At 37.1% G+C, this 66288-nt stretch overlaps 1 protein-coding gene and 2 long non-coding RNA genes across 3 annotated transcripts in view; 1 reads left to right on the top strand and 2 right to left on the bottom strand.

Moving 5' to 3' along the window:
* Positions 1-5738: 5738 nt before the first annotated feature.
* On the bottom strand, positions 5739-6770 carry LOC132601760 (uncharacterized). Its single transcript, XM_060314825.1, has one exon. The coding sequence runs from the start codon at positions 6768-6770 to the stop codon at positions 5739-5741; it is 1032 nt and encodes a 343-aa protein (XP_060170808.1).
* Positions 6771-26756: 19986 nt separating this feature from the next.
* LOC132602445 (uncharacterized) lies at positions 26757-31106 on the bottom strand. Its single transcript, XR_009567782.1, has 3 exons — positions 30888-31106; positions 30602-30747; positions 26757-27005 (listed from the first exon to the last, which is right to left on the bottom strand). It is a non-coding gene; the product is annotated as an uncharacterized LOC132602445 (long non-coding RNA).
* Positions 31107-50394: 19288 nt separating this feature from the next.
* Positions 50395-66288, top strand: part of LOC132602444 (uncharacterized) — a 16657-nt gene continuing 763 nt past the window's right edge. Inside the window, exons 1-2 of the long non-coding RNA XR_009567781.1 lie at positions 50395-50687; positions 51164-51216. This is a non-coding gene — a long non-coding RNA (uncharacterized LOC132602444). The remainder of the gene's footprint in view (positions 50688-51163; positions 51217-66288) is intronic.

Below are 66288 nucleotides of genomic sequence, written 5' to 3'. Positions count from 1 at the left end.
AACTATTGGAAAATATTAGCGATTCAATAAACGGAAAAGGGTCAAAATTACCCCTGAACTTTGGGAAATAGTTTATCCATACCCTTCGTTATACTTTAGGGTAAATTATACCCTTACCGTTATACTATGGGGTCAATTATACCCTTATGTCTAACAGCTGCCACGTGGCATCATCCCAGCCCTTCAAAATTATTTTCCCCTCAAATAAGTTTTTACCCACTAAAATAACCCAACCCGACCAGACCCGAATTTTATTTTTCCAACCAAAGTGATACGGACCCAACCCATTACCCCTTGGCTGGAAAAAAAAATCGAGTCGGGTTGGATTATTTTAATGGGTAAAAAATTATTTGAGGGGAAAATAATTTTGAAGGGCTAAGATGATGCCACGTGGCAGCTGTTAGACATAAGGGTATAATTGACCCCATAATATAATGTTAAGGGTATAATTGGCCCTAAAGTATAACGAAGGGTATAAATGAACTATTTTCCAAAGTTCAGGGGTAATTTTGGCCTTTTTCCGTTCAATAAAAGATTAAGTGCATTCTTACAACGATCCATTAGAAGTATATAAAGAATCAATACCCATAGCATACACTCTATCTAAAAGGGGACACAACCTTGGTTTCTTTAATCACATGCATTACAATCAAACGAATTGGTTAATAAACAACCAATCTTCTACAAACTCAACGGAATACGAAACTAGACTGCAATAAAGTGCTATACGACTTTAGTAACCTTTTCACACCATGTTTCCCGTGGGATTCGACCAAACCTAGTTGGGTTAATATATTTGATATTGCCCGCTTTACATCATTTAATAGGTGTAATTTGGGCGTATCAAATTTTGGCGCCGTTGTCGGGGACTTAGAAATTAACTGTTTTTCTAGATTACACCTTTCTTTTTGTCTATTCAAGTTTATTTTTATTTTTAATTTAATATTTTGGTTATCTTTCTTTACATGCCATCTTGGAATAAAAATTGGTCAACTATTGGTTGTTCCTATTTTGGTGATTCTTGTTTGATTTATGGAGGACCCCACCTGTGGAAACACTGTCATAATATTTCCTGAAATGGGTTGTGCGCACCTACCAATCCTTTGAGTGGAATGTTTGTAGTATATGTGGTGTCAAGATGGCCATTGGAATGGTTGTCCTAATTCTTATTGCCCATCCCCGAGCCCCTATTATGATTGTCTTGTCGTTTGTGATGTTAACAGGAGTAATGAAGTGGAGGATGCAAAAAGTCCTGCTCGGGTTAGAGATATGATGAAACAAATAGTGGAGCACGACACATTAATAAGAGAGCAAAATGTAGAACTAGGGAAGGCCATAGAGAGGATTCGTGTAAAACTCACAGAGATGCAGGCCGAAGCTGAAACGTATAATGATCTACAAATTACAGGCTTAGCCAATACCCAAGACGAACCTCAAACGGAAGAAGTGAGTCAGTTCCTGCAAGGAGATAACTTTGAAGAACAAGAGATAGTGAGCCAATCTTGGCCCACGGAACAAGCTCAACAAATGAAATTTCATGGGTTTCTCCGTGATGGTCTTACAAACATGGCGACACAATTGATAGAAGGCAGAACTGAGCTCAGACAAGAGATAGACCAATTTGGCTCAGATATCCATGACCTGCAGGCTCTAATGAATAAAAAGGTTGAGGTATCTGATGCCCAACCACCAATTGTTGTCGATACTGGTCAACTTGTTGGCAAAAAGAGGAATTCCAACCATCTGACTAGAATATTGTTGATGATGTCGAGGTTGAGGGGGTATACATTAGTGAGGATGTCAAAAATAATGCAGTTTTGGAGTTGGGGCGTGTTGATCCTCATTCTAAACATTTTTCTACATTATGTTTGGTTGGCGACATGAAAATCAAGCCCTCCAAGCTTTTGGAGAAGTGTATAGATAAGGAACAAGACCCTTATATCCTAAAATTTGTCACATCGAAAAGAAAAAATGACATTCCTCACTTAAAGGCCAAGAAGTGCAAGATGCGACACCTATTACTTGGTTCCTTTGTTTTCACACTACTGCCCTAGAAGCGTGATAGAAAATTTGATGTAAAATTGGGGGTACAATGAATAAGTTCGAGGTGGAGGAAAAAGTTGATTCACTTCGTGCCCTGACGTTAACTAAGGCGCTTATTGGGAGGCAACCCAATGTGTAATAGTTTTAGATTTTTATTTTTATAGTGTCACATTTTCTTTTGTTTTTGATTTGCAAATTAGGGGAAGTCTGAGTACCCGAAGTTGAAAGCTGAGGAACATGTTTAGGCTTAAGTGTGGGGTCGTCCGGACCCTTAATTGGGAAATATTAGGGGTTAAGTGCATTCTTACAACGATCCATTAGAAGTATATCAAGAATCAATACGCATAGAATACACTCTACCTAAAGGGGAACACAACCTTAGTTTCTTTAATCATATTCATTACAATCAAAGCAATTAGTTAATAAACAACCAATCTTCTACAAACTCAACTGAATACGAAACTCGACTGCAAGAAAGTACTATATGACTTTAGCAACCTTTCACACCATATTCCCTGTGGGATTCGACCCCAACCTAGTTGGATTGCTATATTTGACATCGTCTACTTACATCATTTAATAGGTATAATTTGAGTGTATCAGGCAATAGTGTCTTTTCCACAACTGTCGTAATGTCATTATACTGATGCTTAAATTTCTTCTAATGTTAGTAGCCTCAGGCAGTAGTTTTGCAACGAATAAAACAATTGAGCCACAAACTAATGCAAACATAAAGAATGCACCTGCTAAAATTTGCAGCTTTAGTCCAATTAATCAAATAAAAAGTGATATGAGAAAGCTGAGCAAGAGAATAGAGTTTTATCCGCTTATAGATATCCTGCGAAACAAGAAACCAAATGCCAGGTAACAATCCAGGAACTACACTATGAAGCTCATAAAGTTACAATTGTTCGTTGCTTTACAATAAGTGAATGAGCTAATCTTTCGGGTTGAATTCATAAGTCCAGAAATCTAAACTTGGACATCTGCTGAATGGTTTCGATGCAGTCCTTGACGAAAACAAAGCAAAATCAGAAAATCAACTGATGGCAAAATTAACAGAGCGACTCTCTTTATATATCCAAAGGGTTGAGTAGTTACTTTGATCTCATCAGCTTCTTGTGAAGTATCAGAGTTGAGTATTTTAATAAATATTTTTTTATCACCAACCAAACAGTAGAAAACATTTTCCAGTTGACTCTTTCTCTACTAATGCTAATAGTCCTCTTTCATACCCCTTTCCTACGAATAGACAAATATGTATAATCCATGTGTATGAGTGTCTTGGTTGCGGAAAGGGGTCGTTTTGAACTTCCTCTGAGCCATGACTAGCTTGGAAAATGCATAAATTTCCAACTGCAAAAAGTATCATGTCCTTTCATTAGTACTCATCAATGGTTCAGCATATTGTATGTTATTTGCTTTTCTTGGATACACGCTAATTCCGATAATATTTATGCTTGTTATATTCCTCTGAATTGCAAATCTATTAGTACATTCCTCGGTGCAGACAATGTGGTCACCAGAGTTATATTGTATAATAGGGCGGTTTTCCACAATATTTGCAAAGGTGTGTGCCTATCATTCTGATTTTCTAATATTTAACAGTTAAGGCTAAAGATATCTGTTGATACTCACATGATACCGGACCTCTCTAAAGTCCCAGTACGTACATGTTTAAAGTAATTTTACATACAAGACTTGGTACGTGGCTTGTGCGTCTTTGGTGCATCCACTATAAAATTAAGACAATTACTATTTCAGTTTTACTTGCTTAAAGCTTGAAGTCATGTAGTAATTGGTTATGATAACTAATTAAATTGAGCAGCAAGTAACTAATTAAGTTAAACGAAAAAGAGAAACTCCGAAACTAACCTTTCTGTCTATCGGAAGCTTATTTTAAGATTTAGCCTAAAATATGTTTTGACTACTTATTTAAAGAATGTTTGGTGGCTGAATACAGGAAGCTAATATGAATAGGAATTGGAGCTGGATTTCGTTGATGAGGTAACTTTGCAAATTTTCTAACGCATTTTTCATCATTCCTCTTTGATTAGAAATACAAACAATAGAACACTCACCTATGTATGTATCAGCAATAACGCCTAAGAATATCCCAGATGGATCTATCACTGCTGTTATGGTAAGTGAAATAATGCAAATTGCCAAGTTGGATTAGTGAATCCAAACCTATTTATATGGTGAAACTAGATAGTTGAACTTGCAGTTTACAGTGTCTTGTTTGGAAACTTCTTCACGTGAAACAAGAAGTCTGAAATTGATAGCATGTTGGAACTAAAAATGATATATAGGAGCTGAAAATATGCCAATTTTTATGCGCTCTGCATATTTTCTTCATTCCAAGGTCCCCTAGGTGGTTAACTGGTAAGTTTTCAGAAGAATATTTTTCATTCCGTTTAGATAAGCCAAGAGGGACTTTCAGGATGCTTGCTTATAAGCACCGTAGACGAAGATTGAAAGTGAAAGGAGGTAAAAGCAATTTTGCGAGTGGATAAGATAACTGTGATGCTTCTCAAGAAGCCGAAGAAACCAAAGTAACTAGTCTATTATTTTAAAGTGAGTCCTTTCATTAGCATAGCCATCAGTTGATTTTCTGTTTTGACTACTTGTTTGAAGAATGTTTGGTAGGTCAATTAATACAACAAGATTATTAATTGGAATTCGAGCTGGACTTCGTTGTTATGTGGTAGATTTTGCAAATTTTCTCAAACGCATTTCTTGTATTCCTCTTTGATTAGAAATATAATCGAATTGCCATCAATAAAGCAGGCACCTATATATAGCAGAAATAACGCCTAAGAATATCCTACCACCGCGGTTATGGTAAGTGAAATAATGCACATTGCCAAGTTGGATTAATGAATCCAAACCTACTTATATGGTGAAATTAGACTGCTGAACTTGAAATTAGATTGCTATGTCTAAGAGGCGATAAGTCTGGTGTTTCTCAAGAAGCTGATGAAATCCAAGTAATACTAAACCATTTGAATAAAGAGAGTCGCTCTGTCAGCATAGCCATCAGTTGGTTTTGTGATTTTGCTTTGTTTTCGTAGGTGGATTGGTTTCGCTCCTGAATTTTGACAGGTGATCAGCATTCAGCAGAGCAGTTTGCTATTCTCCTTTATGTACTCAGCTCTTTTATCTCACTTTTTTTTCTTTTCTTTTTATTGCTCTCTTTTCTTTGATTGATTGCACAATAGCTGCAGATTTTAGCTGGTGTATTCTTCATTTGCATTTGCTTGTGCCTCAATTGTTTTGTTCGTCCCAAAACTGGTGCATGAGGCTAAGTGCTGAACATTAGAAGAAATTCAAGCATCAATGGCATTACTACAGTTGTGGAAAAGACAGATCATTACCATACAGATTTTGTCGAGGTTGTGTACATTAGAGTGTCTACATAAGCTGAATGTCGATGATATATATTGTACTTTGTTGTCTCAACAATATTAAGGACAGGAAACTGAATGTACTTATATGTATTAAAGACATATAGTGCATGACATCCTCAACTTAAAATCAACTTCTCTTACTAAATCCAATGAGATGAGTCTTAAAATATATACAAACAAGTATCTGTCTTGCAAAATTGAAAAAGAAAACATCAGTTTTTTTTTTGGGGGTAACCATGTGAATATTACCATTGACAAACAGATAACAATACACCTAAAGAGAACTTACTCCCACACCAAGCCTAAAATGCTATCCGTTTCTATAGTCTTTGTTGATGTGAAGGGCAAAGCTGAAGCTCTACACATGGGGCAATCTTTTTTCCTCAGCAACCACTGATTGATGCAGTCGACATGATATTCATGTCCACACTGAAGTGTCCCAATGGTCTCTTCGTGTTCAAATTCCGCTTGACATATGGCACAAATATCTGCAGATTCTTTATCAGCAACTTCTTCAGTTAAAGTAGCATTATTTAATCCGTCTTTAGGCGCAACAACATGATGAGTTCTTGTTTTAAAATAGTTCAATATAACATCCTCATCTTTCTCCTTTTGATCATCCATGTAAACCTCAAGATCAATTGGATCATAAAAGCCAGTCAGATATTGTTCAAGATCATCAAGACCTTGCAGATTGTCTGCTACACTTGACCTTAAGCCGCTATCCACTGAATCAGGATCACTTAAGATAGATATATTAATTCCATTCGACGCCTCCGATTGATAGTTATGTGGAGTAATTGTGCCTCGATGCCTTAAAGCATACTGTTCATCATTAAGTAGACTAGCCGGAGAGGACTGATTCTCAGTCATTAATCTACTTAACTCAATCATTCTAATATCATCATTTAGTTCACTTGTTGACTGAGAATAATGTGGCGAATTGTGCCAATTTTGCGAGGATTGGCCTTGCAGATTTTCTGCCAGAGCTGTCCTTAAAAGGCTATCCATTGAATCACGACCACTCACGTTATTTATTCTAGTTCCGATTGAATACTCAGTGTGTATACCAGGAGACGGCACAGATTGATAATTCTGTGGATCAGTAATTGTGCCTTGATCATCCCTTGAAAGGTATGGTTCATCATCATTAAGTAGACGAGTGATCAACTGATGATAAACTGATGAGTGGTGTCGTCTTCCAAAATAATGATCATAAGGGCCCCTTGGAATTCGAGGGCTACGCCGATAGACTAGTTGCGAGTGTGGATGATTGCCATGATAATCTGCAGAAGAATGAGTATGCGAGTTACTCATTGTTCCTTTGATCGATCAATGACACTAAAAGAGAACAAATTAAACAAAAACAATGTTGGGGTTTCTTTGAGTTATAAACGACCAGAAAACAAGGCAGTAAGTTGATAGAGAACTATATATAGAGATGACGGAAAACAATACGATACAATCTATGATGAGTTCAAGCGACAGAAAACTGTATTTATAGATGGCCTGCAATATTTCCTAGTTCATTTGTGAAATCAATAAGTTGTATTTCTAGTCCATTTGGGAGATTAATAAGTAGTATTCCTAGTCGATTTGAACAATTAATACTCCGTAAGTTGTATTCCTAGGTCATTTGGGAAATTAATAAGTTGTATTCCTAGTTTGTTTGGGAATCGGATTTATTGACATGGCTTTAGTTCCATTTATGGTATTACTAGTAAAAGGGTCCGTGCTTCGCGCGGTAATAAAAGACCTCACTTAATTTATAATATAATTTTTATAATAATAAGATATTATAGTTATTTTAAATTTCAAAAGTTTGAAACACTACTATTTTTCAAATTCAAATGAATTGGATTAGTTGGATGTGTTTCTCTAACTTTACTTTTGTATTAATGAAATACAGGTAAGGATAAAACTTGTTGTTATACCCCATTTTAAACGGGTTAACGTAGGAGTACAACATATTGGTGATTCCTATTTTTGTTTATTTTAAGGAGTCGCCACCTAATTAGTTTATTGGTGAATTAAGACACCTAAATATTAACTAAGGCAAAGTTAAACTAAACCTCTGTTAATGGTGTCACGACCCAACCCCGTAGACCGTGACTAGTGCCCGATCTGGGCACCCGAACCCATCTATTAAATATTATCTCAAATTCTATCAACTCATTCTAGTATATGGCGGAAGCCGACAAGGCTTTATTTCAAATTTAGGTAATTTCCAGAAAAATTTCGGCAGAGTTTCCTTTGTTTTACGGACTATCCAATATACCCTGCACGCAGAAAATACCAACGAAAGCCACACAGGGCTAACCAAGCAATATATAAACATATGCGGACCGGCCGCCTCGGCGTATAGGGTCGCCCAAACAACATATGCGGACCGGCCGCCTCGGCGTATGTGATCGCCCAAACGACATGTACATACATTCATACAGAAAAGACCCTAACCCACAAACATGTCCACAGACCTCTAAACAGACCGACAGAATCATATGACGGGACAGGGCCCCGCCGTACCCATGAACGAATATATACAAATGCACTAATAAATATATATACCAAAAGTATAAGCTCCGGAAAGAGAGGAGCACTCCGAATAGCAGAAAGGGTGTCCTAAACAGGTGGATCACCAGGCTGTGCGTCTGTACCTGCGGGCATGAAACGCAGCCCCCGGAGAAGGGGGTCAGTACGAAATATGTACTGAGTATGCAAAGCAGAAGGTACAGAAATAAATCTGAATAATAATCGAATCAGATATATAGAAAATAATACATATCAAAATGTTTATTTCCAAAGTATAAATTATGCATAGGGCACTGGAAAATGTGGTCGCCCGCCTGTCGATGGCGCCACAACACAGCATAACACCAGAAAGTTTCAAATCTCCGAATCCCCGTCACACATCACAACACAGCATAACGCCAAACACAGCATAACGCCAAACATAAGTGGAACCCGGCCCTCGAGCAAGGAGCACGGTGAACCATAAACACAGCATAACACCGGAATATATCAAAAAGCGCACGACAACAGAACCGGCCCGGGAACCGGCGAACGATATCATAGTAGGCACGAGCGGAGTAGTGAGGAATCATATGCATAAAATCATTATTATAAATCCGAAGGATAAGTAAAATAGTCATATTTGAAATCGGAATAATAATTATCACTTTCTGATTCAAAGTTGTCGAATTTACATAAAGGGCGTCGCGGGACCCACGGACGAGTATAGACCCGAACTGAGTCCACCTATGAAAAACATACCCATTATACATCAAGCAAACTCCTATAAAAATTATTGGAGCGATCCGAGCCTCTATGCGAAAAATATGGCATTCAGAGATTACAAAATTCCTTAAAGCGAACATTTTCTATGCGAATTTCGGAAAGCGATTACTTCAAATACATCATGGTTCATATTTCATAAAAACATACATAAGAGTGCCAAAGAATATATATATATGGATCATAACATGCTCGGATCTCGAATTTGGAATTCCCTTAAAGCTCTAATCTAGCCTATGTGAAACTAAGGCATGCCAGAAGGAAGGTTGCTTTACATACCTCAAACGCTCTCCAATATGATCCAACTCAAGCTAAGTCCAAACTATGATTCGGGCTGCCCAAGGTCTACAAACAAGCCATAAAATGCCAAACATTAGCTAAAGACTTTTTGGGCATTAAATTCCAATTTCGCCCTTAATTCTACAGAAATCCGGGCAGCATTTCCCCTGTAAATAGGCTACCCCGAGAATTTAACTCGCTCAAAATCAACAACAACAACCACAATAACCAACCTAGTAACATTGACAACCAATCCGAAAAGCAAAATAATAATGGTAGCTCTCTTTTACGCCATTTGACAACTTCCCAATTATTCAATTCCATGGCTTACTTTAAAGCCACAATATCGTTCGTACATTTGATTATTAACCCAAACCCATACTAACAACATTCAAGGGCATTCTAAGCAATTCATACCACATTTCCAACAACCCGAATTGTTTTTCCAAGCTGGCCGAAAACAGCCCCACTGAGACAGCCCTTTAAATTTTTTTCTTCATTTCCAAATCATGGTTTGTATCCTCAAATTACATTCTAACAATGCTATCTCATCAATATACCAATTACAATAAATATACAATAACCTCCAAAAACAGTCCGCACATTAACAACGTCATTTTGAGTCAACAAACATTCATTTCCAACATAAGATTCATAGCGACGGCGATTAAAACATTAAGCGACGTTCATTCGTTCATCGTCATATAATGTGACCCATTTCATTCAACACTATATATACACATATATGGATGATTCTCAATTGTTCTTCACCTTACAATGATCCCAATCAACTAACTAAACATTAATTCATAATTTCAATCACAACACAACAACACCCATCACACGACCCACTCCCAATCATACTATATTTCATGATTTCCAACCACTATAAGATACTACAACATGAATATAACCTTCATAACACAAAAACATAATGAATGCTTACCTTCCTTCTTCACTTCCTTCAATAGTTAGGGTTTGCAATTGGGCACAACTAGTGGTTGGATGACCCAAACAACTCTTCCACGTTACTTAGGGACTTCTAAATAGTTGATTTATACCAAGGAAATAATTTTGGGGTGGCTTGATTTGGATTTGGTTTTTCTTGGTTTGTAGCCGAGAGGGGTGTTGAAGGTGGTCTTCAACTCCTTGATTTTTTTTTCTAAGTCTTGCAATGGGGAAAAGATGACTACTTGGTCATACTTTAGGCTCATATAGTTGTTGTCCAAGTGTCCTTGGCCCACACGTGGAGTGGACCAATTAAAATTGGCCACACAATGTGTGGGACCAATTCCCATTTACATGGCCACCAAGGAATTTATTTTTTATTTTTTATTTTTTTGCACAACATTTTAATTCCAATTTTATGAATTGTAGTCCCAATTTTCCCTAAGTGTTCAATGCCATCAATTTCATACATGACTTATATCTCAAATTAAAATCAAATGGTCAAAAGTCCCGACTTCAAATCCCGGAAAAATCTTGGCCTTAAATTATCATAATTAATCCGGGTTGTCCCAATGTATAAAAATACGGGACGTAACATCCTCCCCCCCTTAAGAACATTCGTCCTCGAATGTTGGATTAGTTCTACGGATCTTACTCAAATTCGGGGGAGTTGCTTTTATAGCCATCACATACAAATCATTCATAAATCAACATGGTCAGACAAAGAATTTGAATTACCTGAAGGTACTGGGAATAAGTGAGGATACTTTTCCTTCATCTGCTCCTCAGCCTCCCAAGTAATTTCTTCGCGGTTATTATTCCGCCACAGCACTTTAACCGAAGCCACATCTTTATTCCGCAACTTTCTCACCTGACGATCCAATATGACTATAGGCTGCTCCTCCTAAGATAGCTCCTCTGTGACCTGTATCTCATCTGAAGGAAAAATTCTGGAAGGGTCACCAATACATTTACGAAGCATAGAAACATGGAATACCGGGTGAACCGCTCCCAAGTCAGCTGGCAAATCCAATTCGTAGGCCACCTTGCCTATTTTGCGAATAATCAGATAAGGCCCAATATATCTGGGACTGAGCTTTCCTTTCTTGCCAAATCGCATAACACCTTTCATCGGTGACACTTTCAGGAACACCCAATCGCCAATCTGAAACTCTAACGGTCGACGTCGCATATCGGCATAAGATTTCTGTCGGCTCTGGGCTGCCAACAATCTTTCTCGAATAAGTTTCACCTTATCCACGGCCTGCTGGACCACATCTGGGCCAATCAACTCAGTCTCCCCAACATCAAACCAACCGATCGGTGATCTACACTTCCTGCCATACAAAGCCTCATATGGTGCCATCTGAATACTGGAGTGGTAGCTGTTATTATACGCAAACTCAACAAGCGGTAAATGATCGTCCCAGCTACCCCTGAAATCAATAGCACAGGCACGCAACATATCTTCCAATGTCTGAATAGTGCGCTCGGCCTGTCCGTCGGACTGGGGATGGAAGGCTGTACTCAGGCTCACCTGGGTCCCCAATCCCTCCTGAAACGATCTCCAGAACTTAGCTGTAAACTGGGCACCTCTATCGGAAATAACAGACACAGGAACTCCATGAAGTCGTACAATCTCCCTGACATAAAGCCTGGCATAATCCTCAGCTGAATAGGTGGTCCGAACCGGAAGAAAATGGGCTGATTTCGTCAGCCGATCAACAATAACCCAAATAGAATCATACCTCCGTGGAGTGCGAGGTAGACCTGTAATAAAGTCCATATTAATGATCTCCCACTTCCACGTCGGTATCTCCATCTCCTGCAATAGCCCACCGGGCTTCTGGTGCTCAATCTTAACCTGCTGGCAATTTGGACACTGAGCAACGAACTCTGCTATATCTCTTTTCATACCGTCCCACCAATATAGGCATCTGATATCATGGTACATCTTCGTCGACCCTGGGTGAACAGAATATCGGGCGTAATGTGCCTCGCCCATAACCTGTCGCCGCAACCCTGCAACGTCAGGTACACACAATCTGCCTCTGTGAAATAACACTTCATTAGGTGAAATCTCAAACGGAGTCTTCTCCTGTGCCAGCGCTGCGTCTCTGTACTTTGCCAGAATAGGATCCTCATACTGATGCCGCTTAATATCTTCTGTAATAGAGGACTCAGCAATACCTCGAACAGAAACCCCAACATCTCCAGAATCAGCCAAGCGAACTCCAAGACTAGCCAACTGATGAATATCGCGAACCATTTCTTTACTCTCTGATGGCACGTCTGCTAGGCTGCCCATAGACTTGCGGCTGAGTGCATCCGCCACAACATTAGCTTTCCCAGGATGGTAGAGAATGTCAACATCATAATCTTTCAGCAACTCTAACCACCTCCGCTGCCGCAAGTTCAGCTCCTTTTGCCTAAAGATGTACTGAAGGCTCTTATGATCTGTATAAATGTCAACGTGAACCCCATATAAATAATGTCTCCACATCTTCAAAGCATGAATGACCGCGGCCAGCTCCAAATCGTGAGTAGGATAATTCTTTTCATGTTTTCTGAGCTGCCGGGAAGCATAAGCTATCACCCTGCCGTGCTGCATCAACACACATCCCAAACCAATACCAGAGGCATCACAATAAATCACATACCCATCTGGACCCTCCGGAAGAGTCAGGACTGGAGCCGTAGTCAACTTCTCTTTCAGCAACTGGAAGCTACGCTCGCAAGCATCTGACCACTGAAACTTAGCTCCCTTCTGAGTCAGCCTTGTCAAAGGCGCTGAATGGAAGCAAACTTCTCCACGAATCTCCGATAATAACCAGCCAATCCCAGAAAGCTACGCACCTCTGTCGGCGTCGTAGGTCTAGGCCAATTCTTTACGGCCTCGATCTTCTGGGTATCCACCCGGACGCCATCAGCCCCAATAATATGTCCCAGAAATGCCACTGAAGATAACCAGAATTCACACTTAGAAAATTTAGCATATAATTCCTGGTGCCGAAGTGTGCCAAGTACCGTCCTCAAATGGTCTGCATGCTCTGCTTCTGACCGAGAATAAACCAGAATATCATCGATAAATACGATCACAAACATATCCAAGAACGGTCTGAATACCCGATTCATCAGGTCCATAAATACTGCTGGGGCATTTGTCAGCCCAAAAGACATAACTCTGAACTCATAGTGCCCATATCGGGTCCTGAATGCTATCTTGGGAATATCAGCCTCTCGTACCCGTACCTGATGGTAACCCGATCGCAGGTCTATCTTCGAGAAGTACCTGGCACCCTGCAGCTGATCAAACAAATCATCAATCCTGGGGAGGGGATATTTATTCTTGATGGTTACCTTATTCAACTGCCGATAATCAATGCACATCCGCAGCGAGCCGTCTTTCTTCCTCACAAATAATACTGGAGCTCCCCAGGGTGACGCACTAGGCCGAATGAAACCCTTCTCCAATAAATCTCTCAGCTGCTCTTTCAATTCTTTTAATTCTGCAGGTGTCATTCTGTACGGAGGAATAGAGATAGGCTGAGTGTCTGGCAACAGATCAATAGCAAACTCTATCTCCCGTTCGGGAGGTAGACCCGGAAGCTCATCTGGGAATACATCTACAAATTCATTAACCACTGGGACTGACTGAAGAGTCGGTGCCTCTGCCTCTAAATCATGAACACGGACTAGATGATAAATATACCCCTTTCTGATCATTTTCTCAGCCTTGAGGTATGAAATAAACTTACCACTCGGCGATACTGTATTACCTGCCCACTCTATAACTGGCTCCCCTGGGAATTGGAATCGGACTATCTTCTTTTGACAATCAACATTAGCATAGCAAGAAGCTAGCCAATCCATACCCATAATCACGTCAAACTCGATCATATCTAACTCTACCAAATCCGCCTTAGTGCAGCGGCCACAGATAATCACGGAACAATCTCTATAAATCTGACTGGCTATAACAGAATCCCCTACTGGTGTAGCTACCTCAAAAGGCTCTATCGGTTCGGATTCTATCCCAATTTTATCAGCAACGAGTGGAGATATAAATGATAATGTAGAACCAGGATCAATCAATGCATACACATCACGAGAGAAAACCAGTAATATACCTGTGACGACATTAGGCGAAGCCTCCTGGTCCTGTCTGCTGGCTAAGGCATAAATGCGGTTCGAAGGACCGCTAGAACCCGAAGCTCCGCCACGACCGCTGCCGCGGCCTGCTGGTGCTGGAGTACCTCGCCCCGCAGGGCGCATCGCCACCGAGGCTGAAGATGAACCACCGGCTGACCCGGTAGACTGAGCTGAACTGCCTGTACCACCTCTAGCCGGACAGTCTCTCATCTGATGGCCCTGACGGCCGCACACAAAGCATGCACCCGTAGCTCGGAAACACTCTCCCGGGTGCTGTCTCCCACAGTAGGAACACAAAGGTCTGGGTGGCCTCATCTGACTGCTGGAACCTCTGTTCAACTGTGAACCTGAAGCCCTGGAGCTCGGGCCTGCCCCTGAATATCCGACACCCTCAGATCTCCTGCCGGTAAACTGTGGGGGTGTACCCCGGCCTGACGGAGGAGGATGTCTGCCTGACTGCTGCTGCTGAGGCTGTCCGCCTCGAGAATCTCCAGAATAACCTGCGAATCTGGCCCTCTTGGGCGGCCTCCTGTCCCGATCTCTGCTAGAATAATCAGCTCTATGTCGGTCCTCCATACCCAGGGCATAAGCTTGTAGTCGGGCAATATCCATGTCTGCCTGCAATGCCACCGCCATACAACCATCAATCAAATAGCGGTCTAACCCCATCACGTATCTGTGCATCCGATCGACCATATCTGCTACTATGGCAGGTGCATACCGGGCCAAAGAATCAAACTCCATATTATACTCACGGACGCTCCGACCCCTCTGCTGCAGATGCAAAAATCGGTCAACCCGCGCTCGCCGTAACTCTGGGGGCAAAAAATAGTGAGTGAAAGCAGTCACGAACTCGTCCCAAGTAGCTGGGGTAGCACCCTCACCCCTGGATAGCTCCCAGGACTCATACCAGTGAGCAGCAACATCCCGTAGTCTATGCGAAGCCAACTCAACAGACTCAGTCTCTGAAGCCCTGACCAAATCTAGTGAGCGCCGCATCCCCCGAATAAAGTCATGGGGGTCCTCGTCGGGCTTAGACCCGTAAAACTCTGGAGGGACACATAATAGAAACTCTCGAACCCTCAGGCTGTCACGCCTATCGTCATCATCATCATCTCTCCGCCCGCGTCTGCGAGCCTGTCCCGCTACCAGAGTGGTCAATAACTGCACAGCCTCTCTCAGTGTCCTGTCCTCCGCCCCTTGCTGAGGAGCTGGAGGCGCGGGAGCTGAAGCCCCTGGAGCTAATGGTGAAGCTGCTCCAGACTCCTCTGACGATGAAGACGTAGCAGAGTCGGCTGGCCGGGACGTAATATCACGCATCATCTGAGCAAGGGTCCGAGTACCCTTCTGAGCCCGGCTGGTCTCTCCTACTACGCCCCTTTTCTTCTGGGCGGCCGTCGCCTTTTTCGGAGGCATCACTGAAAGAAAAACAACAACAGATCAAAACAGAATCATCCTAATAGCACAGTTCTATCGCACGATCTAAGATCAGAAGAAAAGACAACATCCTAAATGTCCTGTAGCCTCCTGTTTATAGATGTGGTGCACAACACACCGATAAACAAGACTCTACTAGACACGATCTGTGGACACTCCGAGGACAAACCGCTCTGATACCACTTATGTCACGACCCAACCCCGTAGACCGTGACTAGTGCCCGATCTGGGCACCCGAACCCATCTATTAAATATTATCTCAAATTCTATCAACTCATTCTAGTATATGGCGGAAGCCGACAAGGCTTTATTTCAAATTTAGGTAATTTCCAGAAAAATTTCGGCAGAGTTTCCTTTGTTTTACGGACTATCCAATATACCCTGCACGCAGAAAATACCAACGAAAGCCACACAGGGCTAACCAAGCAATATATAAACATATGCGGACCGGCCGCCTCGGCGTATAGGGTCGCCCAAACAACATATGCGGACCGGCCGCCTCGGCGTATGTGATCGCCCAAACGACATGTACATACATTCATACAGAAAAGACCCTAACCCACAAACATGTCCACAGACCTCTAAACAGACCGACAGAATCATATGACGGGACAGGGCCCCGCCGTACCCATGAACGAATATATACAAATGCACTAATAAATATATATACCAAAAGTATAAGCTCCGGAAAGAGAGGAGCACTCCGAATAGCAGAAAGGGTGTCCTAAACAGGTGGATCACCAGGCTGTGCGTCTGTACCTGCGGGCATGAAACGCAGCCCCCGGAGAAGGGGGTCAGTACGAAATATGTACTGAGTATGCAAAGCAGAAGGTACAGAAATAAATCTGAATAATAATCGAATCAGATATATAGAAAATAATACATATCAAAATGTTTATTTTCAAAGTATAAATTATGCATAGGGCACTGGAAAATGTGGTCGCCCGCCTGTCGATGGCGCCACAACACAGCATAACACCAGAAAGTTTCAAATCTCCGAATCCCCGTCACACATCACAACACAGCATAACGCCAAACACAGCATAACGCCAAACATAAGTGGAACCCGGCCCTCGAGCAAGGAGCACGGTGAACCATAAACACAGCATAACACCGGAATATATCAAAAAGCGCACGACAACAGAACCGGCCCGGGAACCGGCGAACGATATCATAGTAGGCACGAGCGGAGTAGTGAGGAATCATATGCATAAAATCATTATTATAAATCCGAAGGATAAGTAAAATAGTCATATTTGAAATCGGAATAATAATTATCACTTTCTGATTCAAAGTTGTCGAATTTACATAAAGGGCGTCGCGGGACCCACGGACGAGTATAGACCCGAACTGAGTCCGCCTATGAAAAACATACCCATTATACATCAAGCAAACTCCTATAAAAATTATTGGAGCGATCCGAGCCTCTATGCGAAAAATATGGCATTCAGAGATTACAAAATTCCTTAAAGCGAACATTTTCTATGCGAATTTCGGAAAGCGATTACTTCAAATACATCATGGTTCATATTTCATAAAAACATACATAAGAGTGCCAAAGAATATATATATATGGATCATAACATGCTCGGATCTCGAATTTGGAATTCCCTTAAAGCTCTAATCTAGCCTATGTGAAACTAAGGCATGCCAGAAGGAAGGTTGCTTTACATACCTCAAACGCTCTCCAATATGATCCAACTCAAGCTAAGTCCAAACTATGATTCGGGCTGCCCAAGGTCTACAAACAAGCCATAAAATGCCAAACATTAGCTAAAGACTTTTTGGGCATTAAATTCCAATTTCGCCCTTAATTCTACAGAAATCCGGGCAGCATTTCCCCTGTAAATAGGCTACCCCGAGAATTTAACTCGCTCAAAATCAACAACAACAACCACAATAACCAACCTAGTAACATTGACAACCAATCCGAAAAGCAAAATAATAATGGTAGCTCTCTTTTACGCCATTTGACAACTTCCCAATTATTCAATTCCATGGCTTACTTTAAAGCCACAATATCGTTCGTACATTTGATTATTAACCCAAACCCATACTAACAACATTCAAGGGCATTCTAAGCAATTCATACCACATTTCCAACAACCCGAATTGTTTTTCCAAGCTGGCCGAAAACAGCCCCACTGAGACAGCCCTTTAAATTTTTTTCTTCATTTCCAAATCATGGTTTGTATCCTCAAATTACATTCTAACAATGCTATCTCATCAATATACCAATTACAATAAATATACAATAACCTCCAAAAACAGTCCGCACATTAACAACGTCATTTTGAGTCAACAAACATTCATTTCCAACATAAGATTCATAGCGACGGCGATTAAAACATTAAGCGACGTTCATTCGTTCATCGTCATATAATGTGACCCATTTCATTCAACACTATATATACACATATATGGATGATTCTCAATTGTTCTTCACCTTACAATGATCCCAATCAACTAACTAAACATTAATTCATAATTTCAATCACAACACAACAACACCCATCACACGACCCACTCCCAATCATACTATATTTCATGATTTCCAACCACTATAAGATACTACAACATGAATATAACCTTCATAACACAAAAACATAATGAATGCTTACCTTCCTTCTTCACTTCCTTCAATAGTTAGGGTTTGCAATTGGGCACAACTAGTGGTTGGATGACCCAAACAACTCTTCCACGTTACTTAGGGACTTCTAAATAGTTGATTTATACCAAGGAAATAATTTTGGGGTGGCTTGATTTGGATTTGGTTTTTCTTGGTTTGTAGCCGAGAGGGGTGTTGAAGGTGGTCTTCAACTCCTTGATTTTTTTTTCTAAGTCTTGCAATGGGGAAAAGATGACTACTTGGTCATACTTTAGGCTCATATAGTTGTTGTCCAAGTGTCCTTGGCCCACACGTGGAGTGGACCAATTAAAATTGGCCACACAATGTGTGGGACCAATTCCCATTTACATGGCCACCAAGGAATTTATTTTTTATTTTTTATTTTTTTGCACAACATTTTAATTCCAATTTTATGAATTGTAGTCCCAATTTTCCCTAAGTGTTCAATGCCATCAATTTCATACATGACTTATATCTCAAATTAAAATCAAATGGTCAAAAGTCCCGACTTCAAATCCCGGAAAAATCTTGGCCTTAAATTATCATAATTAATCCGGGTTGTCCCAATGTATAAAAATACGGGACGTAACATCCTCCCCCCCTTAAGAACATTCGTCCTCGAATGTTGGATTAGTTCTACGGATCTTACTCAAATTCGGGGGAGTTGCTTTTATAGCCATCACATACAAATCATTCATAAATCAACATGGTCAGACAAAGAATTTGAATTACCTGAAGGTACTGGGAATAAGTGAGGATACTTTTCCTTCATCTGCTCCTCAGCCTCCCAAGTAATTTCTTCGCGGTTATTATTCCGCCACAGCACTTTAACCGAAGCCACATCTTTATTCCGCAACTTTCTCACCTGACGATCCAATATGACTATAGGCTGCTCCTCGTAAGATAGCTCCTCTGTGACCTGTATCTCATCTGAAGGAAAAATTCTGGAAGGGTCACCAATACATTTACGAAGCATAGAAACATGGAATACCGGGTGAACCGCTCCCAAGTCAGCTGGCAAATCCAATTCGTAGGCCACCTTGCCTATTTTGCGAATAATCAGATAAGGCCCAATATATCTGGGACTGAGCTTTCCTTTCTTGCCAAATCGCATAACACCTTTCATCGGTGACACTTTCAGGAACACCCAATCGCCAATCTGAAACTCTAACGGTCGACGTCGCATATCGGCATAAGATTTCTGTCGGCTCTGGGCTGCCAACAATCTTTCTCGAATAAGTTTCACCTTATCCACGGCCTGCTGGACCACATCTGGGCCAATCAACTCAGTCTCCCCAACATCAAACCAACCGATCGGTGATCTACACTTCCTGCCATACAAAGCCTCATATGGTGCCATCTGAATACTGGAGTGGTAGCTGTTATTATACGCAAACTCAACAAGCGGTAAATGATCGTCCCAGCTACCCCTGAAATCAATAGCACAGGCACGCAACATATCTTCCAATGTCTGAATAGTGCGCTCGGCCTGTCCGTCGGACTGGGGATGGAAGGCTGTACTCAGGCTCACCTGGGTCCCCAATCCCTCCTGAAACGATCTCCAGAACTTAGCTGTAAACTGGGCACCTCTATCGGAAATAACAGACACAGGAACTCCATGAAGTCGTACAATCTCCCTGACATAAAGCCTGGCATAATCCTCAGCTGAATAGGTGGTCCGAACCGGAAGAAAATGGGCTGATTTCGTCAGCCGATCAACAATAACCCAAATAGAATCATACCTCCGTGGAGTGCGAGGTAGACCTGTAATAAAGTCCATATTAATGATCTCCCACTTCCACGTCGGTATCTCCATCTCCTGCAATAGCCCACCGGGCTTCTGGTGCTCAATCTTAACCTGCTGGCAATTTGGACACTGAGCAACGAACTCTGCTATATCTCTTTTCATACCGTCCCACCAATATAGGCATCTGATATCATGGTACATCTTCGTCGACCCTGGGTGAACAGAATATCGGGCGTAATGTGCCTCGCCCATAACCTGTCGCCGCAACCCTGCAACGTCAGGTACACACAATCTGCCTCTGTGAAATAACACTTCATTAGGTGAAATCTCAAACGGCCACCAATTAAAATTGGCCACACAATGTGTGGGACCAATTCCCATTTACATGGCCACCAAGGAATTTATTTTTTATTTTTTATTTTTTTGCACAACATTTTAATTCCAATTTTATGAATTGTAGTCCCAATTTTCCCTAAGTGTTCAATGCCATCAATTTCATACATGACTTATATCTCAAATTAAAATCAAATGGTCAAAAGTCCCGACTTCAAATCCCGGAAAAATCTTGGCCTTAAATTATCATAATTAATCCGGGTTGTCCCAATGTATAAAAATACGGGACGTAACAAATGGTCTGCTTAATTAGCGTGATTCTAGGTAAGGGTTGTAGATTATCCTAAAGGAAAGGGGTTAGACATCCTTTAGAATCCATTAACTACGGTTACCGTCCAAACTTAGGTTAATTAATTAAGACTAAAGATGCAAATGTAGCATTTAAATTTTAAGAAATTGGCTTGTAAATGTTGCTAAGGTTTTAAAGGAAAATATAATAATGCTATTTAAAATAAGACTTATAAATATTGCTAAGGCTTTAAATAACAAGGCTATTTAAAATAAGACTTGAGAACGTTGCTAAGGCTTTAAATGAAAATACAATAATGCTATTTAAAAATAGACTTATAAATATTGCTAAGACTTTAAATAAAAATGCTATTTAAAATAAGACTTGCAGAAACTATATACTAATTTGCATATAAGTAAAAGACAATGCGGGTTTGTGCAGCGTTTTTATAAATATTTGAAGTCACTCAAATGGCGAGATATTAATTGATTTTTGCATTTTAGGAGTATAAACAAAATACAAAAATCGCTAATGTGAGTTTTCTTTATCCTTTTTATTATTTCTTATTAACTATGCTTAGCTAAAAATATGCACGATTTGGATGAATCTTGAAAAATTGTTTACAAACATATACTTGAGTTCATATTGGCTTGTCCATTACGTTTGAATTCTTTAAGATAGTAAGAATAAATCATGATTCCTTTAGCTCAAAATATGTAGTCATGCTATTTTGAAAATCAATTATTCTAAATAAAAAAAAATATTATAGATGCTATAAATAATTTTAACATAAAAAAATGAAACCTATGGGACTATTTGTGAGTTTCTCTCTTAAATTAACTACCCATTATACTAAAGCTAACCCACTAATTTTACTAGAATTCATCTAAGTTAGGAAAACAAAATAAGATAAGGTGTTAGTCATACGAGGCAAATAAAAAATACACAACAATAAAAATAAGGTAGAGGGGAAAAATTGAATGAATCTGGCCCATTTTCGGGCTCAACTGCTGCGAACTTTTCATGCTATTGGACTTCGGCCCAGTAAATCTTTTTATATAGACTACTGCGGCTGTTCCTGTCTATTGGGCTTTGGCCCAAAATTTTTGTTTTCTATTTTCTTTGCTGCAGACAGAACTGATGGGGGATGACCTGAGAAGATTGCGTTGGGCTTTTAGCCCAACATCGAATGCGGAAGAAGAACGAGTCCCTCGGACTCGTATGCGATGGTCATGCATAAAATGAAAGGAAAAGGATTAGTGCATAATCAATGAATAAGGTAAACATGCATAATATAAGTTCAAAAACAGACCAGTGGACTATGTATATACTGTGTATATTTAAGTATATCACATAGCAGCAGCATAATAGCAAAGAGGAAGAAGGAGAGTAGAAGGGTTTCTATTCAGTTCAATATCAGTACTCCTAGGTATACGCACATATATAATGGCACACTTTGACATAATACTCTACACAAGCATTTATTGACAGGAGAAATTCATGATCAATATAAGAATAACATGCAATGAACCATTTGCCTTACACAAACCATTCCTTAGTCACCTTTAAGCCGCAACTTAATCTTAGACTAAACATGTGTGTAGTTCAGTAAGAGGGGAAAGGGGAAGCGGTCCTGTTGATTTATTCTCATATCTTATCATTTTTTATACTTGAGAAAAAAACACAGGAGAACTGAGATTGTTTTTTTTTTTTTTTTTTTTAAATTGTTTCAGCCATGAAGATGTTCAAGCATGGATAAATTGTGGTTTAAACTATCCAAGAGGGAAGTAACTCTCCAATCCCTTAAACTGCAAGATGGGATAGCCACAGAATAAGAGGAAACACAAACACTAGAAAATAGGCAAACTTGCACAACCACATTTACTAGCCTTGCATTTAGACTTTCTAAGTTCCATTTTAACAGGTAAACATACATAGCTTTCCCTTTTTATGCTTACTAGGACCAAGCAAACACTTAAACTTTTAAACTCCTAATCTATTGAGAACAATGACATCCCCTCAGACAAACAAGTCAATACCAACCATGAACTATTTCAGCCAACCTTTTTATCATAAGCAATCAACATTTCTATATTGACAAGCAAACCAGCTCTACAATAACCAAGCAGACAATGCTATCATTTTTATTATCAGAGATAGTCATCTGATGTAAGATTTATGCCCTTTTAATCTAGTTAACTAGTTATAGTTTCAATCATGTTTTCATCTATCAGACAGTCTCAAAAACAAGTTCTCAATGCCATTTTGTAAGATAAGGAGACTATCAAACACTTTGAACACATACTGACAGTAAAACCATATTTTTCCCATGTTGAAGTAAATTTCAGGAAATCAAAGTTGTTTACTACCTACAGTTGACTGAAACAGACTGAATTTAGACATTTTGTTTAACCTATGGTTGGCTTACCCATACTCGTAATGATTAACTTGCTACCAGGTGCTTGAGCTTATTTGCACACACAGTATACACGGATATATATAAATTAAGCATGTTTGAATCAGGCAAGATAAGTATTTGCAAACACTAGGCTATTCTAATGGACTAAAGCCAATTAATCAACTCATGAGTACATCAACATAATGAGCATTTGCACCGAACTGAGTTTTGAGCCAATTAAGTATACATTTGATCACCAAATCTACATGCTTGAGATAAGTTGTTCACCCTTTAGTCAACAAAAACATATAAGAGATGCACTCTCTTCATTTTAGTTTAAGCTTTGTACACACAGATCAGAACTTTCAGAAAAGTGAAATGATAGGAAGAAACTGATCTGAAACTACAGTGATCATCTATTCACACATGAACACACAAATGGATTAAAAATATTACCCAAACATACATGCTTCAAGCCTTAAGCGTACTTACAATACGATAAATAAGTAGTTTCATCCTTCATTACTGTTCAAACATCATGTGACTAAGATCCAACCCTTCAAAACATTCTTGGGTAACTCAGTTATATTAAAAGCCAACAAATCCACCAACTGGGATACTTAACATGTTATTCATATTATTTTGTGTAAAGCAGGTGATTTAAACTTAATTTAATACTACAGATTTCATGGGTATTTCTTATTCAGAACAGACCTATTCTAACACATATGCAGATACTAAGCTACACTCACAAATCCCATAGGAGCAGTAAAATAAACTAACACAGGACAAATAAACCTAAAATGCAAAAAGAAACAAAAGGGAAAGGAGAATTACCTTCTTCGGGTGCAGCGAAGTGGGTGCGGGGCCTTCGATTCACGTTCGAACACTATCAAATTCGAGCTTGCGATGCTCGGATTCGAAGTAGTACCAGGACAAACGAAAAACAAAAAAATGATTGAGTATTTTGCTCGACACTCAGAAATATAAGACTGATCAAACTAAAATTGCTTAAGGGATTTTGGGCGGCTGAAGAACTCTTTTTTTTAGGGGGAATTTTGGCGATTCCAGAGCTTTTTTTAGGGGATTTCCGAGGTTTCAAACTTGTCCCCCAAACCAGTTCATAAACAACCAATTATAGGAAGCAACTAGGGTTTTCTGGGGTTTTCAATTTTAGGCGGGATCTTTAGGTCAAAATCGCGTTCAAATATAGTGTTGGAAAGCTTTTTTGTCATCGATCCGAAAAGGGGAATGAGACAAAATCCATTTAAAATTTGTACTCGAAAATCAAAAGGAACGTATAAAGGAGACGGATTTTGAATTCACAAAAAGCCAAAATCCATTAAAATCGCTCAGATTAATCGACAAACAACGAAGGAAGACGACAAACTTACCGTGGTTGAACACTGACGGGGAAAGGGACAGGCATTAATTGCCTTTCTCGAAATGGCCATGCAGGCCTGGGGGGATCGAAAGACGACTGCGATTTTACCCCATTCGTCGACGAAGCGTGGAGGAGAGAGGAAGAGGAAAGAGAGAGAGAAGAGAGAACAGAGCGGCGCTGGATGAAAAATAGAAACCCTAATGTTTCATTTGTTTTGAAAGAGTCGAGTCGGGTCCGGGTAGTGGACCGGGTTTAATGGGTTGGTGGGCTGGTGGATTAAAAAGTGGGTTGGGTCGTTTTGGGCCAATTCGAAATATTGGTGGTTAATTGGGTTCGAATTTGGACTAATAATTTGGCTGATGAAAGGCCCAAATTGGGCTTCTAAATTTAAATAAAAGACCCATTTTAATTAACTATATACTAACGTGTGCTAAAATATTACCTAATATAAAATATCTAATTATTAGTGCTCAGATAATAAAATTATATGACGTCGTAATAGCCGTGCAATACTATTTTGAAAATCAACAGTAAATAAATGCTATTATTTAGTTGTGCTGAAATAAATGCAATGCGTGTGCATAATGCAGTAAAAATGCAGAAACAATTATAATGCAAATTATGATAATACTGGTAATAATAATAATAACAAATAATAATAATAATAATAATAGTAATAATAATAATAATAAGGATAAGGATAATAGTGTTAGTAGTAATAAAAATAATGACAGCTAGTGACTGCAACGGAATAATGAAACCCCGGTAAAAGCTGATAATTATAGTAAAATATAAATAATTATTTTTTGAAGTTGCCAAAAATACTAGAAGCGTAAATAGATATTTCGGAGGAAAGGTGAGACAAAATTGAGTGTCAACACTTATTATCCTTAAAAAATATGTAAATGACGCATGGACATATATAACTTTTTTCCTTCTTTGTAGTGTAAATTTTCAAATTATATTAAATTGCAAGAAAATTGGAAAGATACAATTCATTCCTTTTAAAGTTTCTCTTACAAAAAATCAAAATACAATTTCATAAAAAAAGGGATATTGGCTTAGGAGAGATAATCTATAAGCGCTTACAAGCTTTCTCCTTTTCGCTATCTTCCTCGCCATTTATTTCCTTGTTATTATCTTCCATTCATCAACCTAAACAAATTATCATATCAGAATCACTAAGAAAAATACAATAATTAACATAATCAAGAAAAAGAAAGGCCGGCAAGAAAGAAGAGGAAGGGAGTGTGGTCGATCAAAGGTGCAATAAAAAGATTGTAAAAATAGTATTAACGCCCAAGGAGCAAGGGTAATCAAAGGTGCAAATAGAAGAATTTCAAAAATGATATCAGTGCCTAAATCCTATTGTCTTGTTTGGCTTATTATACAAAGATTAAAGAATGTTGTTTATGTGATAAAAAATCATATCTTGTAGAGGGTTTAAGGTAAAAACCTCATCATTGACCAAAGAAATATTTAACGGCATAGAAATATTAAGAGATTCAACGCTAGCCTCGGTATCTAAAATCTGAACCTGCACACTCAAAATAATTTCAAAATATTTAAAGAGAACTTTGTGGAAAAATCAATATCTTATGACTAATTTCATAATAAAATAATATATAATAAAAGAACAAAATTACACAACACTATGAAGCTGGAGCAAATTTCACCCTCCATAGCTACCTTGGTGGGGAAGAGTTCATCGTGAAAAGATGCTCCTAATTTAGAGGAGTAAATAAATGTGACGTCTGGGGAAAAAACTGGAAGTGACGTTTAAAATTTCCTAGAGGAAACAACTTTTTTCATCACTCTAAAATAGGGAAAAAGAAAAAAAGTACTTTTGCCCCTTTAATTATCACAAGCATTTAAAAGGTTGTAGCAGTTCATAATTTAACTGTCCCAATATTTTCAGTTAGGCAACGTTTCTTTCTTTCTTTTGGAATGACGAAATTAATATTTAACAAAAAATGAGAGTAAAAAGCAAAAAACGACAGCAAAAGATAAATGTCTTTTCATGCCTAAGGGCTAAGAATCATCACATATTTTTTCTTATGAATTTGGTCTAGATAAAGCGAGATAAAATTTTGAGAATTCCTAAAAAAAATCAAATATATGATTGTCACGACCCAATCGGAGGGCCATGACGGGTATCCGGAGCTAGCCTACCGAGCACCGCCTAGCATGCTTCTTCCAATCTACCTCGGTGGGCCATATATCGAACTCCCAATTGACACATCCGGAATGAATATAATTCTCAAGGTAAATAAGACAACGTTCAACACCACCTCATATATATATATATATATATATATATATATATATATATATATATATATATATATATATATATATATATATAGAGAGAGAGAGAGAGAGAGAGAGAGAGAGAGAGAGAGAGAGAGAGAGACGAGCCCACAAGGCTATAAAAATGATATACAAACTAGGCACTAGTGAGGTCATGAAACATCTACTACCCACACATGTCTACGAGCCTCTATCTGGAGTACTGGAAATCACAAGGGACGGGACAGGACCTCGCCATGCCCAATATATACACAAAAGAAGTGTACCAATAGACTGCGACTCCGAAGTAGTGGAGTGCTCCTAAATCTCCGCTGACAAAGCTTCTAGGGATCAGATCTATCTCCTTGTCTACCTGCGGGCATGAACGCAGTGTCCACCAAAAAGGAAGGACGTCAGTACGAACAATGTACTGAGTATGTAAGACATGAACAATAATGTAATAAAGCAATAAGGAAACATGAGAGAAAGATATAACCTGTATATCAAATTGCCTCTTAAGGCGAATACCATGCATGCTTAGCCTTTTAAGAAAACATTTTTCCATACATACATAACATAATATCATCAGTAGCCCGCTTCCGGGCCTCCGGTGTCCGGTGTAATCATCTCACGCTGCCCACTAGTGGTGACTGCCCGGGCAACCAGACACAGTGTAACTATCATCATCCATAAGCCGCCCATCGAAGTTGTGTCTGCCCAGCCAACTAGGCCCGGTGTAATCAAACATAAAAATAAGCATGCATGAGAGCCCAATTAAAAGCTACAACTCTATCGGAGTGACGTAAGGTCGGTAACCTCCGATTATGTTATGGAACATTAATCGTCGCTACATCTCACCTTGAAAGAACAATGATCATAAGGTGAGATCATCAATAATGAATAAAATCAACAAACATGTGACAAACTCATTAGTATCATGAAAACATTGAGAACTTTAAGCTTTAGCCTTTCTAGGATGAAAATCATCATCATAAGCATCATTACTATCTTGTCTTGCTTTGAGGGGATAACAACATAAGATGAGACCAACTATCATGAATGTAGTCAAGAATTTCATGGTAAGCTCAATCATATCATAAGACTCTGGAGAGTTAAGGTTCACTAGAACTTCTAGGGGTAAAGGTAACATAGGTAGCATATAGGGGATCATAACATGGGATTCATGCCTTTTGAAAGAAAGGGGTAGCCTTACATACCTTTACGACTTCTATTTACTTAACGTTCTTACACTAAGGTTAAGTGTTGAAAACCTTCTTAAGTTCAAACTAGCATAATTACGAACTAACGAAATTTGGGCAGCACTTCCCGTATTTATCAACTTCCATTATATTGCAAAACAGCCCCCAAACAACAATAACAACATCCATAATATCATAATTAAGAAGTTATATTCAAATTAGTCTCAAATTTAACCAAATCCTCTTTTCGAGTTCACCTCATAGTCACCTTCTTCACTACAAAATTTGTAGCTTCTCCACCTTAATTCTTCTCCTTTCTAAGGGGTATATTAAGCCTTTACATCAACTCAACATACAAATAGGGTGAAGAACATACCTTGTATTTGAAGAGCTTCAACTCATACAACTTATTCCAAGTAGGGCTGTGTATCGGGTGGTTCGGTTCGGGTTTGAAATTTATCAGTTAAACTTATCAGTTATCAGTTTGTAGACATGATAAACCGTTAAAGAACCGTTAAGATATCGGTTACTAGGTTATTGGTTAATCGATTTTTTATCGTTATCGATTTAACTGTTAAGATATCACACAAAAAAATTTCAAGAATAAAGAAGCCATCTTCAAAGCAGAATCAAAAACAAATTAACGAGATGTAAAATGACTAAAGTAGCTACAAAAGAAAGTGCCTGCAGCAGTTAGCTATAAAAATGTATCATTTAAAGAAATCAACTGCAGCTTTGCTCCATGACAACTCACAAGGCACTATTAGCCTACTGGTAAGCAAGTGTTAATTTGGTGGTACGGCTGTGGATCGATTTCGATCAATTGGAGCCATGCCAAAAAGATTACTTCTATTCCTTAGTCCCGGTGTTCATGACTAGAACTTTATCAGACTATTGAGGCATCTTAGTCCTTAGACTCATTGTGCAAGCACTCCTTGCACCTACATTCACACTTACAAGCGATGGTGATTATACAATATACCAAGTTCCTCTTTAGGTAACAGAAATCATCCACAAAGTTAAATAAAAAAGCATATCTAGCTATAATAGGCATAGTAATTATATATGGAAGGGTTATATGGAACGCTGGACAGTGGACTCCACAAATTATATATGAAAGGTTATATATGGAAGGATGTAATTGTAATTAAATAAATGGTTATCGGGTTATCGGTTCACCCGTTAACAAAAGTGGTGAACCCGAGACCCGAACCGATACTCCAATAACTAGAGAACACCACCCGATATCCGAACCAATAACCCATTAACCCGAACCATTAATCCAGTAATCTAATAATCGGTTCGGGTTATTAGTTTAACCGTTAACATGCACAACCCAAGTTCCAAGACCAAGTGCACCACTACTCCATGTAGAAACAAGAACAAACACTTTTTATGAACTAGTTGAGGGTTTTGGAGCTTGATCCTTCCTTGATTTGATTTGGGGTGATTATGGATGTTAATGGAAGCTTATAGAGGCTTTAGGGATTTATTTTGGGTGAAAAAATGAAGCCTAGGTCATGGAAATGGCCAATTAAAAGCTTGGGAAAAAAATTCCACCGACTCAAATTTCTAGAAATTTCGAGCCAAGTACGGGTTACTATTCATCACGTACTTCAAAGTACGTGATACTGTTCATCCCGTACTTTGGAGGCAAAAATTTTAACTTTCTGGAAATTTTGGCAAAATACGCCCAAAAAGTGCGGGACCTACTTTATTGTACGGGCCGTACTTTCCTCCGTACTTCACAGAAATGCGATCTGTCAGTTGCATTGGAAAGAAGACTCGCTGAACTTCAATTTACATAGGTTATGGATTCCGTAACTCCTTATTTTCTAGGAGATATGACTCTTTAAAGTTGGACCAAAATCCTGTCAAAAATTCTGCCAAGTTTTTTTCAAATTTTCAACGAACCTAATTTCTTCAATTCGCTTGATCCCGAAACCCTTAAATACTCGTCTAACACTTATTAAAAGTCTTCCACAACCTTTTAGGGGTATCATAGCCTTTCTGGACTTACATTAGTTTACTTACGACGACGCGAAAATTCACGAGGTGTAACAATGATACGAGCCATTCATACGGAAAAATTGAAAAGAATATATGTATAAGTAGGAAAACTACACAAGAAAAAAACACAATATTGGAAAACAAATTGAAGTGCAGAAGGTATATGCTTAATAAATCAAAGTTAAGCAATCATGCAAACATTTAATTTTTTTTAGCCAGTAAGCGTCTAGAAAAGAGAAGAGCCCGTCAAACACTATGATAACGCAATTTTAAAAAACACATAGCTTGGAAAGAGTTCATAAAAATCATGACTGCACTTTACTACTATGGCTTTGCCTTACTACTCGGTATTACTTTATATAATTTCTTGATTTTAGTCTTTTACTTATAGACTTGAATTTCAAATTAGAAACTTTTATTTTATTTATCCATTCTTCATTTTGTAACGGAAAAGGAAGCATCTCATCACCTTATTAGAAAGTCCATTGACAGCCTTATCATATTCAACTAATATAACTCGCCTTTGAGACCCTTTCATTCATCAAATGATCTCTTAACAAACTATTTATGCGTATTGGGCAAAATATCTGCTAGTCTTTTTGCATTATCTTGGGTAAACGTCACCTGTAACTTGCAAATTAGTGAGCCGTAAATTAATAAAATGTGACACAAAGTGGTGGAAAACAAATTTAAGCCCGGACAAAAAAAAAAAAAATGGAAAAAAGAAACTTAAACAGAGATACTTGAATTAAGTACCAACCGAGCATGAATGTTTCAGGGTGTTTCTTCTCCGCCGGAGCTTTTCCTCATTATTAATGGTCGGCTTCCTCTCCTCCGTTAGTTTCTTCTCTATTAAGAAGTCAACGATGGGGCATATTAAATGATAAACCAAGCAGCCCATGTTTTCTGTTCAACAATCAAAAACATAATCAATTGATAAGGAAAGTAGATAATTATGTCTTTAAAAAAAGGCTCCGGCAACATAATTTCCCAGTCATCACAACGGAAGATCGAAAAGATTAAAAAAGACGAAGGTTGAAGAGTACCCGTTTGCCATTCCTTATTTATAATGGAGGAAGTTCATCACAGGGGAAAAAATTGAAGATCGAAGGCCGTACCAGAGGGGGAAAAAGCTCGTAACCTTAAACTACTGGTTTTCCTTTCAATGCAATTAAAGCCGTAATATTTTGAATTTAACAATAGAGTTTGTGTTGAATTAAGAGCGTAAAAGAGAAGTTTTTGGGCAAAAGCCTTCCATGCCAGGAAAGAAGAACCTCCTATTACGGCTCGGTCCTTAAATATGCCGTAAATATTGAACCGTTTTATTTTGAAACGGAAAGAAGGCAACGCTTGAGTCTTTTACAATGGATTCCGGCGTCAAAATGACTTCTTTTTTAAGTTAATACTAGTTTTAGTATCCGCGCAAATGTCAAATAAAATTAATCATAACAGATTATTACTCAAATCTTATTTATAATATGTCTCTAGTTACTTCAATATTTAAACTGATATTTTTATGGAGACCATTTATTTCATCTTGATAAGTCAATTTCTTATACTTCTCTTCTTTTTTTTCCCTGGTCAAGTAATACTCCTCCTAGACATGAAGAATAATTAAAGGTTGTTAAAGTGATTCTTTAACGGGCTCTTAAGTTAGAAAAAGAAGTTTGAAATCCAATTTTTATAGCTACTTTCTTTGACAAATACTCTCTTTTGATTGTTTACCCGTTCCAGTAGTTATTCATATTCTTTCAAAGGATCTATTCTAATATTTAAGGCTTTCCAAATTATTAGAAGAGAAATATTTTAAGCTAATTGATTAGAACCTGTAATTAGAAAAAATTGAACCTATATTCTTTCTAACTCTTAGAGAGAAATAAACACAAATTACATAGATAATATATACTAATTAATTTTAGTAATTTTATTTATGTGTTAGCACACCGAAAGTATGTTGAAGTTCGTTATCATATATATTCACCAAAAAAACAAACTTCATCTATCATTAGTTTATTTTTTTTTCCTTTTTTGTGAGTCCAAATGATGTTGGTCCCTTCCCTTAGACAAAAATCAAAGAGGACCATAATTATGAAACTCAAATGATTGAACCTGCACTGAGAAAAAGTAAGAAATATTATACATATTCATTATTAAATTATTGTAAGTTTTTGTCCAGTATTTAATTTGTTTCCTTATATATTACACATGTGATTTCTTCAATTCCTAGCTCCTACAGTATTCACTATTTAGTACCGATTTTCTCATTATTTGCCCGTATATCTTTGAGAGGAAATATTTATTTCTTCTTCTATGATGGTGTCCTTTTATTTTTTGCCAAAAATAAAAGATTTTCTTATTGTTCAAACTTTTCTTTATTGTTGTCTTCTTAAGAAGATGATTTTAGTTCTAACTTTTTAAGAGCGTTAAAGATGATAAAAAGGTCAATGTTTGAACTCTAAGGATCGACCTCATGAAATAATTAGTATATCGAGAAGATCTTCTAAACTATTTATATCCAAAAAATTCTTAGAAATCTGAAAAGAAAAAACAATAAAGAAAAGCAAGAGTTTAAAAATAAAATTGTGGTTAAAAAGAAAAAGGATATGCAGTAAATACATGAGTATAAAGCAAACTTTAAGAATTAATAATAAATTAATTAAAATAAAGTAAGGAAATAACACATGACTTTGTAGGCTTCTTGGTAATAAAATAAAAAAAATAAAAAATGAATGAAGAATTCCACTAAATTAAATTGGGTAATCATGGCACATATTTTTCATTACTTTTTTAATTTGAAAACACCAGCAAAAATCTAAGCTCAATGATAAAAATTAAAGAAAAGTTGTGCGACCAAAAAAATTAGATTCTTTCAACACCTTGAGTATTTGGACACAAACAACACATGGGAGGGAAATATTTTGGCATCTCCATTAGATTCCAAATCTTCTATAATATTACATCATTAAATTCTTTGAAACATTTTTTTTTATCACATAAAGATTGATAAAGAAATTCAATCCATGAGAGAAACACCCATCAATAAATGAAAAATGAAATCTAAACGCAAGAGGCAAAAAAATAAAATTTACCTTTTGGTTTTAATTTTCCTTTCTAGAAGTATTTTACTGGGAATCTCTCTTTGTCCTCACCTTCATTCTCGTTTGACTTTGGTGAAAATGTATATATTGATGTGTCAAGTGCAGTGAGAGAATTGGGAAGTGAAGTTGTACGTGGGGTTCAGGGGGGGGGGGTTAGTCTTTTTTCTGATTAAGTTAAAAAAGTAACTGTTAGTTTTACAACTAAAGAAAAAAATTACTCTAAAAAAAAAAAATTACACATGCAACATAATTGGGTAGCGAATGACCTATGAAAATTCATGTACTAACTCAAGGAAGTAGTAAGAAGAAAATTATATAGACGGCTATGAAGAAAATACTTTAAATATGTCAATAATAGTAAATTAAAAAATATATTTTTTATTAAAATATAAACTATTGAATTACCTCTTTCTCGATCTTCTTTCCTCTAGTTAATCCAGTCAACATCTCTCAAAACTGAAAAACTTTATTTGTTCCTGCATCACCAAAAAATCTAATTACAATAAGCCCCATGAAACTTTGATTTTTTATTATCTTATATATTTTTTTAAAATCATAATAATACAAAATATCAAAAATATATAGATTTTGTCTAAAACTGAAAAGTTTGTAAAATGTTAATGTTGGAAACATTAAAATAAATGTGTGAGTCTACAAACATAAACGTCATACTTCTTCATACATCGGTAAGATCTCTAGTACTTATATTAATTCGGCTAAGAGACATAATAATGAACCAATCAAATAATAAAAAGGAAAAAGAATATAAAACACTTCCCCAACCCTTTAATTTGTTGTCTCGTTTGAAACCCATATTGAGAGCAACTAAAGAAAGACCTAAAATAATGGTCTACAATTGGAGGAGATGAAATCATTTGAAATTGCAGATGAAGAACCACCCACTCCTCTGTCCAATTGTTATATTTGCTTTGTGAAACTGAAATGATAAGTGGGATAAAGTAGTGAAGTTATCCATGGCAATTTTTTTGTTTTTTTAAATTTACTTATGTACTGACTATTTGTTTAAAAAATATTCAAACGTGGGCTTTCTTTTCATTTTTCCTTTTTAAAATAGAAACTTTCTGGTGATGACACTTGTCATCCTATCATGCTTTTGCCTCTCCTATTATATATAAACACAAAAATAGCCTGTGTTTTTTCTTTATACCAAAATGGGTATTTCGCGGGTCATATTGAGAATATTTTTAAGGTTAAGAAGGAAACATAGGAAAAGTTGCTACGGAGTATACGGATTCTAATTCGAGCTTGTTGCTCGTTATAAAGTATTATGATGTTGTTATGGATATGCATGTTGTGTTGTTGAGATTTATTTGTTGTTGGGTTGTTGTGGTGATATACCGAATTGGGAGGTACTAATGATATAGGGGAGATGTTGCCTGTTTCGTTTTAAAATTAAGTTATCAATTGATACATACGATATACGAAAGCCTTCTAAAGTCATGTGAGTATTCTTATGATTATAGGTTTGGCATATTAATTGTGGAAGTGGTTGGACCGAGTTCTTGAACGGCGTGAGGTATGTTAAGGCTATCCCTTCTTTCTTTTTGGCATGAATTACATAAACGAGCTAACGATGAACATACATGACTCCAATGAATTCTAGTTCTCAGCGGTACTTGACATGACAGTTGTCTTTGATTCTCAAGTGTCGGTTCATTCTAATCATTCTATTAAGTCCCAGATGATGATATAGTTTTCATATGGTTGCTCATGATATTCTACTCATACATGCTGTTAATATATCATTCACCGAGTCCCAGGTCGGGTATGTATTCGTGCACAGTTTCACTGCATTATTCGCCGAGTCTCTCACTAGAGGGCCGGGTACGGTATATATATGAATATTATATTATATATGGATCGGGCCGTACGTTCCTCGGCATTATTATATTATATATGGAGTGGGCTGTACGTTCCACAGCACTATCAGTATATTATAATCTATGCCTATCATACGCCATAGAGTCAGTTTCAGTCATATAGAGTTACGCAGATATTCTCAGATGTTAGCCACAGATGCATTCAATTATTGAGACTGGTTTTCATGATCCATCTGCACTTGATGTTCTTATGCCTTACATACTCGGTACATTGTTCGTATTGACGTCCCTTTGTGTTATATCCCGTATTTTCATACGTCGAATTATTCTAAGCTAATCGACGTAAGTTTAAGGACGAGATTTTTTTTGAGATATGAGACAAGGGCTTTTAAATCCCCGATTTTTTTTATTTATTTATTAGTACACGAATTGCTTGTAAATTTTATTTAGTATAGAAACAATATTTTGTGTGTACCAAAAGGGACTATGGACTAGTGCTACATCACATAATCATGGGAATGAGTATATGAAGTGTATTAAAAATAATTGGTATTAAAGTAAATTGAGATCAAAGAATTAATTATGTGGGTAAATAGATTAAACATTAGAACACAATGGGAGAGTAAGGAGTTAATTATGGTACTATTAGAATTACGTGGATAAATTCATATGGATGATTAATTCCCATGTGAAACGTGGCAAGCATTTGGAAGAATGACTAACGTTATGCATAGTAGGTGGTTTACACGTTTTTTTTTGGGATAGGAAGTTAAGGTAGGCACTAAAGTGGACATATGGGTAAGATTATTCTTAGTATATTCTAAAGAAAAGGGAAAGGAAAGAGTAATAGAGACACAAGGGGCTGCTACGTGCAACTTTAGGAAGAAAACTATTGGTTCCTTTTCATATTTTTTTTTCTTTCTTTTCCTTTAGATGAAATATACATGTTGATTCCATTTCACTTCCATTTTAGTCGTTATATCCCTATGGAATGGTACTGTAGCACCCACCAATATATTGGAGACGATATACTGCTTCCCGAAAAGAAGATACCAAGTTCAACTATTGAGGAAAACGTGAATAACGACGTAGAGTCGGTTTCCTCCGGGTGATAGTAAATCGGAGATTTTGAAGTAAGGTGGCAGAGGATTAATTCTTGGCATGTAAGGTAACAATTTCCCTCTCCTATATGTATTTGATTTATCCAAGTCATGACTACATTGCTAGATGAAAGAAATACAAAATTAATTGCGGGAAATCGGATAAATGGTTATTGTTATCATATGGACGGTTTGGTGGTTGTTATAAATTGTTTGGTGTGCTGGAATATCGTGGAATTGGCTGTGGTTGTTGTGGTTGTGCTTGTGGTTATACTATGTATATACGAAAATAAAGAAGTGTATACAAGTATCGGTATAGGAATGTATATTGGGTTGTTTTGGAGGTGATTTAAGAATGGATTTGATTCTTCTTTTGGCATGTCCTAGGTGTACTAGGATCGTATTTGAGCCTCGAAAAGTATTCTGCTCATCGGAATCCGCATTTGAAAATACCCTTTTTTTCATTCAATGGAATTGAACCCTATAAGTATGCTTTATTGAAAGAATTGTGCAAACTTCCGCAAATTGTTTAGAAAATTATGGAATGTCCCCAGAACCTCCGTAGGTGACTTTATAAGCTTAAAATACGTAATTTGAGCCCATCGCTTCGTTTGTCCCGAGGTGGGCCCACTATTTCCGATTTTACCCTTTTGTGTTTATGACTTGTCTTCGAGCATTTTTTTTTAAGAAATATTCTAACTACTCTTTAACTACTAAATAAAAATTGTTTTAATACTTCATTAAGCCTTATGAATTGTTTTGAAACTTGGGAACGATCTCAGAAAGATTATGCTTCCGTAACCCATTTTGACATTCGAATTTCACTTACTATGACTCCGTTCGATTTCATTGATTTGATCTGTCATTCGATATGCTTCATTGAGTCTCTGGGAATATATATGGTATTTTTATTGCATTTAGTTTCTCACTACTCCATTCGTGGATGCCTCAATGTTTCCCACACTGAGCCCGGGCCAGGATATGTTATCACGCGTATTCCACTGCATTGTTCGCCGCGCCTCGATGTGAGGGGGCAGGTATACATGTACATGGGTTGTGGAGTATGTTGTGCCATGTACACACATTCTGATATGATATGATCTGATATGGCCATCTGATATGATATGTTATGTTACGGGGTTATCCCCTATTCTGCTCCTTATGTGTGGTGGCACCAGCGTCGGGGGGTGGCCACGTTCTGTTTGCCGAGTCCCTTGGCAGGGGTCGGATATGATATGATATATGTTTCTGTACACACTCCTCATGTTTCGAAAATATGCATTTGATACTTCGGATGTTACACTCACTTCTCTGTAAGTTCTGTTTCGGTTATGATCTTGTTCCGTAATGGGACCAGGTACGACATATGTTTCCAGCGAATATTATTTATGCTATATGATCAGCATTTTGCTAATCTGGATATTCAGTTCATTTTCTGTATCTTCTGCTTCGATTATGACTTTGTTTACTACGTTCCGTGCTTTACATACTCAGTACATATTTCGTACTGACCCCCTTCCTTCGGGGGCTGCGTTTTCATGCCGCGCAGGTACAGATGACAGATTTGCTGAACCGCCTGCCTAGGACATCTATTCTGCTATTTTGGGAGTGCTCTTTTGTCCAGAGCCTATATGTTGGTACAGTCTGCTGTTATTGTATATATGTATGCTATTCAAGGGTATGACGGGGCCCTGTCCCGTCTTATGATTCTGTTATGATCTGTAGAGGTCTGTAGACATACTTGTGTGGGTTCTGTATATGTTTTGGGTTGTTATGATCGGTGATGGCCTTATCGGCCTCTACGTGCAAAATCTGTTCATCTGTGATATTTAGTAGCGCCAACTAACCTTTATATTAGTATATTTTGATAATATGCTGGTTTGGGGTATCAGGTACGTTTGGGTGTCCAGTATGGACACTAGTCACGGCCTACGGGGTTGGGTCGTGACACTTTGCCTGGGGACGCTGTGTTCATGCCACATAGTCCCAGATTGTTTTGCAGGTAAAAGTATTCAGCTAGGATGGTCGGCTATCAGCTGGGATTGGCAAACTCCATTTTCTTCCTGGAGCAGTGCCGAGTCATAATGATCATCATGTGCGTGTATGTCGGGGCCCTGTCCCGATTCATATGATTCAAATGCTTACTCTTAGAGCCTTTGCAGACAGTGTCCTGTGGTTAGTATGATGTCATGCGTTGAGTAAAGCCACCATGTAGGCTGATATGTCAGCTTGACTTAATCGGTTTTTGATTAATTGAGTATTGTTCGCAAATTTCTATGGTTTGACGGAAAGTACTTTATTATATTTCCGAAATTCTTTTTTTATATGTCCAGTTTCATTATGTGAATGCCAGAGGGTTCGCTCAGCTCTAAGTAAGAGTTGGGTGCCCATCATGCCCTATCGGAATTGGGGAGTGACAAAGTAGTATCAGAGCAGTTCGTTCTAGGAGTTGTCTGTAAAGTCGTGTCTAGTAGAGTCTTGTTTATGGTGTGTTGCGCGCCACATTTATAAACAGGAGGCTACAGGGCATTTAGAATGGTTACTCTTCTTTCATATCTAAGATCGTGCGATAGAGCCAAGCTATAGGAAATGAGATTCCTTATACTAACCCTTGATTTCAGTAGAAGAACGGTATTGACAGAAAAAAAGTGAGTGATAACATTGGAAGTTATAAAGGTAAGTTACTTCGTTGAGGCTACGTTATCAGAATATGTATTTATATGATAATGGATTGGTTGTCATAGAGGTAAGTCAGTGTAAGTACAACAGAGGAATTGATTAAATGTATCTCTTGATGATAAGTCCAGTTATAAATTTGTGGACTAAACAAATTGAATGAATTGGTACAAAGGTAAGCAACAGTACGAAAGATGTATGTTGGCTAAGGTAAGGATATTGAGGCATGATTAAAATGTAAAGCTGAAGGATGAAAGGGAAAGTAAATAGAAAGGTATAACAGGGCAGATCACTAAAGGATCAGGTACATCTTGAGTTGTGATATATGTGGTAAGTTTCAATATTTTTGTACTTTTACTTGAAATTGGTAGCCCTGTGTGGCTGAGATATGTTGTGTATATTGTCACGACCCGACTGGGGGCCGTGACGGGTACCCGGGACTGACTACCGAGCACCCCTTACTTCCTCACTTGTCATAATCATTTTACATTTCTTTGTCATTCAGTAGAGCATAATCATAAAATGACCATTTTCCCTATATAAGAATATGATTGATTTATATATACATAGGCCTCTGTAGGCTAACAAAATAATATGTACAAATATGCCGTAGTCATTTAGTGAGACCATCTAACCCACACTGCGTATCTACGAGCCTCTACTGAAACACCGTACACATAGACAGAACAAGACTCCGTCGTGCCCAAAATGCATATATGTACCCAAAAGAATAGGCATAAGCACCTCCGGACGATGGAGTGCTCTCAATCAGCTGGTAGCTACTAGGAATCTGGGTCAAGCTCGCCTCCCTGTCTACCTATGGGCATGAACACAGCGTCCAAAGAAAACGGACGTCAGTACGAACATTGTACTGAGTATGTAAGGCAGGAATGAAATGAGCAAGCGTACTAGAAGGATCATAAGTCATGAGAGAAGGACATAACCTGCATGAGTGTCATAAGCAACATACTTTTTACATATATCATATCCTACATTATCATAGTATATGTGTTATCATATCCAATATATCTTCTCATACATCATCACATACAACATCACATCGTAATCCACATCGTTACTCGCGTCCGGGTAACCCTTAAATGCCGCCCACTAGTGGTGATCATGTCCGGCCCTCTAGGCTCGGTGTAAACATAGCAGCTCGCATTAGCGGTGACATGTCCGGCCAACTAGTCCCGGTGGAATCATATGCAGCCCGCCTTAGCAGTGACATGCCTGGCCAACTAGGCGCGGTGAAATCGTATCATCACACAACTCATAACATAGCATCATCCTATCAGTTCTTAGCATTATATACGTAACACAGTTACATTATCAGCTAGCATCATTAATCATCTTATTTACATGTCATACATTAGCATTAACAGTATACTCTAGCTTTTAAGAATGATCACACTATATCGGGGTGACGTAAGGTCGTAAACCCCCGATCGTATTATGAACATCCGTGAATATCGTGCCTCGCCTTGAAGGGAATAGAACGTAAGGCGAGTGTTAACAAGAACAACGTCATCACCTTCGCTTCCGTACCCTTATATGATACGTTATATCGGAAGACTCATAAGCTTCCTCTTATAAAAGGATTAGGGAAGGTTTAAGGATTCATGCCTTTTGAAAGAAGAGATGAGCCTCACATACCTTGTCGTTTAGCTTCGTTATCGGTCACTTGCCTTCCTTCGATGTCACGTCGTTACCTTCACGAGAGGATCGCATTAACATTAGTTAATCGACTATAAGAATACATCGTTAATTCTAGAGAGAATTGGGCAGCATTTCCTTTGTTTCTACGACTTTTCCCACATTCTATTTCAGCTCCCAAACATTCACAACAACACGCACAATATCATATCAGAAATCGTCATTTGTACACATTGAGCAAAATCCACCATTTCTCCCATATTTATGATTATGGCTCGTTATCGCACTTTTTTTTTTGCTTACCTAGTACTTGTCCCATGGTATAAACGCCTTTTATAACATATCCATAACCACAACCTATTCATACTCATGATTCCCTCTAGCTACCGTTCAATTACAATACTACTCATTCATTTATAATTCACTTCCTATATTTTCTTACAATCCAAGCACCATAGTCCTTCAATACTCTAAACAACCTAATATAGCCATGAAACTTACCTTGGATGATGATGGAACAAGTCTAGAGTGGAATTCCTTCTTCTTCACCAAAACCTTGTTTCTTCCTTTTTGGGATTTCTTAGTTTGGATGACTTTTAGTTGAGGTTCATGGACTTGGATTCATGAATTTGATGTTTTTGATCTTGGTCCCCTTTTATTTCTCTTGTGGATGGATGTGGGAGAATATTCTATGGTGTTCTTGGATGGAAGAGAGGGGAAATGAAGTGAAGGAAATGAAAAAAAATGATCCCTTATGTAATTTAAAAAGCTGGCCGTGGGACTTTATACGGACCAACATACGGTCCGTATAATTTATACTGACCGTATGTTGGACCGTACATTTGGTCCAGAATGCAATCTTCATCTTGGCCAATTATACGGTCCAACATACGGCCAGTATAATTTATACGGACCTTATGTTTGGCCGTATAATGCCAACTGAAGCGACTTCCGTTCTCTTCGACTCGTTTGATCTCCGATCCCTATGGAACCTTCTTAACACTTGTTTAGCACTTCAATACCAATCTAAGGGATGTTATTACGTGTCTCTAAGACATCATTATGCCCCCGTTTACTCGTTGCTCGTAATTATTATCCAATATGCAACATACGACTCACTTTCCTTAATAACTTCCTTTCCTCATCTCAGATGGTTTTGAATTCTCGTTTAGGGTCATCAATTACTATTTCGTACTTCTCAAAACATCGCGTTCACTGTGACCTTCGCTCTCCTATTCGCTGTACATGTACGGGGAATTTTCCAAGGTGTAACATATATATATTAGCCTAGTGAGGCATTGTTGATATTTGCTGCATGCAGGTTTTGGATAGTAAGAAATATAGAGGAAACTCTGTCGAAATTTCCTAGAATTTAAAGGAGATAATACATAAGCTTGTAATATGTCCTAGCGGGAAAGATGTTGTGTAAAAAATAATGGCAGGACGGGATTAAGTTAGGAGTATCATTGACGATTATAATAGATGAGTTAAATGTTGTTGAATTAATAGTAACAGTAAAAGATCGACATCGATATGGTAAAGAGAAATATTAGAGTAAATTAGGGAGACTGGTAACACAAAAACATGACTTACAAGAGAAAGGGTAACTCCAATAGACTGCAATATTGAAGTATTGATGGGATGGATAAGCACAAATAAAATATGACAAGACTATTAGCATATAAAGTAACAGCATAACTGAGACAGAGGTACAAAATACGAAGGGTTATAAAGAATGTGAATACATTGGTAAGACAACTTATGTGGTAAGTAAAATAGGGCTGATCAAAAAGAGTAATAGGTTAAGTCTGCTTACTTCACGAGGTTTATTCTATTTCATAAACAGGCTTGCGAATGAGATCAAGAAGTGGTAGTATATAGAGTTGATTATGATCAGGATATAATGAGAACGCAGCAAGAACTGTAATACAAAGTAAGTAAAGTATAGCGAGGAAACGACTAAAGAGGTGACATGTTTTATATGAATTAAGAGTGAATGCAAGTGTGAAACCAATAAGCGAGCCATGAGGCAGTAGATAAGGAAGCTTATAACACCTTGTTAGGAGAAAGTCTAGCATAGAGGTTTCGCCATGATAGAAATGATAGCAAGCAAAAGGAAAAATGAAGCCAACTCGAAAAAGAAATTAGAGCATAGTGGTATGGCAAAGTAATAGCAGTTTGTGATTTATATAATCGAGATCACGAGTGATATTTGTGGTTGGATGTAAAAGACCAAAACTACGGAAAGATGAACAACGAAATAGAACGATTGTTAAGGAAAATGATCAGCATAATAAGGATAATAAGGAATGATCAGAATGAACAGAATAAGCTTTGGAAGTGAAGAATGGATTGTATAGAAGTAATATATTCTAAAGAACAAGGCGGTACTGAGTTAAGAATAGGTTCCTTGCGCGAGGAATGAAGGATTGAATGTAAAGGAATAAGTATGGGTACAGAAAGAAAAGGAAATATGCGAAGTATAGGCACTTAAGAAGTAGTCATATTATGAGAAAAGGAAGATGCATCTGCTACGAATATCGTATGCCAAGACAGAACGAGTAAAGTTTATACAGGAATAAGTTGGAAAGAAAAATGTGGCCATGAGTTATGAGTTTACCGTACAATGATAAAGCAATAAAGCAAGGATATCATCAACGACAAATACGATATGATTATGATTGGTTTTGAAATCAACGTTGAGTGCAACACAAGAGTAAAAGAGTATGAGGCATAAGGGGTATTAGTTGTGCATGAGACTTAGATCCTTGAAAACAAAGATGGCGGGTTTAAGGGAAAATGCATTTACGGTTACTATAAGTCGATTACGGGAAAGAGAGGAATAACTTGAGATGAGAAAAAAAAGGAAAGATGACGCTATAAGTGAACTCTGAGTATCGAAGAATGGGATAAGTGACATTACATGGATGGTACAGATAGCTAGTCATACTACTATTTTGAGTATCCCTATGGGACAAAATTTGTTAATTAGAGCGGATGTAGACATTGACTCATAACTAACGGTTGAGCTAAGTAAAATACATCCTTGTTTGGATTGCTATGTTGATTGTATTACTTGATTACAAAACTGCAAGATGAGTAAGTTAAGACTTCACACATGAATTACCGTAGCTATAAATTATGAGAAATGGCATGAATATGATGCAGTATAATAAGGGAATTGAGGAAAGGGATATATGAATTCAAGATTGAAAGTGAGGTAACGGATTTGAGAATGGTATAAGTAAGACTCTTAAGGGGGGAAGCGAGTAAGGAAAATACAAGTGTAGAGATTGAAATGATGAATCCTAAGATGTGACAGATATAGACTCTAAAACAAAAGGTGAGAGTTATGCAGAAATGAGTCTAATAGCAAGTAAATAAATGAACAAAAATCAAGCGGGTATCTGAGACTATACTGAAAATCATTCGTGAAGACCTTGAACAACATGACATTGGGAGCAAATAACTCGAGTAATATTGTAAAGGATAGCGATGCTATACTGGAATAGAGGTAAAGGAAATGACAGTAGAGTCATCTGTTAATGATATTGCGATTTATAAGTGACAAATAAGAAGGGACATAAAGTTTTCTATAGTAGAATATAAGATGTGATAATCAAGGGACAAATAAAGGAAAGAAAAGAGTATGACGAGATAAGTTACAACAAATACACAAAAAAGTTTGGGTATGTATGAGATACGTAAAATAGAACGAACCAAAGGAAGGGAAGTTTACAAATAAGATTAGATGTTCATACATGAATCACACAAGAACGGTTATGTAACCTCCAAGTGTTTACATATCGAGAATGAAACCAATTGGGTACTTAAGAAGAGGAGGAATAGGTAAGCAAGAATAGTGTGTTTGTGATACTCCGGGTCAGTTGGGAGAAAATATATGGTAAATTGAGTCGAAATGTTGAGTTGGAATTATCATTAAGGACAAATAGGAAAATTAATTTGAATATGTAATAAGTATATGTTATGTGTTGTCATACCCCATTTTAACCGGGTTAAAGTAGAAGTACGACATATTGGTGATTCCTATTTTTTGTTTGTGTTAAGGAGTTGCCACCTAATTATTTATGGTGAATTAGGACACCTAAAGTCTATTAAAGTTATGTTTAAAGTTAACTCTGTTTAAGGTCTGCGAAACTTAAGATTCTAGGTAAGGGTTCAATTAGTCTAAAGGGAAGGTATTAGGCATCCTTTAAGACCCATTAACAATGGTTAACCGACCGGACTAAAATTTAATTAGGCTAAGTGTAAATGTAATGTTTAAATATTTAAGAAAATATCTTATAAGTATTCCTAAAGTTATTTAAAGTAAAACTTAGTTTAGTTAAAATAAACTAAAAGAAACAGGACATGTGATGTTTATATGTGTTTGAAGAAAAGTGAGTTATGCCGACTCACAAATTAAAAGAGTTATTGTAAGATTAATGTTAAATAAGTTTTTAAAGGTTTCATATAAAGACTAATAGTTTAATATATATATGTAAGGATTGTTTTAACAAATATACGTTTGAAGCGTTGAAAAAGAGCTAAAGTGAAAGAGTTATCCGTTAAACTAGTTTGCCTTTTTTATTTCTCAAATGAGTTAGCATTAGTGTCAAATATGTAATGTTTTAAATTTATAAGATAGTAAGAGAAAATCTTGATTCTTTTAACTCAAATGAATATAAATTTGCGATATTGAAGATCAATTATTCTAAAAAAAAGTAAATATTATGGATACCATAAATGATTCTAATAATATAAAAAAGAAGAAAATGAAACTCTGTGGAATTGATTATTATTAGCTTTCCTTAAATTACTACCCATTATTAAATTAAACTGCACTAATTTGCTAAAGTTCATCTAGATTAATAAACAAAAGTGTTAGTCACACAACACAAATTAAATGCACAAAGATAAAAATAGAAGAGTGAAGAAGTTAAATGGGCTCCAGCCCATTTTTATGACTGCTGTAACTAAGCTGCTGTTGGGTTATGGCCCGGTCATTTTGGACTGCTGTGGCTGTCTATTTGCTGTTGACATTGATCGGGCTTTGGCCCAAATTTTATTTCCTTGTTTGGCTGTAGGTTGGCTGACTTGAAAGAGAAATTGCGTTGGGTTTTAGCCCAACACCGAATGCGGGGGATGACGGGTCGCTTGGACTCGTAGGCGAGATGTCATGCATAAAACGAAAAGGAACGATTAGTATACGATCAATAAATAAGGTTAAACACATAAAATGCAACTCAAAACAAATCAGTAATTATGTATACACTGTATATTTTGGCATATCTTCTGTATATACAACTGTAAGGATATATAGAAGATTAATATTGGAAAAAAAAACTTAATCCATAACGACCCATCTGATCTCCTTGTTAACGTGCTTAAATAAGACATACCAACAATATACGTATATATACATGCTGCATGCTTTACAATATATAGGGGAGGCAGCCTTTAGATATAGGCAGAAGCAATATATGATTACCAAAAATGAGACAGACCTCCAAAACAATACATGGGTAGAATACAAATTAGCAGATGGGCAAACTTTGAAGTTCCTTTTTAGCAAATGATACAGATGTGCACTATGCACAATTGATTTAAGATAACTCTCCAATAAATGACAAGCAGATTTACATAGGTATTGCGTGGTAAATTTTGATCATATTCCAATCAAAACAAAACCCCAAGATGTGCATAAGTCCATTAGATTATCCAATGAAGTTCATAGATACCATGTTTTGTATTGAAAGAAAACAAACTCTAAAACCTTCCATCTTCATTCTAAAACCCAGAATTCCGGACTATTTAGCAAGATTATAAACATATTGCCCAGCCCGAAACAGAATCACACAGAGGTCTTGGCAAATTATTATGTAATGACTAGATGCATGTGAAGAGTTATTTCAGATAAGGTGTTACACAAATAGGCAAATAGGCATGAACAGGTTGGGGATACCTGGTACAGGCTTCTTTAGGCCATTTTTTAGCTCCGTAAGTTATTGCAAACATATATAGGTACTCCGTCAAGTCGAGTTATGGTTAAGTCCCTTCCAACAGATACACATGCAGTTTGAGTGGTCAAGATATAATAATCAACCATGTAGGCAGGGCATTCTCAGAGATGGACGTTACTAAACAATCAAGCAACAACATTAGGTCATATAGGCTAACCATCAGAATTTAGCTATAAACTCAAAGCAATTTAAGAAACAGTCATTTGCAAATAGGTTTCACTGATTCAACTTGCTTTAGAAGAGACTATAAGTGATTTACAACAAGTATTCAGATTATGGCACCTTGTCCCAAATTTTACAACATGAAACAACTATGCACTCTGAAAGAAACCAATGCCATTCAAAAAGAAGGAGAGAGACACACAAAATAACAGTAAAAAGTGTTTAATTATGAATTCATTTTTTTGCAGTACTGACTCTTTAAACTTCAGCCTAGTGTGGTCAGATTCTCCGAAGCAGAATACCAACATTAGATGAGCTCTAAAATAGTACACAAGCATGCATATAAAGAGAAAACTGGATGTTCATGCTCACATATAAGTTCCAAGTCAATCATTCAGATTTTTGATTTAAATTCCAAGGGTTCAACTCTTTCAATCATCTAATACATACATGGTTCCTATTAAGAGTGCACATAATCAAATAACATTTCGCATAGACTCCTAGTTTAGGGACAGTTATGTCAAAATAAATTCACATGGTCTAAATCAGTACTCAAACAATCATTCTGAGTCAGTCACTTGAACAACTAAGTCAGATTTCCACCTAAGTATGATAGCAGACTAACCAATTTGATTTCCAGTACATATTAAGGCAAGAATTATATCTAAATATGTTGATGCCTATCATAATTCCCTAACAGAACATGCCACATACATAACTAAATAAGAAATGCAACTACAAATTCAAAGAATTCATGACAGGATATATATTCTTTGAAAAGATAGAGTAAAAGAGAGATAGTGTCGGCTGCTTTAATTATAACATAATATACCTAAGATATACACACCATGGTGTGTATATCAGATGTATATCAAATGTATACGTTCTTATTACCTTGATAACCCACTGTATATCCTATGTATATTCGACTTTTAAATAAGTTCTAAGTCCTGTAAATTCAGTCTAAACATCCAAACTACCGTATACATCTTTCAAATTTATTTTAGCGATTAACATTCTATCCTAGCAGCTCCCAAACATCAAGCAAATAACAGGATACCAAAGAAACTACATAATTACTACAAAGAAAACAGAAATAAGCTGGGATTTTAACTAAAATTGAAGCTAACGACTAAAACAGTAAGTCTCACAATATTACAAGTAAAACCATTTCAAATGCTCAATAATCAGAATAAATCATGCTTCACAATTCACAGACCAAGGCAAAGTAAAGCTACGAAGCTTATAAAATCGATTGAGCCATGTTGAACTCTAAATAACCCAGAAACGCAGAATTAAGAAACCGATTGGAAATACTGAACAGCAACAGAACATACATAGTTTCAAGTCCAAAATTGATTTCAATACAACATTATCAGCTAAAGAAACTAAACAACAGACGATATTACCTTTTTGTGGTACAGTGAAGTGGGGCGTCGAGGCCTTGAATCCCTGCTCGAACTCGAAGCGAACCGAAACCCAATTAAAGTAACTAGAGTTTTAAACAGAAAAGGAAAGGAAAATAGAGTAATTGTTGGCTGTTTTTTGTTGATTAAAACTTGTGTTTTGTAGGGGATTGTCGTGGTTCCAGGATCTTTGTCGATGTTAGGATTCCTTTTTCTTTTTTTCTCCTCTTTTAACAGAACCATTCGCCCCGAATTTATAGGGCTTCGTTTGTTTTAAGAAAAGAGAGGAGCGTATGATAGAGACGAAGGAGTGGGGGACAAGCGTGGGGGGACAACGGCGAGTGGGAGTGGCAGTGGCAGGGAGTGTGGGGGACATCGGTGAGTGGAGGGGTGTGAGGAAAAGAGGAGCAGGTGAAGCGGGTAGGGTTGGAGAGAAGAGAGAAAGCTGAAGGGGATGGGGGAGGCGGAAAAAAATGAGGGAAAAGAAAGAGAGGAGAGTGAGGGCTTAGGGTAAAGAATAAGGGAATTGGGCCGGACCGGGTAGGGTAGAAAATGGGCTAGTCCGTTTAGTATTTTAGTTGGGTTGAAAATGTGGGTTGGGTAGGGAAATAATGTGGGCTGATTTGTTTGGGTAGGGAAATAATAGATTGGTCCGAAAAATATGTGTCCTTCCTCCTCTATTTAATTATTTTTGGGATTCTAATTTAATAACTGGTATAATATATATTATGTAAAGACAATAAATAATTAATATGTAAAAATAAATATTTTGCAAAGTGTTTATCTTGTAATTAATTTAACGAGTCCAAACCCGAAACGAAAACGATGACTAGCTGTTCAAAATTTATGATAAAGTAATTCTCATAATGTCAAAAATATAAGTAGTGATATTAATAGTAGTAGCAAAAATATTGTGAAAATAAAGTATTTAGCTCGTCAGTAAATTTAGAAATCCGAGTAAACTAAAATAAAAGAGGGACAAAATTGGGTGTCAACATGTGTTTCCTACGATAGCCCTGGGGTGTGTTGGATTACTTACGAATTCAATAGGATCATCGAATAAAGGGGGTTTTACCAGAAGAATATTACGCCTTGGAACTTTCATTTTTGTGTCATTGTGGTTATAGAGAATTTCCAACAGTTTACCAGAGGATTATGAAATTCTGAAAAAGCCTTTAATGAGTCGACGAGGGACACCTACGACAGGACATCTCGGGTTGAATTTATCTAGAAGACTATACAGATGTGAATCAATACCATTATCATGGTCATATGGAAGAAAGGAAGTGGGAGAGATTTGCAAACCATGTGAGACTTAACACCATTATTGAGCAAGAAAAAGGATCGACGAGTCCGAACATCAAGTAGGATCATATCAGAAAGTGACTCACTTATAACTCTTGAAAGGATATTCCGGAGGAATCAAGGGAGTATTGCAACCGAGAGTCATTACTAAGAAGGAAACTCATTTTCAACTATTCAAAGGGAATGTTATAGATAGTGCATGTCATAGGATTAAAATGATGGCTCCAAGAAGGATGTGCGCTGCCGACTATACGACCTAAATAAAGAATTGGAGTAGACCTATAAGAATTTGAAAGAAAAACTCGACTTAAGCTTCAAATGTAGATGGATATAGTAAGTTGCAGTCAATTACGAAAGTAGCTAATTTATGACAACTTTCTTTGGAAATTACAAGTGGAGAATGGTATTAAGTTAACCAAAGAGAGGCACAACATGATAGGCAAGTTCGAATTAGAATTGGTTCATTATAAGATAACCATAACTAGTATACTTGTACAAGACTAGTTTAACATTCGAGGACGAATGTTCTAAAGGGGGGAAGGATGTTACATCCCGTGTTTTCATGCGTTGGAAAGAATACGAGTTAAATGACATTAGTAACGGAAACGAGGTTATCCCCTAAGGTTATAGGTGGTTAGATTGATGCTATGGATGTATAGTAAGGATCATAATTTAAACAAATCGAAGAAAATAAGTTTCGTCGAGGTTCGAAATTTATTTGAATGAAATACGGTCCAAGCTATAATATCTCGTATTTTAGACCAGGAGATTGAATCATCCAACATAAGAAAATTTACCCGAGCACGGAGGATTTGGTCATATTCAAGCGTGAAGATCAAGAACTCGATGTATACAAGGAATGAAATCCCAAAATGATTTAAGATGAAAAAGTGTTATGGCGATAATTGGAAATAATATTTTGTGTATGATAAAAGAGGCTATAGACTAGTGTTTTATCAGATGATCATGTTTATTAGTATATGAAGTGTGTTAAAATGATTTAAACTGTGCAAGCGTATTTGGATCAAGGAATTATTTATGTGTGGGATTGGTTAATGGTTGAGGTATAACGTCAATACCAGTTGGATTTATTAAAAGTATTATTAGTTAAGTGCTATGAGACACTTTTCCACGTGGAGGCCTTAGCATGAGGTGAAAAGGTGACTAATATATATGTATAGCTACATGGATGTAGGTGGCTGCCTTGATTGGCTTTGATAAATATAATGAATATTGCGGACCCCATGTTCCGTTTATAATGGATTACTTTGGAATCTCATTTGAAGAAAAGCAAAATTCTCCTAAAATAGTAAGGCATGAAAGAACTTATAAGACATTTGGTGCAGCACCTTATTTTCATCTTGGGAAATTCATTATTTTACTTGGAGAACTTGTACTCCAACTTTGGGTATTATTGGAGACGCCAAAACGTAGCAGCAACTGAAGGTTTCACTTTGCTTAACTAAGTCCTATATGCAGCAACGAAGAAAAGCTCGACACTAACCTCATATCCTGTCTCATTTGATTTTCTTGTTCTCTTAAGCTCGGGGCAGAATACGTTGGTTTTTGCTTGAACCAGGTATGAAAAATTCTCCTACCTTGGTAGAAGAAATCCTAGGAATCATATTGGTACGTTCGTTGTGTAGGATTTGCGGGAAGTCGACCGAAAGCTGTAAAACTAGTTGTTGGTTTTGTGGGCGATTTTTCTTTTTATAATTTTATGACATAAAGCTGAGGTTTGTGGTAAATGATGCCCTTATCATATTGAGAATATTTTTAAGGTTAAGAAGGAAACATAGGAAAAGTTGCTACGGAGTATACGGATTCTAATTCGAGCTTGTTGCTCGTTATATAGTATTATGATGTTGTTATGGATATGCATGTTGTGTTGTTGAGATTTATTTGTTGTTGGGTTGTTGTGGTGATATACCGAATTGGGAGGTACTAATGATATAGGGGAGATGTTACATGTTTCGTTTTAAAATTAAGTTATCAATTGATACATACGATATACGAAAGCCTTCTAAAGTCATGTGAGTATTCTTATGATTATAGGTTTGGCATATTAATTGTGGAAGTGGTTGGACCGAGTTCTTGAACGGCGTGAGGTATGTTAAGGCTATCCCTTCTTTCTTTTTGGCATGAATTACATAAACGAGCTAACGATGAACATACATGACTCCAATGAATTCTAGTTCTCAGCAGTACTTGACATGACAGTTGTCTGTGATTCTCAAGTGTCGGTTCATTCTAATCATTCTATTAAGTCCCAGATGATGATATAGTTTTCATATGGTTGCTCATGATATTCTACTCGTACATGCTGTTAATATATCATTCACTGAGTCCACTGTATGTTTGCTTGTAATACCTACAACTGTAGTACTTGCTAACATAGTCCTTAGGCTAAATTTTACGTATCCGACAAAATTTAATTGCATGGGAACATGTCATGTGGTAGTTTTTCCACTTCCCACACAAATATTTTTTTTCCATTGTCAAATACTTTATGGATATTTACGCTCTTACCTTCGCGTGCAAGTGTCAGAATCTCAAAGACCCCATTCATTGTGTTGTAGTTCATCATATCAGTATGCATGGTGGCCCTATCCCAAAATTCATGGAACTTCTTATCAACATCGGGCGGCCAAGTCTTCTTATTTACCATTAGCAAAGCAACAAGGGCGCTTCTTTTAACAAAATAATCAACAATATTTTTAAAGGTCAAGCGAACCATGGCAGTAACAGGCAATCCATGGGCTTTCTTCAATAAACCGTTATAAGACTCAGAGACATTTGTCGTCATAGCCCCCCCCCCCCCACCTATAACCACCGTACTTATACAATGTCCATTTTTCCTTCGGAAGCTCGCCTAACCACATATGTGCTGCAGGTGACAAAGTTTTGATTTGTAGCATCCTCATTTCGTATTTCTTCTTCTGGTGCTCTGTAGAAGCCAACCACATTAGGTTCTCAAGATCATAGTTAAGAAACTTTTTTGTTAAAGTTGCTTTTCAAATGTCGAACACAAAATCTATGATGTGTGATGGGTGGCTGTAACCATTCTTGTGTCATTACACATTGTAAGATCCCTTGATAACGGTCAGAAATTAGTCCAATTCCTTTTCTATCACAAAATACATGTCTCCATAATAAACTGAGAAACCAAGTCCATAAATCATAGCTCTCACGTGCAACTATAGCATATGCAAGTGGAAAAATATTTCCGTTTGCATTAATGCCAACAACAATCAACAATTTAATCTCATACTTGTCACACCCCAATCTTGATGGGGCATGATGGGCACCCGACCCTTACTTAGAGTCGAGCGAACCCACTGGCTCTCGTTATACTCATAATCTCACTGGACTTTCAGGTCATGAATTGAAATGCATAATAGAAGCTTTTCAAAAAAATGTCCTTTTCGTCCTTCTTAAATCAAGTAAGAACTGTAATCATATGAAATTTGTAAAGTAATGCATAATGAATACATCGCCTTAAATAGCCGCATACAAGACTGGCAGGCTAAATACGTGACTCTGTCTGCAAAGTCTCTAACATAAATCAATATACCATAACACACATACTCTGACTCGGCAACACTCCGGAAAGAAATGGAGCGCCAATCCCGCTGGAACATCTTCTAGCAATATCCTCTACTCATCTGTATACAACTGCGTGGCATGAAACGCAGCACCCACAAGAAGGGGCGTCAGTACGAATAATGTACTGAGTATGTAAGGCATGAGTAACAACATAACATAGATATGAAAAGTAACAAGGAATAAGAGTGATAACCTATACATCTGAATGCCTCATAAGGCGGATGACATGCATGCTTAGCCTTTTAAAAAAAAAAAAATTCTATACATATACATAGTAACATGCCCGGCCATTAAGGCGCGATGTCATATATAAATAGTATCATGCCCGGCCATTAAGGCGCGGTGTTATCATCATTAGCCTGCGTCCAGGCCTCCCGCGTCCGGGGCAATATCATAACATGCCCACTGCAGTGGTGTGCACATCTACGTGCCTGCCCGGCCGACTATAGCGCGGCGCGGTGTGAGAAAATACATACACATATATATATATATATATATATATATATATATATATATAAAGCATGCATAAGAGCCCAATCAAAAGCCACAACTGTATCGGAGTGACGTAAGGTCGGTAGCCTCCGATTATATTATGGAATACTCATCGTCGCTTTGTCTCACCTTGGAGGAACAAATATTTTAAGGTGAGACTATCGATGAAAAATAGAATTAAGAGAAAACATAGAATAGAATCATAAATCTCATATGGCATCAAGTCATGTATCTTTGGATTCTTAAAAGAAATAGTCATCACCCATGAATAAAATTGAGAAATCAAGAAGTGGCTCAACATTCTTATATCGTCATGGAAATCGTAAACTTGGAACCTTTAGTCATGGAATCCTTCTCATCATAGTCATCATAATAATATTCTCATTGTTGACATCATCGTTGTCATTGAAAAACATATCCATCGTTTTTATCATAAGAGCTCACATAATCACAAACTTTGGTTTGGAAAATACGAATATTTTGGAAAACATTTATGGATTATCAGGAAGGAAATCATGCCTTGGAATCTTAGACTTTTTAACTTTTGATAACAAGGAAAATATGGAAACATTTATGAAAGCATAACCTAGGGATCATGCCTTTGAAAGAAAGGGACGAGCCTTAACATACCTGTTCCAGTTCCTATTAGCTATGCTTATTCGCCCGAGCTCGCAAGCCTACATTTAAGAGGATTTATGTCGACATTAGCCTCTTTATCAGACACTTATTCCAAGTTGCAAATCAAACTATTTTATATTTTGCCGAAAATCGGGCAGCACCTCCCCTGTTTATATGCCCAGCCCGAATTCTCAATTCAACAACCCACACAACAATAACAATACCAACATCAATGCAATCATTTCCATACCAATATACTTCCTATAACATCCCACACGATGTTTCCTAAATTTCTCAACTAACCAACTTGGGATACGATCATTTAATAACTTTATTTCCGTAAAGAAGCCGAAATTAATACTAAGAACATCAATAACAACATCCCCAACATCCTACAAGATAAATATAGGTATTTCCATCCAAATTTCTCTTCAACCCTCAATCCATAAATCAAAAACATCAACACAACAACTACAACTTTTATTTCTTGCAAATATTCCTTAATCAAACTTGATAAAGAGAGAGATTTAATGATTCATACCTTATTTTTATGAAGGTAGACAAATATTCAACATTTCACTTGCTCCCAAGCTCCTCCAACTCCAAAATGAAATAATAATCGCGTCTACGCGTTGCCCGGACCTCGATTGATATTCCGTAGCTTGAACTTTCACTCAAAATCCTCACTTTTATGTGGGATTTAAGCCCCTTTTGATGGCTGATTTTTCTGGAAAGTTTTGGAACATTTTGATGATGAAAAATGGGGTTTTGACCCCTTTTATAATAAGTTGGGTCGGTTACTGTAGCAGTACTGTAGCGTCCTGTTTCTGCGTCAACATCTCAGTTTGTAACGTCTATAATTCTCTACTCCGAGGTCCTATCAACGAGCGGTTTGTTGCATTACAAACTATACTCGACGAAATTCATTTTTGGCTTTTGAAACACCTTAAAACGCCATATATACTAGGAGATATGCGCCTCCAAAGTTGACTAAAAATCCTTCCAGCATTTCTCAAATTTTCGTCGAATTTATTTTCTTCAATTTGCTCGATCTCGAAATATTCCGAAACTCTCCATACATGATATTTATCACTTATTATACTAATAATGGCCATGTTCTCGTGTTTCAAAATACTCTTTCCCGATTACGGCTTACGAGATCGTAATCATCCTTTATTTAAACAATATACTTAATAATGTCTCATTCCTCATACTCCAAAGTTGTTTTACCTAGTCGTAACTCGACATACTTACATTCAAATTTAACCAGTGCTTCTCCGAGGTACGGGGTGTAACATTATCCCCCCCCCCCCCTCTTTAAAAACATTCGTCCTCGAATGTTGAGGTAGAGTTCGCTCCGAGGTAGATATCAATGTTTTTACCCTTATTTGTCTGTATTTAATTTACTTACTTGCAATCTTACTTACCCGCTAAAACTGAACTTATCCGAACTATGCCATCTATTCTTCTTCTTTTGTAGCCAAGATTTACGCTTGTACCCAAGGTCATCCCTTTTTCTTATTACTTGTCTGTCCACTAACTCTCCATGCTTTGTCGCTTTCATTGTCTCTTTAGCTTTCGTTGTTTACATTCTTATATGCCCTTTCATGTCGTGCTTACACATACCTTTATCCAATTTTGATCTCCTCTTCTTTTTATTCAGGAATTCTTGTTCTCTTCGATCTCCACGCATCTTTCTTACGTTTTACAGATATCCCAGGCCTTTGTCTTCTTGGAGTTTAAATATTCTTATTCTTACTCCCTTAAAAGAACCTCGAGACTGGTCATATTTTAGCATCCTTTGCTTTCTATAGCAGTCGAATTCATCTGCGGTACTTTATCTTTCAACTAGTTTAACACCGAGATGTCTCGCTTAATTTCTCCTTTCTTCAATTGAACTTCAGGCACTTGGCTAACTAACAATAATTCTTGTACTTATATCAAAAACATCTCAAATCTCTCCTTTAATGATTCATTTCCTTAAATTTACTCTTAAAGTTTCTGATCCTTAGTTCGGCTAATAAATTAGGGGTGAATTCAGAAGTTCGTCGAAAAACAACCAAGATTCCTAGTCATGTAGCGAATTCAGATCTCTTCATTCTTTCTTTTGTCTGTAACCTTCATTTTTTCCTTTTCCAATAAGAGCCATCATGTTGCTTGTTCTATGAGGTTTCATTGTCACTCGATTGATCTAATCAAACACAATATCCTTTGATAATTTCCTTTGGGTTTCTCCTTCTGCTTTTAGCCTTTGCCCAATTATCACTTAATAAGTCTTTCCCATAGTTTGGCGCAATTGTCTGTCATTTCGATTTACCAATCAAACGGATCTCATAATTCCTTAAATGTCCATCTCCTTTATTCATATCCTCAGACTCTTTTCTTGTGATCTTTTCGTCACCTACTTCCACGACTTCACCTTCTGTTGTCTTAGTTCCTTTATTTCGCAGCCCTTTACTTGTCTACTAATTGGCCACTTCCTTATTTAGCTGCGGCACTTTTCCTTGCTTGCTTCTCTAGTGCTACTTCCGATTAGGCTCTTGGTATTAATCGATGTTACATGCGTATCATCTCATTTCCTTTTTAATTGTCGGACTCCTTACTTCATTGCTTGTCATCATAGTTCCACCTATGGTAGCGCCCAGATGGCTTGCAATAGCATTTCTTGTCAACGTTTTATTATTCTCATTAATTACTTTACCTCAGATTACTCATCCAATGCGTCAAAAATACATAGCCAAGAAATCTATATTCAAATAGGACTCCATTTGACCCATATAACAATCCTCAACACCATCCCTTATACACTTGTATTTAATATTTTCTTTTCATCGTTGTTATCCCCTATCACAAGATTATACTTACAGCATACTAACCCACTATTCAAATTATTTTTAAATCCTTGTTTGAATCTTTCTTTCCATTTCCTTCTCCTCTAATCTGAACATCATTACCAAATAACTCATAAGCCGGAGACTAAAATAAAATCTTGCTTAATCATAACTTCCTTTCAATACGAGTATGCTTCCCTCTTTAAGACCTTGGCCCTCCTACACCAGCGGTTAATTTACACATAACTAGCTTCCATTACTCTTCAAATATTTATTGTCATCTCCGCACCATTCTACTAGCCATTCTATCAGGACGATCATTCATATGGTCCTGTAACATATACTCTCGCAATTCAATATAAACGGTGACTTGCGATTTCACGGCGCAGGAGATATTTTCAAACCTTAGATAGTACTGCTGTCGTGCTATCCATAAGCATACTGTTTTTCTTTCTTTTGACGATCATTGAGGTTCCTACAAATATTCTTCTTTTAAAACTCTCATCTCTTCCAACGCTGCGATTTTTCTTTAGTAATCCCGTCTGTCCTTGATACTTATCCTTGATTTTCTAAACCTTTATTATCTTGTCATGCCTCCGTTCCCATGTTTGTCTCATAATATACATGCATTTAGTCTATTTCCACTTTTCTTTAACGCATTCTTGCTTAATTAGTCCATTTCAAATTTTGACTCCTTCAAACCAGTACATTTCTTTCTTCCGTACTTGGAATTATTCTAATTTGTCGAAGAAGGTTCTCATATACCAGTAACATTCGAGTATTGACCGTCTTTGGTAGTCAATTGACCGATCCTAGTGATCCTTTAACTCTTCTAATCCATATAATGTAGGAGCTACTTTCATCGCATGGTTTGACTTATTTCTCTTTTGCTAATTGAATTCTTGTATCAAGTCGAATGTCCATACATTTTGGACACAATTCAAATCACTTCCTTCCTTCATGTCTAATAGTCCCTTTGGTTAATGAATCCATGATGACATTAGAATTCGTTAGGCTCCTTATAGAATGCCTGACTATATCGTGCTCCTTCAGTCGTTAAAAGGGTGCATTACATTTATTCATACGTGTGTACCATTATTGGTCTGGTCCGGAAAAGAAAAAAAAAATTGTGCAGGATTCCGCTTTTCTTCCGCGATGCGGAAGGAAAGCGCAATGTCCTGAAGCCTTCTGTGCAGGACTCCGCTTTTCTTCCGCTATGCGGACGAAAAGCGGGAAGTTCTGAGGCCTTCCGATTTCCTTCCGCGATGCAGACGGAAAGCGCAATTCCTTGAGGCTCTCTGCGCAGAACTCTGTTTTTCCTTCCACAGCAATGTTCTGAGGCTGATTTTGATTGAGAAATCAAGGATTTGATTCTTGGCCCTTCGAGTAGCATAAGATCACAACCTCCGAATGAATTATGGAGCTCGCATCGAATTCAAGGGAGTAATCGATGATGATAAACCAAATAATGCTTTATGAATCCTTAAAATAACAAGGTTTTGCGACTTGAAACACGAAGCATGGGAATAGAGTGGATTTGTCTTTAAACGTTCGTGTTTCTATTCTAGTTGGAGTCGTGCCAAAGAAAGAGGGGAAACGAACACCTTATATACCATATCCGTCAAGCCACCATTTAAAGAGTTCCTTACATCAAAACTTTCCTTTCACCCGAGCCCATATCGAGAAATATATCATCAATCATACTTTCATCGCATTTCCATCAACTTATAAGTACTCGTAAACGTCCCTTCCTTAATTTAGCTCATAGTGTCCCATAGTTTCTCTTAACTAATTGTTGGTGTCATAATTATGCGTCCTAATCCTTTGAGATCTCGGGATGCAACTCATCCCAGTTTCTTAACTACTAATCATTTTTTTTCCAGGATTTCTCCCTTAAGTTAAATTAGGATCGCTCCAAAACTTCTCTTTTGAAAGCGTCCCATAATTGTTCCTTCAATAATGACTTACTAAGCGGCTGATGGTCACATTTCCCTTTACTCTTCCTCTATAGACATGCAACCAATTCAATTTGCAAAAAATTTCGGCAGAGTTTCCCCTATAATTCTCACTACCTCATCCCTGCACACAGCCCAGAAAACACATCCAATGCCCCACAGAGCAATCACAAATACCATAATATCTTGCTCAAGCTCTTATATCAACATCTATCCATATTAATCAAACAGGAAACATACCTTTCGAATGAACGACTTCAATTTTCAACAATTATCTCGTAGCGGCATAATCAACTGCTTATCCATGATAAAACATTTGGGATGTCATATCCTATGATTTAGCTCTATGGCACGATCTAAGATAAGAAAGAAGGTCAATTGTTCCTAAATGTCCTGCAGCTTCTTGTTTATAAGTGTGGCGCGCTTCACACCCATAAACAAGACTCTACTGGACACGACTTTGCAGACAACCCCTAGGACGAACCGCTCTGATACCAACTTGTCACACCCCAATCTTGATGGGGCATGATGGGCACCCGACCCTTACTTAGAGTCGAGCGAACCCACTGGCTCTCGTTATACTCATAATCTCACTGGACTTTCAGGTCATGAATTGAAATGCATAATAGAAGCTTTTCAGAAAAAATTCCTTTTCGTCCTTCTTAAATCAAGTAAGAACTGTAATCATATGAAATCTGTAAAGTAATGCATAATGAATACATCGGCTTAAATAGCCGCATACAAGACTGGCAGGCTAAATACGTGACTCTGTCTGCAAAGTCTCTAACATAAATCAATATACCATAACACACATACTCTGACTCGGCAACACTCCGGAAAGAAATGGAGCTCGCCAATCCCGCTGGAACATCTTCTAGCAATATCCTCTACTCATCTGTATACACCTGCGTGGTATGAAGCGCAGCACCCACAAGAAGGGGCGTCAGTACGAATAATGTACTGAGTATGTAAGACATGAGTAACAACATAACATAGATATGAAAAGTAACAAGGAATAAGAGTGATAACCTGTACATCTGAATGCCTCATAAGGCGGATGCCATGCATGCTTAGCCTTTTTTTAAAAAAAAAAACAATTCTATACATATACATAGTAACATGCCCGGCCATTAAGGCGCGGTGTCATATATAAATAGTATCATGCCCGGCCATTAAGGCGCGGTGTTATCATCATTAGCCTGCGTCCAGGCCTCCCGCGTTCGGGGCAATATCATAACATGCCCACTGCAGTGGTGTGCACATCTACGTGCCTGCCCGACCGACTATAGCGCGGCGCGGTGTGAGAAAATACATACATATATATATATATATATATATAAAGCATGCATAAGAGCCCAATCAAAAGCCACAACTGTATCGGAGTGACGTAAGGTCGGTAGCCTCCAATTATATTATGGAATACTCATCGTCGCTTTGTCTCACCTTGGAGGAACAAATATTTTAAGGTGAGACTATCGATGAAAAATAGAATTAAGAGAAAACATAGAATAGAATCATAAATCTCATATGGCATCAAGTCATGTATCTTTGGATTCTTAAAAGAAATAGTCATCATCCATGAATAAAATTGAGAAATCAAGAAGTGGCTCAACATTCTTATATCGTCATGGAAATCGTAAACTTGGTCCCTTTAGTCATGGAATCCTTCTCATCATAGTCATCATAATAATATTCTCATTGTTGACATCATCGTTGTCATTGAAAAACATATCCATCGTTTTTATCATAAGAGCTCACATAATCACAAACTTTGGTTTGGAAAATACGAATATTTTGGAAAACATTTATGGATTATCAGGAAGGAAATCATGCCTTGGAATCTTAGACTTTTTAACTTTTGATAACAAGGAAAATATGGAAACATTTATGAAATCATAACCTAGGGATCATGCCTTTGAAAGAAAGGGACGAGCCTTAACATACCTGTTCCAGTTCCTATTAGCTATGCTTATTCGCCCGAGCTCGCAAGCCTACATTTAAGAGGATTTATGTCGACGTTAGCCTCTTTATCGGACACTTATTCCAAGTTGCAAAGCAAACTATTTTATATTTTGCCGAAAATCGGGCAGCACCTCCCCTGTTTATATGCCCAGCCCGAATTCTCAATTCAACAACCCACACAACAATAACAATACCAGCATCAATGCAATCATTTCCATACCAATATACTTCCTAAAACATCCCACACGAAGTTTCCTAAATTTCTCAATTAACCAACTTGGGATACGATCATTTAATAACTTTATTTCCGTAAAGAAGCCGAAATTAATACTAAGAACATCAATAACAACATCCCCAACATCCTACAAGATAAATATAGGTATTTCCATCCAAATTTCTCTTCAACCCTCAATCCATAAATCAAAAACATCAACACAACAACTACAACTTTTATTTCTTGCAAATATTCCTTAATCAAACTTGATAAAGAGAGAGATTTAATGATTCATACCTTATTTTTATGAAGGTAGACAAATATTCAACATTTCACTTGCTCCCAAGCTCCTCCAACTCCAAAATGAAATCATAATCGCGTCTACGCGTTGCCCGGACCTCGATTGATATTCCGTAGCTTGAAATTTCACTCAAAATCCTCACTTTTATGTGGGATTTAAGCCCCTTTTGATGGCTGATTTTTCTGGAAAGTTTTGGAACATTTTGATGATGAAAAATGGGGTTTTGACCCCTTTTATAATAAGTTGGGTCGGTACTGTAGCAGTACTGTAGCGTCCTGTTTCTGCGTAAACATCTCAGTTTGTAACGTCTATAATTCTCTACTCCGAGGTCCTATCAACGAGCGGTTTGTTGCATTACAAACTAGACTCGACGAACTTCATTTTTGGATTTTGAAACACCTTAAAACGCCATATATACTAGGAGATATGCGCCTTCAAAGTTGATTAAAAATCCTTCCAGCATTTCTCAAATTTTCGTCGAATTTATTTTCTTCAATTTGCTCGATCTCGAAATATTCTGAAACTCTCCATACATGATATTTATCACTTATTATACTAATAATGGCCATGTTCTCGTGTTTCAAAATACTCTTTCCCGATTACGGCTTACGAGATCGTAATCATCCTTTATTTAAACAATATACTTAATAATGTCTCATTCCTCATACTCCAAAGTTGTTTTACCTAGTCGTAACTCGACATACTTACATTCAAATTTAACCAGTGCTTCTCCGAGGTACGGGGTGTAACAATACTTACCATAGACATGGGTACCATCTATTGAGATGACCGTCCTGCAACTTTGGAATCCATCGATACTTGGTTGAAAGGCCCAGAAAAGATACTTGAAGATGTGTTCGCCTTGCATTTTAGTTGACTCTTTTGTCCACTCAACAATAGTACCTGGATTGAAATGTTCTAGGGCTGCCATGTATTGAGGCAATGACCTAAAAGAACCTTCGAAATCACCATACACCATCTCAAAAGCTTTCTTACACCTTTTTGCGCTTTTCTATAACTAGGAGTATAGTGATGGATCCCTTTTATAGTTTCCTGAACAAACCTAATACTGATTTGTGCATTGATCATAACAGATGGTATCAACGAAGTAGCAATCATGTTGATATTCAAATTGAAATGATCCTCCGTATAATCATCTGTGTCACAATTGTGTGGCTCAATCACTTTTCCTGCTTTCCACATATCACTTCCGATCAACGAAAAATGGATCATCCAACTACAACCTTCCTCATGCCACTTGCCAATAACCTTCCAAAATGTACGTTTGGCTTGATCCGTTTTAAATTCTTTTTTGTGGGCTATATTATAGAGTCTCACTGCACCTTTCATTTGCTTCTTGCTGTGAAATAACATACGTATTTGCATGTACAAGAAAAAATATCAACTCCTAATTACACCAATTAAAATCACAAAATTCAAAAATAATATATTATTAAAAAAATTAGTCGCGCCAAACTAACCTAATTTGATAACTTTAGGATTACCGGAGTTCCAAAGTGCAGCATGAACAGACCCGTTATCTCTCATGTATGCAAAATCTTCCGGTTCTACTTCTTCTGTATTATCGAGATATGGGATCACATTTGAATGATAATTAACACTAAGATCACTGGGGGCTGCAACATCTTCATTAGAATCGTCACTGTCAGTAGACGATTGATCATCGTCCGTCCCTTCATGATCTAATGGACTATCACTATCCGACTAATTTATTATATCATTAGCTAAATCATTATCGCTTACAATTTTTGTGAGTTGAGTCAATGTGGGGTTATCTTCAAAATCGTTATGCCTATAAATAAGAAAAATTCATAGAATTTACAAGTCAAACACAATTATACGATCCATGAATAAAGTGAACAAAATATGATTATATTTACCTATCACTGTCCAATTCACTTGGACCTGCATGTGAAGGGTGTCGTACATTACAATTCAAATTATGCAACTGCGTGGTAGCATTACTTGGTCTACCCGTCTCACGATTTTGCCTACTTCAATTAAAGTTATGATAGTGCGTTGAAGCCACATCATTATACTGTGTACCATAATTAGTTGTTTCATTTGACTGACTACCAAATCCTACAATTGTTTTGTTGTTGAGCTACACCCCTTGGAGAACCAACATTCAAACTTGGAAGATAAGTAGTACCTCCAAAATAGAACTAATTGTCGGTAGGTACTTCAACCTGGGTAGAGCGTTGAATTGTAGCATACATGTCAAGCGCCGCTATGCATATGTGATTTTTTAAAATCTCAGGACTACGAAGAAATGACGATAAAGATTCATCGTCCGTAATTGGCATCTCACCATAAATTGGTAAACCATCGGTTGTAAATGAACTTGGACATTGTCCGGTTATAACCACTGAAAGTTCAGGATCATTTACGAACATTTTACTCCTTAAAACGCATTGCAGACGATCATATTTTAGGGAAATTGAAAACCTTTGCCCTATTTCAGGACCACGGCTGTATCTAACCGAACCTGCTTCATACACAACTTCACCACTCCAAAATAAATACACTTTAACACGAGTTTCCGTCATCTTTTATGAAATATATGAGAGAAAAAATAAAAGTTGAAGGATATGAAACAGATAAGAGAAAAACAATATATGAAAGATATGGGATGGATAAAAGAAAATTGAAAGACAAAGGATATACCATAGGTAAAGATAGGACAATATTTATTAACGGAGAAAAGTAAAAAATTTCTCAAATTAAGTCACGAAATGCAAAAGATATTATTTTAATGTGACCATTCAATGCTCGTCTGAAATTTGAATTTAAAGTTTATTTTCTTTTAAGTCATGAGAGTCACTGATAAACGAAATGTACAAAAAAAAAAAAAAAATTAAAACCACAGCAATGTTAAAAAAAATAAATTAAAGGAGCATTTCGTTGGAAGGTCCACGAAATACAAATTAAAAAAAAATTGTTACATTTCGTTATAAGTGTAGCGAAATGGAAAGTTTTTTTTTTTTTTTTGGCATTTCGCTGCACTTGTAGCGAAATGCAAGGACAGTGATTTTTTTTTTAACCAGGACGGAACAGTAATTTTTGGGGTATTTCGATGGATAATCCACGAAATATCCATTTTGGTATTAAAAAAAAATACACATGCTATTTTTGTCTAATAGCTTTAAAAAGAAGTCATTTTGGCGCTGGCTTCTTTTACAATTATAGGGAACTAATAATAAATCGAACGAAAATATAAAAAAGCAGCAAAAAATAAAATAAAAAGGAAAATAGATAAATAGAAATCCTGGCACATGAGTGGTGCCATGTCAGCCTTGTTTTTCCCTGCTTTATATATTTATAGAGATATAGATTTCCTAAACGGGCTTAGATCTCATAAACTTTGTTTTTTGGATACTTGCACGGAAAGAAAGTAAATGGAAATACAGTAAAACTAAATCATAACCTTTTTAGTTTGACCAAAAAAGAGGTAAAGAATATAGTTGGCAAAGGAGATCAATGAATATAATTATTTTCCCACTAAATTTTCTCTCATTTTGGTAGGAAACGAAATACAAAAGATAGGTCTATTTATTGGAATGTAAAATTACTTCTAATATGCATCATCAGTGTTAATATCTTTTCTTGAACTTTAAGATGACAAATATTTTGAAACAGATATTTTTAGTAAGGACGACAAGTATTTTGAGACAGAGAGAATACAAGTTAACTATTTAAGGAAAGTTCCGATTGGAGTAGCAGTATGCCCCAATAAAAGAACCACATATTTTCACAATTCAACCTCTCTATACACAAGCAGTATCTTGCCTTCACAGAGTTTACAGGATTGCCAAGAGAAATCAGAGGACTAATGCAGCTGGACAGAATGGAGATGGCCTCATTCAGGGTCAGGAAAAAGAAGGCAGCAGAAATCTCCTTTGATCCACCTAAATGGTGCATTTTTTAGAATAAGTAGTTTCTTTGAATTTCTTGAACTAGCTACTTTCATAGAACATAGAGTTTATTGTTTAAAGCTCTCAAATACCACTGAAGGGAACCATCACAACCCCTTTCTCAAATGTAATCCTTCGTTTCAATTTGAATAAAAATCCAACAGTTAACTTAAAAAAAAAAAATATACTCTATACGGACGTTGTTTGCTATAGTGAAATTGTTTATATATCATCATATATATATATATATATATATATATATATATATATATATATATATATATATATATATTATATTAAAAGTGGGAAGCTCCCCACTTTAAAGTTGGATTACCATTTTGTCCCTATACTAAATTAAAATCTAATTAAATATATAATTAAACAGTAAATTTAATTAAATAGTCATATTTTATTTAGGTAATCATTTGTTAATTACATTGAAAGTGAACCAGTGAATTAAAAATGAAACAGTAGCACTTCAATGCCATAGACCAGGAAAATGCAATTAATGGATTAAGGGCATTCACTCTCTTCATTTACTTCCAAAAACATTTCACATATTGAAGTAGGCTTCTTCTCTTCGTTAAAAAGGTGAAAAGTTTAAGGAGTTAATTACATTCAATGATTTAGCATATACCACATTCATCTAAATAATTGTTACAGAAACGTAAAAGAATGGTCCATAATATAATAATAGTAATCACTATAATAAAACAATTGAGTATCTCTCATTAATTACCTGCTATTATATGCTTCTTCAAATTAATATATTGAACAGTTACCAATAAAGTTAAACTAATCTAAAGCTGAAAAGATTATTGTTACAATATCTGTAACAGTTTTTTCAATGAACATAAATTACGAGGAGGTGAAGAGCCACAATTCTATAATGTTATATACAAATTTGGTTTCATGCTTAGACAGGTTTATGGCTATACGTAGTTATTGACTTCTTGGACATTGGAGAACGACCGATATCCCTCTATTTTTTCATTCTTGCCACACTTATATGCTAATCTAGATCATTGGAGATTTTCTGCCGAGAGGTAAGGACATAGGATTTCTTTTCTATAGCATACAAAGAGTTCAAGGAAAGGCAAGTTTTTGGGTGGTTTAAGCAAGGATGACTCTGGGTATGGGATGATGAAGAAGAAAAATATGTTCTCCTGTGGGAGAAGGTATGCATAAATGTAGTACTTTGTGTCCTCTCAGGTTCAATCTTATGCATAATTTTTTTTATCATTTTCCCCAAAAATATAGCAAATG

The sequence above is a fragment of the Lycium barbarum genome, chromosome 7 (assembly GCF_019175385.1).
Source record: "Lycium barbarum isolate Lr01 chromosome 7, ASM1917538v2, whole genome shotgun sequence".
Lineage (NCBI taxonomy): Eukaryota > Viridiplantae > Streptophyta > Magnoliopsida > Solanales > Solanaceae > Lycium > Lycium barbarum.
Note: the sequence above shows the minus strand (reverse complement) of the source record. Positions and strands in the feature narration are given on the sequence as shown.

Bases quoted from the DNA above. Each gene is read 5' to 3' on its own strand.
- LOC132601760 (XM_060314825.1), bottom strand. From the start codon at position 6,770: ATGAGTAACTCGCATACTCATTCTTCTGCAGATTATCATGGCAATCAT.